Consider the following 72,089-nt stretch of genomic DNA (forward strand, 5'->3'; position numbering starts at 1 on the left):
TACATCTTTGGAGCATTCACCCGCTATAAGGCGGGCACCCTTCAGGACGCCCTTATAATACATCTCGAGCGTGCGATACTCCTTGCCCGGTGGTGGCGCGTCCGTCAATAGCTTCTCAGCGTCCAGCTTGCCCCAGTGCACTTTAGCACGGGCGAGGGCCCAACGGGCACCTTCAATACAGACGGAGCGCTTGATGACTTCAATCCATGGACAAGCGTCCACCAGCCGCCGCACCAGACCAAAGTAACTCCCAGGCATGGCTTCTCTAGGCCACAGCCGAACTATGAGGCCCTTCATGGCCTGTTCGGCCACCTTGTGGAGTTTGACCAGCTGCTTCAGCTGGTCGATCAGGGGCACCGGATGTCCAGCCTCAGCATATTGAGACCAGAACACCTTTTCCATCGAGCTCCCCTCCTCGGCTCGGAAGAATGTGGCAGCATCAGACACACTACAGGGCAGATTGGCAAACGCTCCTGGAGAGCTCCGGATTCGGGTAAGTAACAGATAATTCACTTTTATATGCTTACTTTGCATAAAGAATGCCTTACCCGCCGCTATTTTCTTTATCGCCTCGATCTCCTGGAGGGCCTTCTGGGCTTTGGCCTTAGCGGTTTTGGCACTCTCAAGAGCCAAGGCGAGCTCGGACTCTCGAGTCTTTGAGTCATGCTCCAAACTCTCATGTTTTTCCACGAGAGCCTGGAGCTCTTGCCGCACCTCCGCCACCCGCGCCTCCTGCTTCTCTCGCTCGGTGCACTCCAAGGCCGCACTGTTTTCGGCCTTGGACACCGCTTCCTTCAGGGTCGCCACCTCGGTCGTGGCCCCTGCAACATTCACGTTGGTCCTGTCATTATTTGCAACCAGGTATTTCTATATACATTTACATACGGTATTACATACCCTCCTTGTCCTCGAGCTGCTTCTTGGCACGGCCGAGCTCGTTCTCGGACTGCTCGAGGCTCTCTTTCAATGCATTGACCTCCGCAGTCAGTGCGCCAGAGGTCAGCAGCGCAGCCTGCATTCCCATATTGACATATTTATGTTAGACTCCTGCGTATATCTTTTTAGATCCTCAGCTCGGCTTTTCTTTCCGAACACCAAACTGAGCATCAGGGGTTACTGTCTATGCAGTAACATTTTTATATGTTTTGAATACATATCTCAAAGCATGTTAACAGACTTGTACAGGCTTCTGTCAGCCCGCTCTTGGCGGACTGAACCTTCTGAATCACCGCGCTCATAATAGTGCGGTGTTCTTCGTCGATGGAGGCGCTGTTAAGCACCTCCAGCAGATTGTCTGGCGCCTCCGGGTGGACGGAGATCGCCGGCATCGTAGGCTTGCCCTTCTTACGAAGGCGCCGCCTGTCGGACTCTGGAACCGTTGATGGTTCCGGAGCAGTGTCTGGCCCAGGGCCAGACTTAGATCCCTCTGGGGCTTTACCCCCTTTGGGCCTGGAGTCTAGGAGGTCGCCTTGCGGCGCCTCCAGGACCACCTCCTCCTGGTTCGGTCCCTTTTGGGACTCCACCTCGGCGTCGTCCGTAGGGAGAGGTGAGGAGGCCGTCAGAAGTGAAGTGCTATTCACATCCGACGAATTCAGGGAGCCGCTCGACGAATCGCCGAGCTGAGCCTTGGGCGGACTGCATAATTGAATTCGGCGTCAGAAAATACCGAATAATAAAGGAGCGCCATAAGTTATTCGGGTATCCGGATGCTTATGATTTTCCCAGGGGCTTGACCCTGGGTGGCCATTCCTCCCCGTCGTCTTCAGCATCGGAGGCGTAGTCCGGCAGAAGGGTCCTCCCCTTCTTGGACCCTCCGGCCTCCCCAGTTGGGGTGGCCTTCCTTTTCTTTCCTCCCCCCATCGGAGGGGGAGAGGCTTCGTCTTCTTCCTCCTCCTCGTCTTCAGAGACGGAGGGTGCTTCGGGGTTGTCAGGCGATGAATCCGACACCACCAGGCGCCGGGAACTCTTTCGAGTCCCCATGGCCTTCTTCTTGGCCTTCTTCTCCGGCACCACGTGAGGTGCCGGAACCAGCAGCTTGGTCAGACGAGCATCCGCTGGGTCTTCGGGCAAAGGAGCCGGACAGTTGATCAGCCCTGCCTTCTTCTGCCAGTCCTGTTGAAAGGGATGGGAGTTTAGATCCTGCATAGAGTCAAACTATGTAAAACAAGTACCCCGTAATGGGAAAATTAAGCTCGCCGCGCTGGCTTGGCGCTTGGCGCAGAATCCGTGATCCTCGGTGATGGGAGGGGAGACCTCGGAGCTCTTGAATAGCACCTTCCAGGCATCCTCGTGCTTTGTGTCGAAGAGCCGGACAGAGTCTAGTGCTGGGCCGGGTCGAACTCCCACAAGTTGAAAGCCCGTCGTTGACACGGGAAAATCCGGCGGAAGAGCATGACCTGGACTACGGTGACAAGTTTAACCTTCCTACCGATCAGGTCCTCGATGCAGGTTTGAAGTCCGGTCACTTCTGTCGAATTATCCCACAACAGGCCCGTCTCTTTACAAGATGTGAGGCGTGTGGGGATGCAGATCGGAATTCGGGGGCCGCTGCCCATTCAGGGTCACGCGGCTCGGTGATATAAAACCACCCCGATTCCCACCCTTTGATGGTCTCTACGAAGGCGCCCTCGAGTCATGTAACGTTGGCTATCTTGCCCACCATGGCACCTCCGCACTCCGCTTGGCGGCCGTCCACGACCTTCGGCTTGACGCTGAAGATCTTCAGCCATAGGCCAAAGTGGGGCTGGATGCGGAGGAAGGCCTCGCACACGATGATAAACGCCGAGATGTTGAGGATGAAGTTCGGGGCCAGATCGTGGAAGTCCAGGCCAAAGTAGAACATGAGCCCCCGGATGAACGGGTGAAGAGGAAAGTCCAGTCTGCGGAGGAAATGGGGGAGAAATACAACCCTCTCATGGGGCCTAGGGGTGGGGATGAGTTGCCCCTCATCTGGAAGCCGGTGCGCGATGTCGTCAGACAAGTATCCGGCCTTCCTCAACTTTTTGATTTGCCCCTCCGTGACGGAGGAGGCTATCCATCTACCTCCCGCTCCGGACATGATTGGAGAAGGTTGAGGTGGGAAGTGCGTACTTGGGCGTTGAAGCTCGAGTGCACAAGGATGGATAAGCAAAGGAGGAAGAAGGCGTAAATGGAAAGGGTAGATCCTTATCCCCTTATATGGGCAGCCGAAACTACAAGCCCCCACCAGCCTAATAAAACTCGCTTATCTCCCAAGCGCCGCGGTTAATGGCGCGGTTGGGTTACCCACACCCGTATTGATGAGAATCCTGGAATAAGGGGGCACGATCTCTGCTTTGACAAGACGTGCCAAGGAAACCGCCTCGCTAAACGCGCTGAGGTGGAACAGTAAAAGGATTCGAATAAAGGCTTGGCCATGGTGTGATGTCATGCTGCGGAATACGTCAACAAATTAGATTTGTGCAGATATTATTCTCTCTACGGTGGTATGTGGAACTTATTTTGCAGAGCCGGACACTATCCTTGTGTTCAACATCTTTTATGAAGTATTCGGAGGAGGAACCCACCTTGCAATGCCGAAGACAATTTGCACGCCGGACTCGTCGTCATTGAAGCCTGGTTCAGGGGCTACTTAGGGAGTCCTGGATTAGGGGGTGTCCCGATGGCCGAACTATGACCTTTGGCCGGACTCCCGGACTATGAAGATACAAGATTGAAGACTCCGTCCCGTGTCCGGATAGGACTTTCCTTGGCGTGGAAGGCAAGCTTGGCGATACGATATGAAGATCTCCTCCCATTGTAACCGACTCTGTGTCACCCTAGCCCTCTCCGGTGTCTATATAAACTGGAGAGTTTTAGTCCGTAGGACGAACAACAATCATACAATAGGCTAGCTTCTAGGGTTTAGCCTCTTTGATCTCGTGGTAGATCAACTCTTGTACTACCCATATCATCAATATTAATCAAGAAGGAGTAGGGTTTTACCTCCATCGAGAGGGCCCGAACCTGGGTAAAAACACCGTGTCCCTTGTCTCCTATTACCATCCGCCTAGACGCACAGTTCAGGACCCCCTACCCGAGATCCGCCGGTTTTGACACCGACACTATCCTTATCAAATATGACATCATTAACACCAAGGATATGATTCCCTTTAATAAGCTTGTCAAGATTTCGCATGCCAACGTGACCTAATCGTCTATGCCATAACCAACCTTTAGAGGATTTAGCAATGAAGCAAGTTCTAGGTTGAGCCTTTTTAGTGAAATCAACAATGTAAAGATCACCTCTACGTATACCGGTAAAGACCATTTTATGATTGTCTCTACGAAACACTTGGCAATCTACTTCAGTAAATAGGACATTGAAACCGAAATCAGCAGGACTAGATACTTAAAGTAAGTTGTAGCCAAGAGATTCAACGAGCATAACATTTTGAATGGAGCTATCATGTGAGATGGCTACCTTACCGAGGCCAACCACCTTACCCTTTGAGTTGTCACCGAAAGTGACATACTTTTGAGGACCATCATTTTCAGCAAGCTCACGAAACATGTCTTTATCTCCGGTCATGTGATCGGTACATCTACTGTCAAGAACCCATTCCTTTCCTCCTGCCATATATCCTCGAAGATTTGCCATGAGACCAAAGTGTATCATTGCATCATCAAGATCAAAGTCGTCATCATCATCCTCATCATACTATCCATGTTCATTCCTAGTGAGGGTGATTCATTAGTATGAGTTTGACAATGATCTCCTCTATGAAGTCTAGTGGCTTCCAAAATAATATCGCTAATAATTCCAACATTTCCTTTGGCACGCATAAGATTAGTAAGTTCAAATAGACAATTATCAAACGTAGGATCATTGGAATTCATCTTACTCAAGGCAATAGACTTATGAAGAATTTCATCCAGATTTTTCAAAGAATAATTAGGAAATCGTTCCTCAAGAAATTTCCATATAGTGTAGGCACACTCAAGAGTAGGCAGTTTTCCAATCAAGTTTCTAGGCAAGCCTCTAGTGATAAGATTAACAGTTCTAACATTCCTAAGCATGTCAATCGACTCATCAAGGGTAGGATGCATAGGATCAACATGAGGTGCACAAGGACTAGCAATGTACTTGTTCAAATGATATTGATTGAAAATTGCAAGCATCTCATTTTTCCACTCATGAAAATATTCTCCATCAAGTATAGGCACTCTATGTCTAAGACTCCCCAAAGTAGACTCATCCATCTTCCTCCAATGGTGATTAAACCAAAGCAATGGAGACCAAAGCTATGATACCACTTGTAGGATCTAGAAGTATGTCTAGAGGGGGGGTGATTAGACTACTTGACCAAATAAAAGCTATGCCTTTTCCCAATTTTAGTCTTTGGCAGATTTTAGCAAACTTAGCACAAGTCAAGCAATCTTAACACAATTCAAGCAAGCATGCAAAGAGTATATGAGCAGTGGAAAATAAAGCATGCAACTTGCAAGAATGCAAAGGGAAGGGTTTGGAGATTTCAAACGCAATTTGGAGACACGGTGATTTTTGAGCCGTGGTTCCGATAGGTGGTGCTATCGTACATACACGTTGATGGAGACTTCAACCCATGAAGGGTAACGGCTGCGCGAGTCCACGGAGGGCTCCACCCAAGAAGGGTCCACGAAGAAGCAACCTTGTCTATCCCACCATGGCCGTCGCCCACGAAGGACTTGCCTCACTAGCGGTAGATCTTCACGAAGTAGGCGATCTCCTTACCCTTACAAACTCCTTGGTTCAACTCCATAATCTTGTCAGAGGCTCCCAAGTGACACCTAGCCAATCTAGGAGACACCACTCTCCAAGAAGTAACAAATGGTGTGTTGATGATGAACTCCTTGCTCTTGTTCTTCAAATGATAGTCTCCCCAACACTCAACTCTCTCTCACAGGATTTGGATTTGGTGGAAAGAAGATTTGAGTGGAAAGCAACTTGGGGAAGGCTAGAGATCAAGATTCATATGGTAGGAATGGAATATCTTGGTCTCAACACATGAGTAGGTGGTTCTCTCTCAGAAATGGTAAGTTGGAAGTGTAGGTTTGTTCTGATGGCTCTCTCCACGAATGAAGAGGAGGTGGAGGGGTATATATAGCCTCCACACAAAATCTAACCATTACACACAATTTACCAATCTCGGTAGGACCGAATCAACAAACTCGGTCAGACCGATTTAGTAAACAATGTGACCGTTAGGGTTTTCGGTGGGACCGATATGCAACTCGGTAGGACCGATATGGTTAGGGTTAGGGCATAACTAATCTCGGTGAGACCGATTACACAAACTCGGTGAGACCGATTTTGGTAATAAGCTAACCAGAGAGTTGGTCAGGTGAACTCGGTGTGACTGATTTGTTCATCTTGGTGGGACCGAAATGTCACAAAAAGGAAACAAAGAGTTTGCATTGTAATCTCGGTAGGACTGATTACTCAAACTCGGTGAGACCGATTTTGATAATGGACATACACAGAGAGATTACAATCCCATCTCGGTGAGACCGAGATCCCTATCGGTGAGACCGATTTGCCTAGGGTTTGTGGCAGTGGCTATGACATCTGAACTCGGTGGCGCCGGATAGAAAGAATCGGTGGGGCCGAGTTGGACTTTAGGCTTAGGTCATATGTGGATGTGGGAAAGTAGTTGAGGGTTTTGGAGCATATCACTAAGCACTATGAAGCAAGAAACTCATTAAGCAACACCTCATCCCTCCTTGATAGTATTGGCTTTTCCTATAGACTCAATGTGATCTTGGGTCACTAAAATATAAAATGTAGAGTCTTGAGCTGTGAGCTTGAGCCAATCCTTTGTCCTTAGCATCTTGAAAGGGTTCCACATCCTTTAGTTCATACCACTCCATTGTTGAACTTATCTGAAAATATACTAGGTAAAAGTGTTAGTCCAACAAGAGATATGTTGACATTAATTACCAAAATCACCTAGGGAGAACTTGTGCTTTCACCTTCCTTAATGGAAATTAGAATATAATGTTTCCTTCTTTCATATCAATAATTGCACCAGTCGTTCTAAGGAAAGGTCTACCAAGAATAATAGGACATGTAGGATTGCAATCTATATCAAGAACAATGAAATCTACGGGCACATAATTCCTATTTGCAACAATAAGAACATCATTAATTCTTCCCATAGGTTTCTTAATGGTGGAGTCCGCAAGATGCAAATTTAAAGAACAATCATTAAATTCATGGAAACCTAGCACATCACACAAAGTTTTTGGAATCATGGAAACACTAGCACCCAAATCACACAAAGCATAGCATTCATAATCTCTAATATTAATCTTAATAGTAGGTTCCCACTCATTATAAAGTTTTCTACGGATTGAGACTTCTAGTTCAAGCTTTTCTTCAAAAGATTGCATCATAGCATTGACGATATGTTTAGTAAAAGCTTTGTTTTGATTATAAGCATGAGGAGAATTTAACACGGATTGCAACAAGGAAATAAAATCTATTAAAGAACAATTATCATAATTAAATTCCTTGAAATCCAAAATAGTGGGTTCATTGCTACTTAAAGTTTTGACCTCTTCAATCCCACTTTAATCATTTTTTGCATCTAGATCTAAAAACTCCAAATCATTGGGACACCTTTTAACTAAAGTTGACTCATCTCCAGTCCCATATTTATCAAGATTCATATTGGAAAACAAAGATTTAATAGGAGTCACATTAATCGCTTTTAGATCTTCATCATTATTATCATGAAAAATAGAAGAACACGTTTTTACAAACCAATCCTTTTTAGCACGCATCTTAGCGGTTCTTTCTTTGCACCCATCAATGGAAATTATCATGGCCTTGAGAGGCTCATTGATATCATGCTTAGGTGTAATAGATCTAAGTTTCAAAGAATCAACATCAAGAGAAATTCTATCCGCGTTCCTAGCCAACTCATCAATCTTAGGCAATTTTTCTTCAATCAAAGCATTGAAATTCTTTTGCGAGCTCATAAATTATTTAACACTATTCTCAAAAATAGATGACATATTATTAAAATTTCCATAAGAATTGTTGTAGGAATTACCATAATTAGTAGAGGAATTACTAGGAAACGGGCTAGGACTAAAATTTTCTCTATACGCGTTGTTACCAAAATTGTTCCTAGCAACAAAATTCACATCCATAAATTCATTATTATTCTCAATAAAAGTGGAAAAGGCATATCATGACGATCAGAAGAAACACTCTTATTAGCAAATAATTTTTGGGGAACGCGGTAATCTCATAGTTTGAGGAACTTGTATAAGTCATGAAGAAAGCAATAGCAATGAAACTAACACGGTCATAATGCTAAGCTAACGGATGGGTCATGTCCATCACATCATTCTCCTAATGATGTGATCTCGTTCATCAAATTACAACACATATCTATGGTTAGGAAACATACCCATCTTTGATTAACAAGCTAGTCAAGTAGAGGCATACTAGGGACTATATGTTTTGTCTATGTATTCACACATATACTAAGTTTCCGGTTAATACAATTCTAGCATGAATAATAAACATTTATCATCAATAAGGAAATAAATTATAACTTTATTATTGCCTCTAGGGCATATTTCCTTCAGTCTCCCACTTCCACTAGAGTCAATAATCTAGATTACATAGTTATGATTCTAACACCCATGGAGCTTTGGTGATGATTATGTTTTGCTCATGGAAGAAGCTTAGTCAACGGGTCAGCAACATTCAGATTCGTGTTTATCTTGCAAATCTCTATGTCCTCCTCCGACACTTGATGACGGAATTGAAGCGTCTCTTGATGTGCTTGGTTCTCTTGTGAAATCTGGATTCCTTTGCCAAGGCAATTGCACCAGTATTGTCACAAAATATTTTCATTGGACCCGATGCACTAGGTATGACACCTAGGTCAGATATGAACTCCTTTATTCGCTACTTCCGAAGCAGCAATGTACTTCGCTTCACATGTAGATCCTGCCATGACGCTTTGCTTGGAACTGCACCAACTGACAGCTCCTCCATTCAATAAAAATATGTATCTGGTTTGCGACTTATAGTCAACCGGATCAGTGTAAAAGCTTGCATCGATGTAACCGTTTACGACGAGCTCTTTTTCACCTCCATCAATGAGAAACATATCCTAAGTCCTTTTCAGGTATTTCAGGATGTTCTTGACCGATGTCTAGTGCTCCACTCTGGGATTACTTTGGTACCTCCCTGCTATGCTTAGAGCAAGACATACATCAGGTCTCGTACACAGCATTGCATACATGACAGAACCTATGGTTGAAGCATAGGGATTGACTTTCATTTTCTCTCTATCTTCTGCACTGGTCGGGCATTGAGTCTGACTCAACTTCACACCTTGTAACACAGGAAAGAACCCTTTCTTTGACTGATCCATTTTGAACTTCTTCAAAACTTTATCAAGGTATGTGCTTTGTGAAAGTCCAATTAAGCGTATTGATCTATCTCTATAGATCTTGATGCCCAATATGTAAGCAGCTTCACCAAGGTCTTTCATGGAAAAACTCTTATTTAGGTATCCCTTTATGCTATCCAGAAATTCTATATCATTTCCAGTCAACAATATGTCATCCACATATAATATAAGAAATGCTACAGAGCTCCCACTCACTTTCTTGTAAATACAGGCTTCTCCGAAAGTCTGTATAAAACCATATGCTTTCATCACACTATCAAAGTGTTTATTCCAACTCTGAGAGGCTTGCACCAGCCCATAAATGGATCGCTGGAGCTTGCACACTTTGTTAGCACCCTTTGGATCGACAAAACCTTTTGGTTGCATCATATACAACTCTTCTTCCAGAAATCCATTCAGGAATGCAGTTTTGACATCCATTTGCCAAATTTCATAATCATAAAATGCAGCAATTGCTAACATGATTCGGACAGACTTAAGCATCGCTACGAGTGAGAAAGTCTCATCGTAGTCAACTCCTTGAACTTGTCGAAAACCTTTCACAACAAGTCAAGCTTTGTAAACAGTAACATCACCATCTGCGTTGGTCTTCTTCTTAAAGATCCATTTATTTTCTATGGCTTACTGATCATCGGGCAAGTCCACCAAAGTCCACACTTTGTTCTCATACATGGAGACCATCTCAGATTTCATGGCTTCAAGCCATTTCGCAGAATCTGGGCTCGTCATCGCTTCCTCATAGTTCGTAGGTTCATCATGGTCTAGTAATAAGACTTCCAGAACAGGATTACCGTACCACTCTAGTGTGGATCTTACTTAGGAAGACTTACGAAGTTCAGCAGTAACTTGATTTGGAGTTTCATGATCATCATCATTAACTTCCTCACTAATTGGTGTAGGAATCACTAGAACTAATTTCTGTGATGAACTACTTTCCAATAAGGGAGAAGGTACAACTACCTCATCAAGTTCTACTTTCCTCCCACTCACTTGTTTCGAGAGAAACTCCTTCTCTAGAAAGGATACATTCTTAGCAACAAAGATTTTGCCTTCGGATCTGTGTTAGAAGGTGTACCCAACAATTTCCTTTGGGTATCCTATGAAGACACATTTCTCCGATTTGGGTTCGAGCTTATCAGGTTGAAGCTTTTTCACATAAGCATCACAGCCCCAAACTTTAAGAAATGACAACTTTGGTTTCTTGCCAAACCACAGTTCATAAGGCGTTGTCTCAACGGATTTTGATGGTGCCCTATTTAAAGTGAATGCAGCCGTATCTAAAGCATAACACCAAAACAATAGCGGTAAATTGGTAAGAGACATCATAGATCGCACCATATCCAATAAAGTATAGTTATGACGTTCGGACACATCATTTCGCCGTGGTGTTCCTGATGGCGTTAGTTGTGAAACTATCCCATGTTGTTTCAAATGAAGACCAAACTCGTAACTCAAATATTCTCCTCCATGATCAGATCGTAGAAACTTTATTTTCTTGTTACGATGATTTTCCACTTCACTCTGAAATTCTTTGAACTTTTCAAATGTTTCAGACTTATGCTTCATTAAGTAGATATAACCATATCTGCTCAATCATCTGTGAAGATAAGAAAATAACGATACCCACCACGAGCCTAAATACTCATAGGACCGCATACATCAGTATGTATTATTTCCAACAAGTCAGTAGCTAGTTCCATTGTTCCGGAGAACGGAGTTTTAGTCATGTTGCCCATAAGGCACGGTTCATAAGCACCAAGTGATTCATAATCAAGTGATTGCAAAATTCCATCAGCATGGAGTTTCTTCATGCGCTTTACACCGATATGACCCAAACGGCAGTGCCACAAATAAGTTGCACTATCATTAGTAAACTTATATCTTTTGGCTTCAATACTATGAATATGTGTATCACTACTATCGAGATTCAATAAAAATAGACCACTCATCAAGGGTGCATGACCATAAAAGATATTACTCATGTAAATAGAACAACCATTATTCTCTGGTTTAAATGAATAATCATCTAGCATCAAACAAGATCCAGATATAATGTTCATGCTCAACGCTGGCACCAAATAACAATTATTCAGTTCTAAAACTAATCCCGAAGGTAGATGTAGAGGTAGCATGCCGGCCGCGATCACATCGACTTTGGAACCATTTCCCACGTGCATCATCACCTTGTCCTTAGCCAATCTTCGCTTAATCTGTAGCCCCTTTTTTGAGTTGCAAATATGAGCAACAGAACCAATATCAAATACCCAGGCGCTACTGCGAGCATTAGTTAAGTACACATCAATAACATGTATATCAAATATACCTTTCACTTTGCCATCTTGTTTATCTCCCAAATACTTGGGGTAGTTCCGCTTCCAGTGGCCATTCCCTTTGCAGTAGAAGCACTCAGTTGCATAATCTCATAGTGTGAGGAACTTGTATAAGTCATGAAGAAAGCAGTAGCAATGAAACTAACACGATCATAATGCTAAGCTAACGGATGGGTCATGTCCATCACATCATTCTCCTAATGATGTGATCCTGTTCAGCAAATGACAACACATGTCTATGGTTAGGAAACATAACCATCTTTGATTAACGAGCTAGTCAAGTAGAGGCATATTAGGGACTATATATTTTGTCTATGCATTCACACATGTACTATGTTTCCGGTTAATACAATTCTAGCATGAATAATAAACATTTATCATGAATTAAGGAAATAAATAATAACTTTATTATTACCTCTAGGGCATACTTCCTTCAATAATTTCATAAGTTCATCCATCTTTCCACTTAAAACATTAATCTCTTCAATCGCATGGACTTTTTTACTAGTGGATCTTTTGGTGTGCCATTGAGAATAATTAACCATAATATTATCTAGGAGTTTAGTAGCTTCTCCTAAAGTGATTTCCATAAAAGTGCCTCCCGCGGCCGAATCTAAAAGATTTATAGAAGCAAAATTCAATCTGGCATAAATTTTTTGTATAATCATCCACAAATTAAAACCATGTGTAGGGCAATTATGTATCATTAATTTAATCCTATCCCAAGCTTGTGCAACATGCTCATGATCAAGTTGCTCAAAATTCATAATATTGTTCCTAAGGGAGATGATCTTAGCGGGAGGAAAATACTTAGAGATAAAAGCATCTTTGCACTTATTCCATGAATCAATACTATTTTTAGGCAAAGATGAGAACCAAGTTTTAGCACGATCTCTAAGCGAAAACGGAAATAGCTTCAATTTAACAATATCATTATCCACATCTTTATCCTTTTGCATATCACACAAATAAACGAAGTTGTTTAGATGGGATGTGACATCTTCACTAGGAAGGACAGAAAATTGATCTTTCATAACAAGATTCAACAAAGCGGCAGTAATTTCACAAGATTCAGCATTGGTAGTAGGAGAAATCGGAGTGCTAATAAAATCATTGTTGTTGGTATTGAAAAAGTCACATAATTTAGTATTATCTTGAGCCATCATGATAAGCAATCAATCCAACACACAAGTACACAAGAAGCAAGCGGAAAGAGACGAATGGAAGAGGGGCGAAGAAAAGGCAAAGGTTTTCAAAAATCGTTTTAGAAGTGGGTGAGAGGAAAACTAGAGGTGAATGGCGAATGATGTAATGCAAGGGAGAAGAGTTTATGATGGTTACTTGGTATGGCTTGACTTGGCGTAGATCTCCCCGGCAACGGCACCAGAAATCCTTCTGGCTACCTCTTGAGCTTGCGTTGGTTTTCCCTTGAAGAGGAAAGGGTGGTGCAGCAAAGTAGCGTAAGTATTTCCCTCAGTTTTGAGAACCAAGGTATCAATCCAATAGGAGACGACACACAAGTCACCAAATACCTGCACAAACAATCAAGAACTTGCAGCCAACGCGATAAAGGGGTTGTCAATCCCTTCACGGTCACTTGCAAAAGTGAGATCTGATAGAGATAGATAAACGGTAAAGTAAATATTTTTGGTATTTTTTATGTATAGATTGGAAAGTAAAGATTGCGAAATAGTAGATCAGAAACTAGCAACATGTAAACGAGATTCAATATAATGGAAAAGAGACCCGAGGGCCATAGGTTTCACTAGTGGCTTCTCTTGAGATAGCATATATTACGACGGGTGAACAAATTATTGTCGAGCAATTGATAGAAAAGCGCATAATTATGATGACATCTAAGGCAATGATCATGAACATCGGCATCACGTCCGTGTCAAGTAGACCGACTCCTGCCTACATCTAATACTATTACTCCACACATCGACCGCTATCCAGCATGCATCTAGAGTATTAAGTTCATAAAGAACGGAGTAACGCATTAAGCAAGATGGCATGATGTAGAGGAATTAACTCAAGCAATATGATGAAAACCCCATCTTTTTATCCTCGATGGCAACAATACAATACGTGCCTTGTTGCCCTTACTGTCACTGGGAAAGGACACCGCAAGATTGAACCCAAAGCTAAGCACTTCTCCTATTGCAACAAAGATCAATCTAGTAGGCCAAACTAAACCGATAATTCAAAGAGACTTGCAAAGATATAAAATCATGCATATAAGAATTCAGAGAAGAACCAAATAATATTCATAGATAATCTTGTCCATAAATCCACAATTCATCGGATCTCGGCAAACACACCGCAAAAGAATATTACATCGAATAGATCTCCAAGAACATCAAGGAGAACTTGCTATTGAGAATCAAAGAGAGAGAAGAAGCCATCTAGCTAATAACTATGGACCCGAAGGTCTGTGGTAAACTACTCACGCTTCATCGGAGAGATAATGGTGTTGATGTAGAAGCCCTCCGTGATCGAATGCCCCTCCGGCAGATCGCCGAAAAAGGCCCCAAGATGGGATCTCACGAGTACAGAAGGTTGCGGTGGTGTAAAAGTTGTTTCGTGGCTCTCCCTGATGTTTTTAGGGTATAAGTGTATATATTGGCGAAGGAACTAGGTCAAGGGAGCTACGAGGGGCCCACGAGGGTGGGGGCGCTCCTACCCCCCTGGGCGCGCCCTCCTGCCTCATGGCTGCCACGTTGCCCCTCTGACTTCATCTCCAAGTCTTCTGGTTTGCTTTCGGTCCAAGAAAGATCATCGCGAAGGTTTCATTCCATTTGGACTCCTTTTGGTATTCCTTTTCTGCAAAACTCTAAAATAGGCAAAAATAACAGAAACTGGCACTGGGCCCTCGGTTAATAGGTTAGTCCCAAAAATAATATAAAAGAGCATATTAAAGCCCATTAAACATCCAAAATAGATAATATAATAGCATGGAACAATCAAAAATTACAGATACATTGGAGACGTATCAGGCTTCTATATCCCCTCAAGCATATTTGGTCTTCTAATTCTTCCCGGTGATTCATTATCTTTTCTTCATTCTTTTTCAAATTCTTATGGTGGTTCATTCAAGATTCCTTTTCCTTGTTATCATATCAATTCATTCGTTCTTTCCAACCGGTGGTTCAGGAAGACCTTTCCAAGTTTTGCGCTATATCTCCCCTTAATCTTTTCCAATGCAAATAAGTAGTACGCCAAACCCGTTTGTCGTCAATTAAATTTTATGAGGATAAGCAAAACGTAATTCTTATTCTTATTTCATCGTGGTCAAGTAATCCCTTCCTTCGGAGTTTGTTCATGATGAATAAATTCTAGTCCCAAGTGTTTTCATCTTTTCTTTTTCGGAGTTCAAGTTTCCTTGGCCATCTTGTTGGAACCCAAGTCTAAATCATCGCAAGGCTTTAATCTTATTCTTTTGATCCTGCATTTCTACCTCATCATACTTTCGTCACTGGAGTTCTTCATGGTGGTTCATCATGATTTAATTCATTCTTCAAGTGTTCATCAAGATTCTTGTTGGAGGAGTTCAACTATCTCTTCTTCTTGTGTCTCGAAGTGCAATTAGTTCTCCATATTCTTTTGAAGTGGAGTTATGCATTTCTTCGTTCTTCTCAGCTATTCAGGCATTTGGTTGTGGCATAATTTCACCTCAAGTGTTGAGATGTCTTTCCATAAATCCACAACAAGCTTATTATTTTGTTGTTGATCTTTCCAGCAACTCCATTCAATCCTTCTTTGCAAGAATGCTTCTCAATTCTATTATGGTGGAAGTTGTCTTTCATTCCTCCTTTTCTTTTCATTTCAATGATTTAGCTTCTATTCTTTTGTTCTGGAGGCATGGTGATGTTGCTCTTTTCACCCATTATCTCGCTTCACCAAGACCTTATTCTTTCCTTGCTAATTTGGTAGATTTATATAAAAGCCCCCCCAAACATCAAATCCTTCAAACTTTTTACCTGTAAGACCAATTGGAGCAAAAAAAATGTTGAATGATTCTTACGATAGTCCCTCCCAACCAGAAGAACATGAATTCATTTTTGAGTAATTTAAATTTGAATTCACAACATAACTAAATACAAACCTGTATAGGGTCTAATATGTAAATTACCAAGGCAGTATGAGTGGTTCTTTTCCATGTTGATCCTGATGTCATAAACTTTGAAATAAGTTCACTGAATTAAAATTTCAAAAAACTAAATTCAAAGGACTTTCTAATAGAAGCTGAAAAGTGTTGCCATGGCAACCATTTTTGTTGCCATGGCCAATTTTACAGAAATGCTACCATGTTAGAGGTTTTAGAGTCCAATTTAAATTGATTATAACTTTTGATCTAGGATTCGAAACTCATTAAATCTTTTTGCTTTGTGTTCATAGTACATGTCTACTACCTTCACAGAATTCTTGTCTAGTACCTCCGAGTTGTGACATAGGCCTTTTATGCATAATTCTAAGTTGAGAGTTGCATGTCTACCACATTACTTCTTTGCAATTGGTTTTACTGTTGGGGAACGTTGCAGAAAATAAAAAAAATTCTACGCTTCACCAAGATCAATCTATGGAGTCATCTAGCAACGAGAGAGAGGAGTGCATCTACATACCCTTGTAGATCACGAGTGGAAGCGTTCAAGAGAACGGGGTTGAGGGAGTCGTACCCGTCGTGATCCGAATCACCGAAGATCCTAGTGTCGAACAGACGGCACCTCCATGTTCAACACACGTACGGTTGGGAAGACGTCTCCTCCTTCTTGATCCAGCAAGGGGAAGGAGAGGTTGATGGAGATCCAGCAGCACAACGGCGTGGTGGTGGAAGTAGCGGTGATCTCGGCAGGGCTTCGCCAAGCTCAGCGAGAGGGAGAGGTGGTACGGGGGGAGAGGGAGGCGCCAGGGACTAGGGTGCGGCTTCCCTCCCTCCCCCCTTTATATAGGGGCCCTAGGGGGTGCGCCGGCCCCCTAGAGATCCCATCTGAAGGGGGGCGGCGGCCAAGGGGGGAACTTGCCCCCCAAGCCAAGTGGGGCGCTCCCACCCCTAGGGTTTCCAACCCTAGGCGCAGGGGGGGCCAATGGGGGCGCACCAGCCCTCCAGGGGCTGGTTCCCTTCCCTCTTCAGCCCACGGGACCCTCCGGGATAGGTGGCCCCACCCGGTGGACCCCCGGGACCCTTCTGGTGATCCCGGTACAATACCGATGACCACCGAAACTTTCCCGGTGGCCGAAATTGGACTTCCTATATACAAATCTTCACCTCCGGACCATTCCAGAACTCCTCGTGACGTCCGGGATCTCATCTGGGACTCCTAAAAACTTTTGGGTTACCGCATACTAATATCTCTACAACCCTAGCGTCACCGAACCTTAAGTGTGTACACCCTACGGGTTCGGGAATCACGTAGACATGACCGAGATAGCTCTCCGGCCAATAACCAACAGTGGGATCTGGATACCCATGTTGGCTCCCACATGTTCTACGATGATCTCATCGAATGAACCATGATGTCGAGGATTCAAGTAATCCCGTATACAATTCCCTTTGTCAATCGGTACGTTACTTGCCCGAGATTCGATCGTCGGTATCCCAATACCTCATTCAATCTCGTTACCAGCAAGTCACTTTACTCGTACCGTAATGCATGATCCCATGACCAACCACTTGGTCACATTGAGCTCATTATGATGATGCATTACCGAGTGGGCCCAGAGATACCTCTCCGTCATACGGAGTGACAAATCCCAGTCCCAATCCGTGTCAACCCAACAGATACTTTCGGGGATACCTATAGTATACCATTATAGTCACCCAGTTACTTGTGACGTTTGGTACACCCAAAGCACTCCTACGGCATCCGGGAGTTACACAATCTCATGGTCCAAGGAAATGATACTTGACATTGGAAAAGCTCTAGCAAACGAACTACACGATCTTGTGCTATGCTTAGGATTGGGTCTTGTCCATCACATCATTCTCCTAATGATGTGATCCCGTTATCAATGACATACGATGTCCATAGTCAGGAAACCATGACTTTCTGTTGATCAACGAGCTAGTCAACTAGAGGCTCACTAGGGACATGTTGTGGTCTATGTATTCACACATGTATTACGATTTCCAAATAACACAATTATAGCATGAACAATAGACAATTATCATGAACAAGGAAATATAATAATAATCATTTTATTATTGCCTCTAGGGCATATTTCCAACAGTCTCCCACTTGCACTAGAGTCAATAATCTAGTTACATTGTGATGAATCGAACACCCATAGAGTTCTGGTGTTGATCATGTTTTGCTCGTGGAAGAGGTTTAGTCAACGGATCTGCGACATTCAGATCCGTATGCACTTTGCAAATATCTATGTCTCCATCTTGAACATTTTCACGAATGGAGTTGAAGCGACGCTTGATGTGCCTGGTCTTCTTGTGAAACCTGGGCTCCTTGGCAAGGGCAATAGCTCCAGTGTTGTCACAGAAGAGAGTGATCGGCCCCGACGCATTGGGTATGACTCCTAGGTCGGTGATGAACTCCTTCATCCATGATTGCTTCATGCGCTGCCTCCGAGGCTGCCATGTACTCCGCTTCACATGTAGATCCCGCCACGACGCTTTGCTTGCAACTGCACCAGCTTACTGCCCCTCCATTCAAAATATACACGTATCCGGTTTGTGACTTAGAGTCATCCAGATCTGTGTCGAAGCTAGCGTCGACGTAACCCTTTACGACGAGCTCTTCGTCACCTCCATAAACGAGAAACATATCCTTAGTCCTTTTCAGGTACTTCAGGATATTCTTGACCGTTGTCCAGTGTTCCATGCCGGGATTACTTTGGTACCTTCCTACCAAACTTACGGCAAGGTTTACATCAGGTCTGGTACACAGCATGGCATACATAATAGACCCTATAGCCGAGGCATAGGGGATGACACTCATCTTTTCTCTATCTTCTGCCGTGGTCGGGCATTGAGCCGAGCTCAATTTCACACCTTGCAACACAGGCAAGAACCCCTTCTTGGACTGATCCATATTGAACTTCTTCAATATCTTATCAAGGTATGTGCTTTGTGAAAGACCTATGAGGCGTCTCGATCTATCCCTATAGATCTTGATGCCTAATATGTAAGCAGCTTCTCCAAGGTCCTTCATTGAAAAACACTTATTCAAGTAGGCCTTAATGTGTCCAAAAGTTCTATATCATTTCCCATCAAAAGTATGTCATCTACATATAATATGAGAAATGCTACAGAGCTCCCACTCACTTTCTTGTAAACGCAGGCTTCTCCATAAGTCTGCATAAACCCAAACGCTTTGATCATCTCATCAAAGCGAATGTTCCAACTCCGAGATGCTTGCACCAGCCCATAAATGGATCGCTGGAGCTTGCATACCTTGTTAGCATTCTTAGGATCGACAAAACCTTCCGGCTGCATCATATACAGTTCTTCCTTAAGATAGCCGTTAAGGAATGCCGTTTTGACGTCCATTTGCCATATCTCATAATCATAGTATGCGGCAATTGCTAACATGATTCGGACGGACTTCAGCTTTGCTACAGGAGAGAAAGTCTCATCGTAGTCAACCCCTTGAACTTGTCGATAACCCTTAGCGACAAGTCGAGCTTTATAGATGGTAACATTACCATCCGCGTCCGTCTTCTTCTTAAAGATCCATTTGTTTTCTATCGCTCGCCGATCATCGGGCAAGTCTGTCAAAGTCCACACTTTGTTTTCATACATGGATCCTATCTCGGATTGCATGGCTTCAAGCCATTTGTTGGAATCTGGGCCCGCCATTGCTTCTTCATAGTTCGAAGGTTCACCGTTGTCTAACAACATGATTTCTAGGACAGGGTTGCCATACCATTCTGGTGTGGAACGTGTCCTTGTGGACCTACGAAGTTCAGTAGCAACTTGATCCGAAGTACCTTGATCATCATCATTAACTTCCTCTCCAGTCGGTGCAGGCACCACAGGAACATCTTCCTGAGCTGCGCTACTTTCCAGTTCAAGAGGCAGTACTTCATCGAGTTCTACTTTCCTCCCACTTATTTCTTTCGAGAGAAACTCTTTCTCCAGAAAGGACCCGTTCTTGGCAACAAAGATCTTACCTTCGGATCTAAGGTAGAAGGTATACCCAATGGTTTCCTTAGGGTATCCTATGAAGACGCATTTTTCCGACTTGGGTTCGAGCTTTTCAGGTTGAAGTTTCTTGACATAAGCATCGCATCCCCAAACTTTTAGAAACGACAGCTTAGGTTTCTTCCCAAACCATAATTCATACGGTGTCGTCTCAACGGATTTAGACGGTGCCCTATTTAAAGTGAATGTAGCTGTCTCTAGAGCGTATCCCCAAAATGATAGCGGTAAATCGGTGAGTGACATCATAGATCGCACCATATCCAATAGAGTGCGATTACGACGTTCGGACACACCGTTACGCTGAGGTGTTCCAGGCGGCGTGAGTTGTGAAACGATTCCACATTTCCTTAAGTGCGTACCAAATTCGTGACTTAAATATTCTCCTCCACGATCTGATCGTAAGAACTTTATTTTTCGGTCACGTTGATTCTCTACCTCATTCTGAAATTCCTTGAACTTTTCAAAGGTCTCAGACTTGTGTTTCATCAAGTAGACATACCCATATCTACTTAAGTCATCAGTGAGAGTGAGAACATAACGATAGCCACCGCGAGCCTCAACGCTCATTGGACCGCACACATCAGTATGTATAATTTCCAATAAGTTGGTTGCTCGCTCCATTGTTCCGGAGAACGGAGTCTTGGTCATTTTACCCATGAGGCATGGTTCGCACGTGTCAAATGATTCGAAATCAAGAGACTCCAAAAGTCCATCTGTATGGAGCTTCTTCATGCGTTTGACACCAATGTGACCAAGGCGGCAGTGCCACAGATATGTGGGACTATCATTATCAATCTTACATCTTTTGGTATTCACACTATGAATATGTGTAACATCACGTTCGAGATTCATTAAGAATAAACCATTGACCAGCGGGGCATGACCATAAAACATATCTCTCATATAAATAGAACAACCATTATTCTCGGATTTAAATGAGTAGCCATCTCGTATTAAACGAGATCCAGATACAATGTTCATGCTCAAAGCTGGCACTAAATAACAATTATTGAGGTTTAAAACTAATCCCGTAGGTAAATGTAGAGGTAGCGTGCCGACGGCGATCACATCGACCTTGGAACCATTCCCGACGCGCATCGTCACCTCGTCCTTCGCCAGTCTCCGCTTATTCCGCAGCTCCTGTTTTGAGTTACAAATATGAGCAACCGCACCGGTATCAAATACCCAGGAGCTACTACGAGTACTGGTAAGGTACACATCAATTACATGTATATCACATATACCTTTAGTGTTGCCGGCCTTCTTGTCCGCTAAGTATTTGGGGCAGTTCCGCTTCCAGTGTCCGCTTCCCTTGCAATAAAAGCACTCAGTCTCAGGTTTGGGTCCATTCTTTGGCTTCTTCCCGGCAACTGGCTTACCGGGCGCGGCAACTCCCTTGCCGTCCTTCTTGAAGTTCTTCTTACCCTTGCCTTTCTTGAAACTAGTGGTTTTATTGACCATCAACACTTGATGTTCCTTTTTGATTTCCACCTCCGCTGATTTCAGCATTGAAAATACTTCAGGAATAGTTTTCACCATCCCCTGCATATTGTAGTTCATCACAAAGCTCTTGTAGCTAGGTGGGAGCGACTGAAGGATTCTGTCAATGACCGCCTCGTCCGGGAGGTTAATGTCCAGCTGGGACAAGCGGTTGTGCAACCCAGACATTTTGAGTATGTGCTCACTGACAGAACTATTTTCCTCCATCTTACAACTGTAGAACTTGTCGGAGACTTCATATCTCTCGACCCGGGCATGAGCTTGGAAAACCATTTTCAGCTCTTCGAACATCTCATATGCTCCGTGTTGCTCAAAACGCTTTTGGAGCCCCGGTTCTAAGCTGTAAAGCATGCCGCACTGAACGAGGGAGTAATCATCAGCACGCGACTGCCAAGCGTTCATAACGTCTTGGTTCTCTGGGATGGGTGCTTCACCTAGCGGTGCTTCTAGGACATATGCTTTCTTGGCAGCTATGAGGATGATCCTCAGGTTCCGGACCCAGTCCGTATAGTTGCTGCCATCATCTTTCAGCTTAGTCTTCTCTAGGAACGCGTTGAAGTTGAGGTTGACATGAGCATGGGCCATTTGATCTACAAGACATTTTGCAAAGGTTTTTAGACTAAGTTCATGATAATTAAGTTCATCTAATCAAATTATTTAATGAACTCCCACTCAGATTAGACATCCCTCTAGTCATCTAAGTGATACATGATCCGACTCAACTAGACCGTGTCCGATCATCACGTGAGACGGACTAGTCATCATCGATGAACATCTCCATGTTGATCGTATCTTCCATACGACTCATGTTCGACCTTTTGATCTCTTGTGATCCGAGGCCATGTTTGTACATGCTAGGCTCGTCAAGTCAACCTAAGTGTTTTGCATGTGTAAATCTGGCTTACACTCGTTGTATGTGAATGTTAGGATCTATCACACCCGATCATCACGTGGTGCTTCAAAACAACGAACTTTCGCAACGGCGCACAGTTAGGGGGAACACTTTCTTGAAATTATTATGAGGGATCATCTTATTTACTACCATCGTTCTAAGCAAATAAGATGCAAAAACATGATAAACATCACATGCAATCAAATAGTGACATGATATGGCCAATATCATATTGCTCCTTTGATCTCCATCTTCGGGGCGCCATGATCATCTTCGTCACCGGCATGACACCATGATCTCCATCATCATGATCTCCATCATCGTGTCTCCATGAAGTTGTTCGCCAACTATTACTTCTACTACTATGGCTAACGGTTTAGCAATAAAGTAAAGTAATTACATGGCGTTTATTCAATGACACGCAGGTCATACAATAATTAAGACAACTCCTATGGCTCCTGCCGGTTGTCATACTCATCGACATGCAAGTCATGATTCCTATTACAAGAACATGATCAATCTCATACATCACATATATATCATTCATCACAACCTTTTGGCCATATCACATCACAAGGCATATGCTGCAAAAACAAGTTAGACGTCCTCTAATTGTTGTTGCATGTTTTTACGTGCCTGCAATAGGGTTCTAGCAAGAACGTTTCTTACCTACGTAAAACCACAAAGTGATATGCCAATTTCTATTTACCCTTCATAAGGACCCTTTTCATCGAATCCGATCCAACTAAAGTGGGAGAGACAGACACCCGCTAGCCACCTTATGCAACTAGTGCATGTCAGTCGGTGGAACCTGTCTCACGTAAGCGTACGTGTAAGGTCGGTCCGGGCCGCTTCATCCCACGATGCCGCCGAAACAAGATAAGACTAGTAGTGGCAAGAAAATTGACAACATCTACGCCCACAACAAGATTGTGTTCTACTCGTGCATAGAAACTACGCATAGACCTAGCTCATGATGCCATTGTTGGGGAACGTTTCATAAAATAAAAAATTTCTATGCTTCACCAAGATCAATCTATGGAGTCATCTAGCAACGAGAGAGAGGAGTGCATCTACATACCCTTGTAGATCACGAGCGGAAGCGTTCAAGAGAACGGGGTTGAGGGAGTCGTACTCGTCGTGATCCGAATCACTGAAGATCCTAGTGCCGAACGGACGGCACCTCTGCGTTTAACACACGTACGGTTGGGAAGACGTCTCCTCCTTCTTGATCCAGCAAGGGGAAGGAAAGGTTGATGGAGATCCAGCAGCACAACGGCGTGGTGGTGGAAGTAGCGGCGATCTCGGCAGGGATTCGCCAAGCTCAGCGAGAGGGAGAGGTGGTACGGGGGGAGAGGGAGGCGCCAGGGACTAGGGTGCATCTGCCCTCCATCCCCCCCTCTTTATATAGGGGCCCTAGGGGGTGCGTCGGCCCCCTAGAGATCCCATCTCAAGGGGGGCCGGCGGCCAAGGGGGGAACTTGCCCCCCCAAGCCAAGTGGGGCGCCCCCCACCCCTAGGGTTTCCAACCCTAGGCGCAGGGGGAGGCCCAAGGGGGGAGCACCAGCCCACCAGGGGCTGGTTCCCTTCCCTCTTTAGCCCACGGGGCCCTCCAGGATTGGTGGCCCCACCCGGTGGACCCCCGGGACCCTTCTGGTGGTCCCGGTACAATACCGGTGACCCTCGAAACTTTCTCGGTGCACGAAACTGGACTACCTATATACAAATCTTCACCTCCGGACCATTACGGAACTCCTCGTGACGTCCGGGACCTCATCCGGGACTCCGAACAACTTTCGGGTTACCGCATACTAATATCTCTACAACCCTAGCGTCACTGAACCTTAAGTGTGTAGACCCTACGGGTTCGGGAATCACGTAGACATGACCGAGACAGCTCTTCGACCAATAACCAACAGCGGGATCTGGATACCCATGTTGGCTCCCACATGTTCCACGATGATCTCATCGAATGAACCACGATGTAGAGGATTCAAGTAAACCCGTATACAATTCCCTTTGTCAACCGGTACGTTACTTGCCTGAGATTCGATCGTCGGTATCCCAATACCTCGTTCAATCTCATTACCGGCAAGTAACTTTACTCGTACCGTAATGCATGATCCCATGACCAACCACTTGGTCACATTGAGCTCATTATGATGATGCATTACCGAGTGGGCCCAGAGATACCTCTCCGTCATATAGAGTGACAAATCCCAGTCTCGATCTATGTCAACCCAACAGATACTTTCGGGGATACCTGTAGTATACCTTTATAGTCACCCAGTTACGTTGTGACGTTTGGTACACCCAAAATACTCCTACGGCATCCGGGAGTTACACGATCTCATGGTCCAAGGAAATGATACTTGACATTGGAAAAGCTCTAGCAAACGAACTACACGATCTTGTGCTATGCTTAGGATTGGGTCTTGTCCATCACATCATTCTCCTAATGATGTGATCTCGTTATCAATGACATCCAATGTCCATAGTCAGGAAACCATGACTATCTGTTGATCAACGAGCTAGTCAACTAGAGGCTCACTAGGGACATGTTGTGGTCTATGTATTCACACATGTATTACGATTTCCAGATAACACAATTATAGCATGAACAATAGACAATTATAATGAACAAGGAAATATAATAAAAACCATTTTATTATTTCCTCTAGGGCATATTTCCAACATTTACCCTGTACTTCGGAGCCATTTCAATACTCGTAGAAAGGATCAACATTTATTGTTTGGAACCACCTCTCTATTTTCTTCTGGTGCTTCCAAGTACTAAGTTTTTGTTTGGTTCCTAAACATGCACTGGTTGTTCAAATATTTGAATGTGTTTGGAAGCTCTGCAAGATTTTATTTTGGTTTTTGCGAGCTAGTTATGTTTTCAACATAACAGTCGGATTTTGGACTCTCTCTATATATAGCCCCCACATACTTCTTCGTGCCTAAGAAGTTACTTGTCAGCTTGAACTTCCACTCATAACCAACAACCACACAAGTTGAGAGAGAGAGAGATAGAGAGAGAGATCTAATAGGTGATTCCAAGAACACCTCTTTAAATATGTGGAGGCCAAGAACTACTCCTTCCTTTTCTTGAACCCTGACACGTCAAGTTTAGCTGTTTCATCACAATCATATCCTTTGTGGGAGAGATATCCTATGGGTTCATGAAAGGGGTTTGATTAAATATATTTTGAGGAGTTTCTACCATGTGATTTTTTTCTTGTTATGCTTGGTGGGTGTATGCCTCCACTGTTAGGAGTCACTTGAGCACCTTTGTTGACGACATTGTGAAGGACTCGGGAGTTCACCGACTTTATGAAGATATACTCATTAGTGAGGCTTAACATCGAATGTCAATAAATTCATGGTGCAGTATGTTGATTTCCCTCGGTGAGCCTCTTGGTGGATGACATAATTGAGATACTAGTGATCATAGAAACATCTGGTTCAAAGTTGTGAGACGGTCGTGGACATGGTCTATAAAAGGGTGGATAGACATATAAAAAAGTATATTCATTTTAAAGTTTGACAGTTTAAGAACAAGGAACTAGTTAGCCTTTAGTACAATAAAAGCAAGTTAAAAAAGCAGAGCAGAAGATATATGATAACTTCCATGAAATTGAAGGAGTTGATTTTAGAATAAAAACATAGATGGTTGCGTTTGATGTTTCCCTCATGGTTTCAATAGGGAAAACATGTGTAAAAACTGCAAAACATTGACCTTCATCTTTGAGCTCATTGAGGGGGTCCTGGATTAAGGGGTCCTCGGACAGCCGGACTATATACATTGGCCGGATTGTTGGGCTATGAAGATACAAGATAGAAGACTTCGTCCTGTGTCCGTATGGGACTCTCCTTTGCATGGAAGGCAAGCTTGGCAATTCAGATATGAAGATTCATTTCTCTGTAACCGACTCTGTGTAACCCTAGCCCCCTCTGGTGTCTATATAAACCGAAGGGTTTAGTCCGTAGGACGAGAACAATCAGAATCATAGGCTAGCTTCTAGGGTTTAGCCTCTACGATCTCGTGGTAGATCAACTCTTGTAATACTCATATCATCAAGATCAATCAAGCAGTAAGTAGGGTATTACCTCCATCGAGAGGGCCCGAACCTGGGTAAACATTGTGTCCCCCGCCTCCTGTTACCATTAGCTTTAGACGCACAGTTCGGGACCCTCTACCCGAGATCCGCCGGTTTTGACACCGACACCCATGCCTCGCCGGATCGATATCGCTGGAACTATATTGGCGACGGATCCAACGAGCACACGCACATTCCCCTAGGATCCTCATGGCCCTCCCAAAAATCACAAGCTCAACGGTGCGAAGGGCTCGAAATTAAGCTCTTCTCATGCACGCATCCATGAGAGATCCATCTTAGAGTAGTGGAGGGAGAATCTATAACATAGCAACTGATCAGTGGAGAGTGTCGGCGGTGTTGGAGCCAGCAAGAGCTCGAAGGTAGGGAGTGGAGCACTGGCATGCAATAACAACACAACTAGTGGAAGCTACCGTGCATAGAGCACGAGAGGCTCTGGGCGAAGGCGCGAATTATTTTTTTTCGAGGGAGCACCCTGACTAAATTCTCAATGGAATCAGTTAGTCGCTGCGAAATATTTTCATTGTAATTATACAATAAATTATAAAGCTAATTTCATTTGAGATGGAGGATCTTTAGATTAAGATAGATCTAGCTCTAAATGAGGTCGTTAAGTTTTGCGGGATTCCATAATGCTCGACACGATCGCATGGATGTGCATGGATGTGAGTGTATTTGCTACTTCATATTTCTTGAAAAAAGGTTTATTTCTAGCCACTTAAACTATTGTGCAAGTTTATTTTGGTTCCAAAACTCTAAAACACCCTAAGCTTGTTTCCCGTTTGCACGGACCAACAAAGAAAACTTGGCACACATCTATAAGTTACCAACCGTCTTAATTGTTGACGAGACGACTTAAAAACTAGATAGATTTGGGCTCATAAGCCACCAAAACATGTTTGACCGATGACATGAAGGTGACTTCTCACGTATCAATCTAGTCAACACGATATAAATAAAACAGTAAGAAACATTATTTAAATATTGTGAATAATTGTGAGATAATTAATAACTACACAAAAAAATAGTTTTCTTAACCATTCAAAAGTTAAAATTTGGAAGTCAAGAATCATCAAAATAAAGGAACAATGAGATAAAATCTAGATAAGTTATCAAACAAACATGGGAATCTTAGAACTAGGATTCATGAAAAAATAATTTGAAAAGTTCTAGAAAAACTGGAGAATTAGAAAAAACTCACAAAAAAGTTATGAACATCCATTGAAAATCATCACATTTAAATATTTTTATGAATACCTTTTTTTCAAGTTTCGTCTTAGTAATATTAGGAATTTTCAATGATTGGCCTGGAAATCTCAAATTTCCAAATATTAATTCTTTTCTCACTTTCCCTATTTTAAAAAATCATTTATGTGATATTATTACTTTTGATTTGGTTGCAAGTGCGAGTAATCACTACAAAATCATCAATACTATAAAGCAATGTGCATAATTTCCAGGCACTATCTATAGAATATTTTTTCACAGTCTGGTCCGTTCAATTGTGACTGATATAGAACTTTGTGTCCATAGGTTTTCAGCCACAATAAGTAAATAGGGTCACAATTCTACCGGATGCATGAGAAGAAGACTTCAACACCCATAAGAATTTGGATGTAAATGTAAGGATTTGTGATACTTAATAAGTTAATATATAAACAGGCACTTCTATGTCACCACTATTGATAGCCCTGATGACAAAAAAATGTTTCATTTAGTTGGTTCTACCAAATTTGCTCACCAAAAGTGAGCAATTAAATTTCACGGCTACAAGCTCAAACCCCAGTTTGGAGACCTGGTTGAAAGAGTTTTGTTCATGTTGGGCGCACCTATGTCCCGCCTCTTGCGAGACAATAGCTGGCCTTGCTACAGGGAACCGGTACCGGCCCGGCCCTATAATCATGTGTTTTTTGTTTCACATTATTTATATTTTTCAAATAGAAAATTTTATAGAAAATGTTTCTGATATAAGACTCATAACATTTAAAGCATATCACACATTTGGGAAAAATAAACGCAGGTGCCATATAGAAAAATGTTTATAAATCAAAAAATATCATGTAATTAAAGTTTCATACATTTAAAAAGCTTCACAAGTTTAAAAAGTGTGTGACAACAAATGTTTAAACAAAAGTAAAAAAATGGTTCAGAAAAAATGTTTCTTATCATTCAAAAAATATTTCAAGGTGTATTTGAAAAATGTTTAACATATTTAAAAAAAGTATCCAACATTTAAGAAAATGTGAAATCGTGTATTTAAATATGTTAAATGTATATAAATATGTAAGCATGAACACAAATATTTTGCAAAAATGTAACTCCTTCAATATTTGGGAAATGTCCTACCGATGTTATAGACAGCATAATTTGGCCTTCCTGGTAGGGACCCATATATAAAATAACACTGACCAATAGCGTTAAAAAAAAGTGATTAACACAATGATGAAGAAGCATGTAACGACCTTGTCAACCCTCTTGTGGAAAAAGAGACAAAACACCATAATTATTGATTCAATTATTGTATTCAGAAATTAAATTTGCAGAAGCTAAAATAGATAAATTTGCAGAACCATTAACAGAATACCATCCCTGCAGCGCAACTGCGCAAAGCCACAGCAAAATTTTGGTTACAAACTCGGCCTAAATCTATAATAATAGTTTTATTCGACTCACATAATAGTACTAGGGTAGCTTCAAGATCTGAGCATGATTTGGGTTTTGGAGACTGTTGTTGATCGTGACTAGCATACGCCGTTGGTCTTCTTGGCGAGCACAAACTTCTTCCACGCCTCCGTGACCGACTTCTGCGTCTCGAGCTCCGTCTTCTTGACGTGGCCGTTGGCGACGACGACGGTCTTGGGCAGCGTGGCCGGCAGAAGGGCGGGGGGCGTGAGTTTGGAGGGGAGCGCGTCGAGCTGGGCCATGACGGTGTCGATGTCGAGGACGAGGCGCTCGGCGAGGGTGCGGCTGAACTCCTCCCGGATGACGACGCGGAGCACGGTGACGTGCTGCGCGTCGGCGGGCATGGTGTAGGCCGGCACGATCCAGCCGAAGCGGCGCAGCATGTCGGAGATCTCGAACTCGTCGTGGCGGCTGTGGTCCTTGAGCGAGAAGGCCACCAGCGGCACGCCCTCGTCCTTGGACACGATGTTGAAGCGCCCCGTCTTCTCCAGGCCCTCCTTGACCACCATGGCGTTCTCCTGGCAGTTCTCCATGATGTTCGTGTACCCCTGCGTTATCGCCATTCCATCATGTGAGCTCACTCACCGAAGGAATTCGATGTTTGAACGGATGAAGATCACCAAAGAGGTTACCTCGATGCCGTGGCGGATGAGCTGGTAGTACTGCCCGATGACCTGGCTGGAGCCCTTGGAGAAGTTGAGGGTGAAGGTGGGCTGGTCGGAGCCGAGGTAGTTGATGTGGAAGATGAGCTCGTCGGGCAGGTCCTCCTTGGTGCGCCAGACGCACCAGCCGATGCCGGGGTAGACGAGGCCGTACTTGTGGCCGCTCACGTTGATGCTCTTCACCCACGGCAGCCGGAAGTCCCACTCCAGCTCCGGGTACAGGAACGGCGCGATGAAGCCGCCGCTCGCCGCGTCCACGTGGATCGGCGTCTCCCACCTGCAAAAACTACATTCAGCACACCACGAGCGACGACTCTGTTTCTTGTTTCAGCGGCTGCTCTGCCCTTGTACGTATTGCTTACCCTGTCTGCTTGTTCTTCTCCTCCAGCAGGTCGTTGATGCGCTTGACGTCCTCGAACTCGCCGTTGAGCGTGGAGCCGAGGATGGCGGCGACGCAGATGGTGTTCTCGTCCACCATCTCCACCGCCTGCTCCGGGTCCATGACGTAGTACCCCTCCCGCAGCTTCACCTCCTTGAGCTCCACCTCAAAGTACCGAGCGAACTTCTCCCAGCACACCTAAACAAAAAGGATCTCAAATTAGTAATTCAATTCAAATGTTTGGTTGGGTAATTCCATGGATCGCGAGGCAGAGGGTTGTTTTGCTGTATAAGTGACCTACATCAGTTTAAATGTTTGGTTGGGTTTGTGAATTCTTGGCTCTCAATTCCATGGATCGCGAGGCAGAGGGTTGTTTTGCTCTATGAGTAATAACCTGGACGTTGGCGCCGGTGATGATGTTGGGCTTGTCGAAGGGCTTGCCCTCGGCCTTGCGCTTGTTCTGCCACCTCCGCTTGAAGGCCAGCCCGGCCAGCATGATGGCCTCCGACGACCCCACCGTGCCCACGCCCACGGCCGTCTCCGACTCGCCCAGCGGCGCGTGGAAGAGATGCGCGATCATGTTCACGCACCGGTTCTGCAATGCAATGCCGAAACAACGTCAGTAAATAAATATAAGAAGAGAAACAACGGCCCGGCTCGAAGCAGAGAGACTAACGTACCTGCAAGTCGGTGGTGACCGGGTACTCGTCCATGTCGACGTAGTTCTTGTTGATGGAGGCCATGATGAGCTTGTCGCACTCGGGCTCCATCCACGTGGTGACGAACGACGCCAGGTTCAGCCGCGGGTTGCCGTCCAGCATCAGCTCGTCGTTGATGATCTGGTACGCCGCCTCCTTGGGGATCGAGTTCTCCGGCATGCGGTACCTGCACGCGCCAATCAACAGACCCACCAGCCGGTCAATCACTCCTCGAAGAACATGGAAGCCATTAGACGACGACGAACAAGAAGAACAACAGGCACACATGCGCATATATACCTCGGGAGAGACGACCGGACATAGCGGGAGGCGAAGGTGGAGTGCACCGACACATCGGTGTCGGAGGAGGCCCTGGAGAGCACCATGGCTGCTGCAACTCGCTCTTGGCTCTAGCTAAGCTGTTGATTATCAGGCGCAATACGATGCGATGACTCTGTTGTTGTGTGCTATGGCGGAGGCGGCACCCCGGGTATATATACGGGGCCGGGGGGCGCAAACATGGAAGTTCTTGGGCAGGGGGGCAAGACGAAGGCCGTGCGGTGGTGCGTTTGCCATTGCCGCGCGTTCCCAAAAGGAAAGGTCAAAGGAGGAAGGAGAGGGTCAGCCTTGGGCCTGGTCCATGTGCGCTGCTGCTATTCGTCTTGCGCCGCGAAATAGGCAAGAGCAGCACCAGCAGAACGTCACCTGCCTTAACTTTGTGGTTAGACCCGACCAAGGCTGCAAACTCGTGTCAGACAACAGATCTTTTTGGCCGAAAATTGTCAAACAATACTTCAATTCCCAGCTTATACGTATCTGAGGAATATGCTTGTACTGTCCGTACACCAAGCGCGGACAGAGTCGGCCTTCCACTCAACGAAAACCATGGGCAAAGCAAGGTGCACGTCGATCATGTCCAAAACATAACCTACGCGACTCTTTCTCGTGCATTTGGGCCATTTCCACACTTGTTTCTTTTTGATTGACGCGCATTAGTGCCCAACCGAGGATGCTAGCATTCGACACAATGGGTTAGGGGATCTCGCAACCAAAAAAAAAGGCATGGTTAAAGCCGACAATGTCATGTTTAAAACACCAATTAACAACTGAGGATGCTACTCGATATTACATTTATTAAACCAAATTAACCATGCATTCACTGGGCTGCACTGTCCAACCCAGAATGCATGCGACCATAACACAAGGGGGTGTGGGATGCCCCCCTCTCCAAGATTGGATAGTACACTTGTTGAATCAATTATTCAGAATGGAATGGTATATTATGATCGGACTTTTGTTCCAAGGAAATGGTTCTACTGGCACTGAGGACTACGCACAATTGCGATGACATTGTGTCTTTTTCTTTTTTCTTGAGTACTCGTGCAGGCTCACGTTGTAAGTAGATCATTGAACTGAATTTCTACTAACATGCTGCTTCAATTTAAATTATAGTCGATTGATTTTGTTAAGCACTCGGGGTACCTACGAACTCTAGCTCTGCTCGATTTGATCAATTCGATGGAAGCGTAGTTCTGGCAAGTGTTTGAGATAATACAGGGGATGCAAGAGGAATGGCGAACGGAAAAATATGATGTGGGAAATAGACCCAACCACCAGTGATCCGAGATGCCTGACCTCACCTGCTTCTCATCTACTTGTCGCCCCTACATGGGCTCTTGCAGAAATTTGGTGATATGTAGGTAAGGAGTTAAGCTGATTACTTCCTGGATTGACAACCAGCCACAATGGCATAGATCGCCCGTCTCGAGAAGCAAGCAGCTTTGCCTTGGTCCGGGGCTGGGACCTTGGAGTGAGCTGGAGCCATCGGTGGAGCGATGCTTAGCAAGTGCTTAGGAAAGGGTTTCGCAGCGGATTGCTGGTAACATATGTGCTCTTCACTTTGCCCATTCTTGGCCAGCAACTCTTGCGCGCGCAATCGAATGTTGTTTTGCGCACAAAAGTTGTTCCAAGAAAAATGATTCTACTAGCACTAAGAACTGGACATAGTTACGATCATGTGGTGTCTTTTCTTCGTCTTGCACCCGCATGTGAAAATGCGGTTGAAATAGACCGTATGTCTGATTTTTGAGGAATATGTTGCTTCAATTTGAATTACTATCGATCTTTCTTTGTGATTGTAGGATCTGGTTTGATATGGCACATGCCCTAGCCGACACCCTAGTTCGCACGAGCTGCAGGTTAGGTGCAACTTCTAACTCAATATTGAAGTCTAGCCTAGACTTCTTCATCCTGACTGTGGATGAAGAACTCGTCGAGCATCTACTTGCTAATAAAACTCTCAATGCGCGATTATTGTCGATTGAGCTCCATGAATCACTGGGGCGGGACTCTTTGGTAATAAGCGATTTGGTCAATCCATGATGCCATTAAGGCTATGGCATGTAGAGAAGCACTAGCTTTGGTAAGTGATCTTTATGAACGGAATCTGCAAGTAGTGACCAATTGTGCAGCATCGATCAAGCATGTGAGAGAACAATTTAAAGGTGCAAGCAGTATGATTATTGGGGATATAGAATCAATTCTGAAAGTTTTTGATGAAGTGTAGTTTGCTCATGCAAGGCGAGAAACTAAAGTCGGTGCTCATAACTTGCCGAGGTGTGCTACCACGATATTGGGTGTCATGAATAGCTTCTAGCCACGCCAACTATTTGCATGAATTCATGGCACTGGCTTGGCTGGAATTTTGTTCGATCGTGGTTGAACACTAACTAGTACCCATCTAGTTTCTTGGATATTTTTGACTGCATTAAGTACTATTTAGGCCAGTTTGTTCATGTTTTCTGGACCACTTTTGCTGCTTTCGCACTTCTGGACTACTAGGAATGAGTTTACTACTGAAGATATATTTCCTAACCGCCCGGCTGATTGTTTTATTAAAATGGATGCCCTTTTATAGCAATGGAAAGCACTATCTAGGGCGATTGATGACGATGTGGTCGCCTCGCTCATTGCCAAGATCTACGCGTATGCCATATCCCTATGCCCTCCCCCACCCCCTCCGATGGTACCTCCTCGAGCGTAGTTCTTCGTTTATTTTGGATTCCTGCTGGCTTGTGTGCCATGTTGCCCTTTGGTTTCGTTGGTCTTCTCTCTAAAAAATGTAGTAAAGTTTTTTACACCCTCAAAGAATTAAGACAAAAGATATTGTATTTATCAAACCAATTAACAAGGAATGTTATATTGCACAGGTACTTTCGTATTACCAAACATGTACTAGTACTACAATAATCTAACATGGAGCGGTAAATTTACTACATTTAGAACTAAGATAAGAATAAATATGACTCTCTCCATTTCACAATGTAGCGCACACATATTATTATTTTCAAAAGTCAAGCTTAGATAACTTTGACCAAATTTAGAGACAAAATTATCTATATGTAAAATAAATACCAAACATATACGGTACAAAAATGTCTCTCACGTTGTACGTAATGATATTTATTTGGCATTTCTAAATGCAGATGCTTTTCTCTATATAGATATGTTCAAACTTTACAAAGTTTGGCTTTTAAAAAGAAATATATATGCACTGCATATGGAACAACTATCGCCTCAAGCTAAGGCCATGTTTGTTTGGGCTTTTACTTATGCTTTTGCAGCTTCTTCACTTTGGCCAAAAAGCCATAAACACTCCTAAATACTCCATCCGTTTCTAAATATAAGGTGTATTAGTTTTTCAAAAAGTCAACTGTTGTCTATGTTTGACCAACTTTACAGCAAAATATATAAAGATTTATAATAGAAAATATATAAAATGTAAAACTATAGTTCATGATGAATCTAGTGATAATGATTTGGTATTCTAGATATTGATATTTTTGTCTATAAACTTGGTCAAACTTAGAGAAGTTTGACTTTTTAAAAAAATAATACACCTTATATTGAGGAACGGAGGGAGTAGGTGTTTTTGGAGTTTTTATGGCTTTTAGAGCCAAATATTGTTATATTGACTCACCAAAAGCCATAAAAACTCCAAATCCACCTATTTAGGAGTTTTTATGGTTTTTTGTTCAAAATAAAAAAAGTGCAAAAACATAAGCAAAAATCCAAACAAACATGGCGTAACAAACGTGCGCGGCTTTTGGGGATCGTACTGACGGGACGGGATGCCTAAAACCGAGCAGCAATTACCATGGAACGCCTGCGGACCGGACCGAAACCACCACCAGCTCGCCGTGCCGCTGGGGTCGTGGCGTCCGAGTCACGTCGCACGCGCGCGCGCGCGCGCGCGGCGTGGGTGCAGTGACCGCGTCCAGCACCGACCGACGTCCCCCTTCCTGCCGCGGGTTTTCCTTTTCCCGGACCGGACCAGGCGAAACCGCCGTCACCAGTCGCGCCTCCCCGCGGGCGGACGCGGCGGCGGCGGCATCCCCGCGCGCCGCGTCTTGCCGTCCAAGAGAAGGCAAGGGTACAGGTGGATTCCCTTTCACGTCCCGCGTGCCCACCGACTCGCGCCCTTCCTTCCTAGCTCTAGAGCCTGCGCGTATGTACGCAAGTTTTGGAAGGATTCGACGCACGGAATACATACATGCTGTATGAATGACCTCCATACATTACGGAGCAAAGGCGTTAGAAAATTTCTTGCCCTTCCAATTGCGTGCTTAACTGATGCCGCTAGGCACTAGCACTCTAGCAGGTAGCACGGCGTACGTTCGTACGTGCTCTGCTCAAATCAAAATCAAGAATTCCCTGCGGCACAACCAAAACCAGCGACATCTCGCCCGTGGGAAACTTCGGTGGCTCCGTGTGAAGCCACCGAAAGGGGCATCGAATCATGCAGCTCCCGATATTGTCGCTGGAGTCATCAGAGGTAGAAAGAAGGGAAGCGGCTGCTGGTAGACGGCAGCCGAATAAAATCATCCCGGGGAGGTGCCACCGGTTTTCCGGCTCGGTTACAAGTGGAAGAGAAATATTCCACACGTGGACGGCGCGGCGCGTCTGCATGCCTGCCTTCCCCGGTTGCGACTTGCGCTCACGCTCAATTGCTGGCGTGCATCGTCGTTTGCTTCTTGCCAACAAGCGAGGAATACGATGACTTCTTTACGCACCGTCGTTTAGCTTGGACCGACCATGTCGCTTCAACCTTTCTAGACTAGCATCTCATGGTCGCGCCCTTTTTGGATTGTTTGAAAGTAATCTTTGTTTATGGAGATGCTACAATCCTGCAGGTCATTTCTTTTTAAGCCCCAAAAAATTAGCCCAATTACCATTTTGGTGGCATAGTTGTCTTTCAGAGATATTTCTCAAAAAAAAAAGTTGTCTTTAAGATATTTGAGTTCTGCGAAACCTGCGATCCATGGTGCTATTTCTGAAATCTGTGATCCCTGATTTAAGAGTTAATTATAATTTTAGTACACAAACTTGCAGCGCGTGTACAATTTCACACAGGAACTTGCAAAACGACTCAAATTAGCCCCTAAACTTGCTCCGCGAGAACAAATCGATACAATTTAGTCCGAAACCTGCCACGTAGGATAGGAGGGATGCGCTGGTCAGTCAGATATTACGCAGAAACGCCCCCAAGTATAGCAATTAGCGAACCCGCGGCCTTCAGAGAGAGCTGGTATAGTAGAAAACTTAAAAACGACAACTGAGGTTATGCAAAAATTACATTTGCACTGCAAACCCAGCACAAACCCCTTCGTGTGTTCGTGTTCACCTGCATGTTCGTTTCTCACTGGCCGCTTCGACTGCTCGTTTCTTGTCTGCAAGAGAACTTAAGAATACAACAAGAGAGTACAAGCACATCCAGTCTTCGTTGCAGCCGCCGCATCGGCCGTCACCGCGAGCGCCACACTGACACCATGCGAGTGCCACCTCGTCATTGTAGTCGCTCACCCCGGCCAACAACCACGAGCGCCACCACTGACGTCCCCACAATGGCCGCCACCGCGAGCGCCTGCTCTTAGTTGCAGCCGCTGCCTCAGCTGCCGCTGCGACCGCCACCATCAATGCCACCGCGAGGGCTACCACCAACGCCGAAACAAAGGAGAGGTCTCTAGGGATTTTGTGGAACGAACAAATAAGGAAAAGGAGCTATGTGATTTGGCTGGGCTAGCGATCTATTTTCAGCATACCAGTGGGGGTTCCTACAAATTATCTTAGACCATGGACCAAGTGCAGGGGACTATGTGGCGTCCGACGTGGCTAATACAGGCGCTAATTGTGCATCAGTGAACCCGAAAAGTAAGTTTAGGGGCTAGGTTGCGCTCATTTTGCAAGTTTTTGTATCAAATTGTACCCAAGTTGCAAGTTTATGTACTAATAGTGTAATTAACTCCTGACTTAAGTTGGCTCTTTTCTTTTGGTCAGCACACTGTCACTGCACAGCCACGGCCTCCCATACCGGGGGCTGCTCAGCTGATCTCTTGTCGGTCATCGCACCGCGCGCAGACGAGGATCGAAAGCACAACGTGAGACCCGTTCGAAAGCATAGGCACAAAACCAAAGCACGCCCATGGTAGCGACGCCACAGTTCGTCATGGGCCCGTACTCCTACCTACTAGAGGCAGGGAGGCTCGTTGCAGGTGGGCGCTGGTGCAACAGACACGCCGATGCGAGAGCGCGTGTCGGCATTCTGCGAAGGCCGGTGGCCAGTTTTTCGTTAAGAGCATCTACATCCGGACATCTCAAACCCATCTCATACGTCGGACGGGCCGTCCGGTCACTGCCAGCCATGATTTTTTGATCCAGATGAGTCATTCAAACGGTCCTCAAATGTCTGGATTGACTGGCATCCTTAATATCCAGCCCAAATATGAGGCGAATATGATGGCGACCGGACACGCCAGCTAAGTGGTACCCGACAGTCCGACCCCATCCCAAATTGCATCAAATCCACCGAAGACCAGCCGGATCCATTTGCTATCTCCTCTCTTCTTCCTCCTTCGCGCTGTCCGTCTCACGCTCCACCACCGCGCCCGCTCCGCAGCCGTTTTCTAGGCCTCCGCCGCCAGCTCGTTGGGGAATTGGCTAGGAAGGACGTGAAGATGGCATTTGGTTTGCTTCAAGCTCATTGGGAATTGTGCGAAGCGCTGTAATGATGTGGGAATTCAAACTTTGTGGCAGCTGATGACATGCTGTGTTATTCTGCACAATATGATTGTCGAGGATGTGAGTGATGGTGTAACCCAAACCCATGATTTTGAAGCACCTGGAGAACAAGTTGAAATCCCGGAAAATCAAGATGCGGCTCGGGTGATGAACTTTTTATAGATGCATCAGAATTTTCGAGATCAGTAGGTGCACAAACAACCACTCAATGATCTTGTGGAACACATATGGACTCACAATGACAACCAAGAAGACAGTACTTGAGTTTCGCACTTAAAATAGATTTTATGTCAACCCTATCTATGCTCGGTACCAATAATTGCTATTTACATGTGACATTGTGTCGGATCGACCTGCATGTATTTGTATGGATTTGAGAGTCCGGATTTGAGATATGTGAATGTCCGGAAGGAAATATGAGGACCCGTCCGGATGCACCCGCAGACGTACCTCGTCGTGTCCGCGGGTGTTTGAGAGGCTGGATTTGCCAAGTCTGGTGGTAGAAGCTCTAACCGCCACCAGCAATATGCGCGAGACGTAACTCTGGTCAGCGCACTGGATTGTACTACCCTCATACTGTAGGAATTGGCTATATATTATATTATATCTGCAAGGGGTTATGGCCTTTTGGTGAAGTTCTTTCAGACCTTCTGGGAGGTCATTAAGCCAGAAGTTAAACCTAGTGAGGTCAAGGAGTTCTATGTAGGATCCATCCACCTCACTAGGTTTAACTTTGGGATAATCACCCTCATCCCTAAAGTACCTGGCGCCTCGGAGATCCACCAATTCCGCCCAATCACGGTGATCAATGTCATCTTCCGCATCCTTGCGAAGGGGTTGCCAAAAGGTGGCCCCAATTGCTGACCAGATCAAGCACCCTGATCAGTCGGCATTTATTCAGGGATGCTATATCCTTGACAGAGTTCTAGTGTTTCACGAAGCCCTCCCCGAGGTTCATGCCAAACACCTCAAGGCAGTCTTCCTGAAACTTGACTTCCACAAGGCATATGACATGGTTAGCTGGGTCTTCTTGAAGGAAATATGCCCTAGAGGCAATAATAAAGTTATTATTTATTTCCTTAATTCATGATAAATGTTTATTATTCATGCTAGAATTGTATTAACCAGAAACTTAGTACATGTGTGAATACATAGACAAAACATATAGTCCCTAGTATGCCTCTACTTGACTAGCTCGTTAATCAAAGATGGTTAAGTTTCCTAACCATAGACATGTGTTGTCATTTGATGAACGTGATCACATCATTAGGACAATGATGTGATGGACATGACCCATTCGTTAGCTTAGCATTATGATCATGTTAGTTTCATTGCTACTGCTTTCTTTATGACTTATACAAGTTCCTCAGACTATGAGATTATGGAACTCCCGAATGTCACAACGTAAAAGGGTGATTATAAAGGTGCTCTATAGGTGTCTCCGAAGGTGTTTGTTGGGTTGACATAGATCGAGATTAGGATTTGTCACTCCATGTTTCGGAGAGGTATCTCTGGGCCCACTCGGTAATACTCATCACTATAAGCCTTACAAGCATTGTGACTAATGAGTTGGTTACGGGATGAAGTATTACGGAACGAGTAAAGAGACTTGCCGGTAACGAGATTGAACTAGGTATGATGATACCGACGATCGAATCTCGGGCAAGTAACATACCGATGACAAAGGGAACAACGTATGTTGTTATGCGGTTCGACCGATAAAGATCTTCGTAGAATATGTAGGAGCCAATATGGGCATCTAGGTTCCGCTATTGGTTATTGAACAGAGAGGTGTCTCGGTCATGTCTACATAGTTCTCGAACCCATAGGGCCCGCATGCTTAACGTTCATTAACGATATAGTATTATATGAGTTATGTATGTTGGTGACCGAATGTTGTTCGGAGTCCCGGATATGATCAGGGACATGACGAGGAACTCCGGAATGGTCCGGAGGTAAAGATTGATATATGGGATAATAGTGTTTGGTCTTCGGAAGGGTTTCGGAATTCACCGGAAGGGGTTCCGGATGTTTCCCGAAATGTTTGGGTACGAGAACACTTTATTTGGGCCAAAGGGGAAAGCCCACAATGTTTTTGAAAAGTGCAAAAGGAAGCTTTGCAGAGTCCAGGGGCCAGACGCCAGGGTCCCTAGCGTCTGGGTCCAGACACCGGGAACCCTGCGTCTGGCCCTAGAGTCCGAGAAGGACTCTTGCCTTTCGGGTGAAACCGACTTTGTGGAGGCTTTTACTCCAAGTTTTGACCCCAAGGCTCAACATATAAATAGAGGGGCAGGGCTAGCACCAAAGACACATCAAGAAACACCAAGCCGTGTGTCGACAACCCCGTCCCCTCTAGTTTATCCTCCATCATAGTTTTCGTAGTGCTTAGGCGAAGCCCTGCGGAGATTGTTCTTCACCAACACCATCACCACACCGTCGTGCTGCTAGAACTGATCTACTACTTCGCCTGTCTTGCTGGATCAAGAAGGCGAGGACGTCATCAAGCTGAACGTGTGCTGAATGCGGAGGTGTCGTACGTTCGATACTTGATCGGGGCGGATCGTGAAGGTGTACGACTACATCAACCGCGTTGATAAACGCTTCCGCTTAGCGATCTTCAAGGGTATGAAGATACACTCCCCATCTCATTGCTATGCATCACATAGATAGATCTTGCATGATCGTGGGAATTTTTTTGAAATTACTGCATTCCCTAACAGTGGCATCCGAGCCAGGTCTATGCGTAGACGTTATATGCACGAGTAGAACACAAAGATTTGTGGGCGATAATAGTCATACCGCTTACCAGCATGTCATACTTTGATTCGGCGGTATTGTTGGATGAAGCGGCTCAGACCGACATTACGTGTAGTTGAATCGAGTGTGGCTACGCCCGGTCCTTGTTGAAGGTTAAAACATCACACTTGACGAAAAATCATTGTGGTTTTGATGCGTAGGTAAGAACGGTTCTTGCTAGAAGCCCGTAGCAGCCACGTAAAACTTGCAAAAAAAAGTAGAGGACGTCTAACTTGTTTTTGCAGGGCTTGCTGTGATGTGATATGGTCAAGCATGATGTGATATAAATTGTTGTATGAGATGATCAAGTTTTGTAACAAAGTTATCGGCAACTAGCAGGAGCCATATGGTTGTCGCTTTATTGTATGCAATGCAATCGCCATGTAATTGTTTTACTTTATCACTAAGTGATAGAGGTAGTCGTAGTAACAATAATTGGCGAGACGACAACGATGCTACGATGGAGATCAAGGTGCCGCGCCGATGACGTTGGAGATCATAACGATGCTTCGGTGATGGAGATCATGAGCACGAGATGATGATGGCCATAACATGTCACATATTTTGATTGCATGTGATGTTTATCCTTTATGCATCTTATTTTGCTTAGTATGATGGTAGCATTATAAGATGACCCCTTACTAAATTTCAAGGTATAAGTGTTCTCCTTGAGTATGCACCGTTGCGACAGTTCTTCGTGCTGAGACACCACATGATGATCGGGTGTGATAGGCTCTACGTTCACATACAATGGGTGCAAGCCAGTTTTGCACACGCAGAATACTCGGGTTAAACTTGACGAGCCTAGCATATGTAGATATGGCCTTGGAACACTGGAGACCGAAAGGTCGAGCGTGAATCATATAGTAGATATGATCAATATAGTGATGTTCACCATTGAAAAGTACTCCATCTCACGTGATGATCGGACATGGTTTAGTTGATTTGGATCACGTGATCACTTAGATGATTAGAGGGATGTCTATCTAAGTGGGAGTTATTAAGTAATATGATTAATTGAACTTTAATTTATCATGAACTTAGTCCTGATAGTATTTTGCAAATAATGTTGTATACCAATAGCTCGCGTTGTTGCTTCCCTATGTTTTTATATGTGTTCCTAGAGAAAACTAAGTTGAAAGATAATAGTATCAATGATGCGGACTAGGTCCGTGATCTAAGGTTTATCCTCATTGCTGCACAGTAGAATTATGTCCTTGATGCACCGCTCGGTGATAGACCTATTGTAGGAGCATATGCAGATGTTATGAATGTTTGGCTAGCTCAATATGATGACTACTTGATAGTTTAGTGCACCACGCTTAACGGCTTAGAATCGGGACTTCAAAGACGTTTTGAACATCATGGACCATATGAGATGTTCCAGGAATTGAAGTTAATATTTCAAGCAAATACCCGAGTTGAGAGATATGAAGTCTCCAACAAGTTCTATAGCTAAAAGATGGAGGAGAATAGCTCAAGCAGTGAGCATGTGCTCAGATTTTCTGGGTACTACAATCGCTTGAATCAAGTGGGAGTTAATCTTCCAGATAAGATAGTAATTGACAGAGTTGTCTAGTCACCATCACCAAGTTACTGGAACTTCATGATGAACTATAGTATTCAAGGAATGACGAAAACAAATCCCGAGCTCTTCGTGATGCTGAAATCGATGAAGGTAGAAATCAAGAAAGAGCATCAAAGTGTTGATGATTGACAAGACCACTAGTTTCAAGAAAAGGGCAAAGGGAAAGAAAGGGAACTTCAAGTAGAATGGCAAGCAAGTTGTCACTCCCGTGATGAAGCCCAAAGCTGGACCAAAGCCTGAAACTGAGTGATTCTACTGCAAAGGAAATGGTCACTGGAAGCGGAAATGCCCTGAATATTTGGTGGATAAGAAGGATGGCAAAGTGCACAAGGGTATATTTGATATACAGGTTATTGATGTGTACCTTACTAGTGTTTATAGTAGCCCCTATGTATTTGATACTTGTTCGGTTACTAAGATTAGTAATTTGAAACAGGAGTTACAAAATAAATAGAGACTAGTTGAGGGTGAAGTGACGATGTGTGTTGGAAATGGTTCCAAGATTGATATGATCATCATCGCACACTCCCTATACTTTCGAGATTAGTGTTGAACCTAAATAAATGTTGTTTGGTGTTTACATTGAGCATAAATATGATTAAATCATGGTTATTGTGATATGATTATTCATTTTAGTCAAAGAATAATTGTTGTTCTATTTACATGAATAAAACCTTCTATGGTCATACACTCAATATAAATGGTTTATTGAATCTCGATCATAGTGATACACATATTCATAATATTGAAGCCAAAAGATGCAAAGTTAATAATGATAGTGCAACTTATTTGTGGCACTGCCGTTTAGGTCATATTGGTGTAAAGCGCATGAAGAAACTCCATGCTGATGGTCTTTTGGAATCACTTGATGCTTGCAAACCATGCCTCATGGGCAAGATGACTAAGACTCCGTTCTCCGGAACAATGGAGCGAGCAACTGACTTATTGGAAGTAATACATACTAATGTATGCGGTTCGATGAGTGTTGAGGCTCGTGGCGGGTATCGTTATTTTCTGACCTTCACAGATGATTTGAGCAGATGTTGGTATATCTACTTAATGAAACATAAGTCTGAAACATTTGAAAAGTTCAAAGAATTTTAGAGTGAAGTGGAAAATCATCGTAACAAGAAAATTAAGTTTCTACATCTGATCGTGGAGGATAATATTTGATTTACGAGTTTGGTCTTCATTTGAAACAACATGGGATAGTTTCACAATTAACGCCACCTGGAACGACAAAGCGTTATGGTGTGTACGAACATCGTAACCACACTTTATTAGATATGGTGCGATCTATGATGTCTCTTACCGATTTACCAGTATCATTTTGAGGTTATGCATTAGAGACAGTTGCATTCACTTTAAATAGGCCATCAAAATCCGTTGAGACGACGCCTTATGAACTTTGGTTTGGCAAGAAACCAAAGTTGTCGTTTCTTAAAGTTTGGGGCTGCGATGCTTATGTGAAAAAGCTTCAACCTGATAAGCTCGAACCCAATCGGAGAAGTTCGTCTTCATAGGATACCCAAAGGAAACTATTGGGTACACCTTCTATCACAGATCCGAAGGCAAAATCTTTGTTGCTAAAAATGGATCCTTTCTAGAGAAGGAGTTTCTCTCGAAAGAAGTGAGTGGGAGGAAAGTAGAACTTGATGAGGTAACTGTACCTTCTCCCTTATTGGAAAGTAGTTCATTACAAAATCAGTTCTCGTGATTCCTACACCAATTAGTGAGGAAGCTAATGATCATGATCATGAAACTTCAGATCAAGTTACTACAGAACCTCGCAGGTCTTCCAGAGTACGGTCCGCACTAGAGTGGTATGGTAATACTATTTTGGAAGTCATGTTACTAGACCATGATGAACTTACAAACTATGAGGAAGCGATGATGAGCCCAGATTATGAGAAATGGCTTGAGGCCATGAAATCTTAGATGGGGTCCATGTATGAGAACAAAGTGTGGACTTTGGTGGACTTGCCCGATGATCGGCAAGCCATAGAAAATAAATGGATCTTTAAGAAGAAGACCGACGCAGACGGTAATGTTACTGTTTACAAAACTCAAGTTGTTGCGAAAGGTTTTCGACAAGTTCAAGGAGTTGACTACGATGAAACTTTCTCACCCGAAGCGATGCTTAAGTTTTTCTGAATCATGTTAGCAATTGTTGCATTTTATGATTATGAAATTTGGCAAATGGATGTCAAAACTGCATTCCTGAATGGATTTCTGGAAGAAGAGTTGTATATGATGCAACCAGAAGGTTTTGTCAATCCAAAGGGTGCTAACAAAGTGTGGAAGCTCCAGCGATCCATTTATGGACTCGTGCAAGCCTCTCAGAGTTGGAATAAACGTTTTGATAGTGTGATCAAAGCATATGGTTTTATACAGACTTTTGGAGAAGCCTGTATTTACAAGAAAGCGAGTGGGAGCTCTGTAGCATTTCTGATCTTATATGTAGATGACATATTGTTGATTGGAAATGATATAGAATTTCTGGATAGCATAAAGGGATACCTAAATAAGAGTTTTTCTATGAAAGATCTCGGAGAAGCTTCTTACATATTGGGCATCAAGATCTATAGAGATAGATCAAGAGGCTTAATTGGACTTTCACAAAGCACATACCTTGGTAAAGTTTTGAAGAACTTCAAAATGGATCAGTCAAAGAAAGGGTTCTTGCCTGTATTACAAGGTGTAAAGTTGAGTAAGACTCAAAGCCTGACCGCGACAGAAAATAGAAAGAGAATGAAAGTCATTCCCTATGCCACAGTCATAGGTTCTATAAAGTATGTTGTGTTGTGTACCAGATCTATTGTGTACCCTTCCCTGAGTTTGGCAAAGGAAGTACAATTTTGATCTAGGAGTAGATCACTGGACATCGGTCAAAATTATCCTTAGTGAGGACTAAGGAAATTTTTATCGATTATGGAGGTGATAAAAGAGCTCATCATAAATAGTTACATCGATACAAGCATTTACACTGATCCAGATGACTCTAAGTCTCAATCTGGATACATATTGAAAGTGGGAGCAATTAGCTAGAGTAGCTCCGTGCAGAGTATTGTAGACATAGAATATTTGCAAAATACATACGACTCTGAATGTGATAGACCCGTTGACTAAACTTATCTCACGAGCAAAACATGATCACACCTTAGTACTCTTTGGGTGGTAATCACATAAACGATGTGAACTAGATTATTGACTCTAGTAGACCCTTTGGGTGTTGGTCACATGACAATGTGAACTATGGGTGTTAGTCACATACAGATGTGAATATTTGTGTTAAATCACATGGCGATGTGATTATTGACTCTAGTGCAAGTGGGAGACTCAAGAAAATATGCCCTAGAGGCAATAATAAAGTTATTATTTATTTCCTTAATTCATTATAAATGTTTATTATTCATGCTAGCATTGTATTAACCGGAAACTTAGTACATGTGTGAATACATAGACAAAACATATAGTCCCTAGTATGCCTCTACTTGACTAGCTCGTTAATCAAAGATGGTTAAGTTTCCTAACCATAGACATGTGTTGTCATTTGATGAATGGGATCACATCATTAGGAGAATGATGTGATGGACATGACCCATCTGTTAGCTTATCATTATGATCGTGTTAGTTTCATAGCTTTTGCTTTCTTCATGACTTATACAAGTTCCTCAGACGATGAGATTATGCAACTCCCAAATACTGGAGTAACACTTTGTGTGCTACCAAACGTCACAACATAAAAGGGTGATTATAAAGGTGTTGTACAGGTGTCTCTGAAGGTGTTTGTTGGGTTGGCATAGATCGAGATTAGGATTTCTCACTCCGTGTTTCGGAGAGGTATCTCTGGGCCCTCTCGGTAATACTCATCACTATACGCCTTGCAAGCATTGTGACTAATGAGTTGGTTACGGGATGAAGTATTACGGAACGAGTAAAGAGACTTGCCGATAAAGAGATTGAACTAGGTATGATTGGGGCGGGCTGCCGGAACTCATCTAATACTTCGCCCGTCTTGCTGGATCAAGAAGGCGAGGACGTCATCGAGCTGAACGTGTGCTGAACACGGAGGTGTCGTACGCTCAGTACTTGATCGGGGCAGATCGTGAAGGTGTACGACTACATCAACCGCGTTGATAAATGCTTCCGCTTAGCGATCTTCAAGGGTATGAAGATACACTCCCCCTCTCATTGCTATGCATCACATATAAGATCTTTCGTGATCGTAGGAATTTTTTTGAAATTACTGCATTCCCCCAACACTTCCTTTGGGAATGCTTGCGTTGGAAGGGCTTCGATGCCCGATGGGTGACCCGCGTGATGCAAATAGTCTCCTCGGGCAGGACCGTGGTTAACATCAACAGTGAGATTGGCCCATACTTCCCCACCTTCTGTGGGGTGCGGTAGGGCGATCCCTTCTCCCCGTTCCTCTTAAACATGATTGGTGACACCCTGGAAGCCATCTTAGATAAAGCCAAGGCGGCGGGGCATATCAAGGGCATAGTCCTGCATCTGGTAGGAGGGAATGGGATCTCCCTCCTCCAGTATGCGGATGACACCATTATCATGGTGGAAGACTAATACGTCTTCAATGTATCTATAATTTTTGATTGTTCCATGCTATTATATTATCTATTTTGGATTTTTTATATGCATTTATATGCTATTTTATATTATTTTTGGGACTAACCTATTAATCTAGAGCCCATTGTCAGTTTCTGTTTTTGCCTGTTTTAGAGTTTCACAACAAAGGAATACCAAACGGAGTCCAAACAGAATGAAACTTTCGCGATGATCTTTCTTGGACCAGAAGCAAACCAGGAGACTTGGAGATGAAGTCAGAGACACAACGAGGCGACCACGAGGGTGGAGGGCGCACCCAGGAGGGTAGGGCGCGCCCCTACCTCGTGGCCCCCTCGGAGCTCTCCTGACCTAATTCTTTCGTCCATATATACTCTTATACCCCCAAAACATCAGGGGGAGCCACGAAAACACTTTTCCATCACCGCAACCTTCTGTACCCATGAGATACCATCTCAGGGCCTATTCCGGCGTCCTGCCAGAGGGGGATTCGATCACGGAGGGCTTCTACATCAACACCATTACCCTTCCGATGAAGCGTGAGTAGTTTACCACAGACCTACGGGTCCATAGCTAGTAGCTAGATGGCTTCTTCTCTCTCTTTGATTCTCAATACCATGTTCTCCTTGATGTTCTTGGAGATTTATTCGATGTAATATTCTTTTGTGGTGTGTTTGCCGAGATTTGATGAATTGTGGATTTATGATCAGATTATCTATGAATATTATTTGAATATTCTCTGAATTCTTATATGCATGATTTGATATATTTGCAAGTCTCTTCGAATTATCGGTTTAGTTTGGCCTACTAGATTGGTTTTTCTTGCAATGGGAGAAGTGCTTAGCTTTGGGTTCAATCTTGCGATGCCTTTTCCCAGTGACAGTAGGGGCAGCAAGGCATGTATTGTATTGTTGCCATCGAGGATAAAAAGATGGAGTTTTCGTCATATTGCTTAAGTTAATTCCTCTACATCATGTCATCTTACTTAATGCGTTACTCCGTTCTTTATGAACTTAATACTCTAGATGCATGCTAGATAGCGGTCGATGTGTTGAGTTATAGTAGTAGATGCAGAATCGTTTCGGTCTACTTGATACAGACGTGATGCCTATGTTCATGATCATTGCCTTAGATATCGTCATAATTATGCGCTCTTCTATCAATTGCTCGACAGTAATTTGTTCACCCACCATATTATTTGCTATCTTGAGAGAAGCCACTAGTGAAACCTATGGCCCCCGAGTCTCTTTTCCATCATATAAGTGTTGGGGAACGCCGTAATTTCAAAAAAATTCCTACGATCACGCAAGATCTATCTATGTGATGCATAGCAACAAGAGGGGAGAGTGTGTCCACGTACAGACCGAAAGTGGAAGCGTTATGACAACGCGGTTGATGTAGTCGTACGTCTTCACGATCCGACCGATCTTAGCACCGAACGTACAACACCTCCGCGATCAGCACATGTTCATCTCGGGGAAGTCCCTCATACTCTTGATCCAGTTGAGGCTGAGGGAGAGTTTAGTCAGCACAACGGCGTGGTGATGGTGATGGTGAAGTTACCAGCACAGGGCTTCGCCTAAGCACTACGACGATATGACCGAGGTGTGTAACTGATGTCTACTATGAAACCTTCTCCTTGTAGACGTTGTTGGGCCTCCAAGTGCAGAGGTTTGTAGGACAGTAGAAAATTTCCCTCAAGTGGATGACCTAAGGTTTATCAATTCGTGGGAGACGTAGGATGAAGATGGTCTCTCTCAAGCAACCCTGCAACCAAATAACAAAGAGTCTCTTGTGTCCCCAACACACCCAATACAATGGTAAATTGTATAGGTCCACTAGTTCGGCGAAGAGATGGTGATACAAGTGCAATATGGATGGTAGATATAGGTTTTTGTAATCTGAAATTATAAGAACAGCAAGGTAACTAATGATAAAAGTGAGCACAAACGGTATTGCAATGCTAGGAAACAAGGCCTAAGGTTTATACTTTCCCTAGTGCAAGTTCTCTCAACAATAATAACATAATTGGATCATATAACTATCCCTCAACATGCAACAAAGAGTCACTCCAAAGCCACTAATAGCGGAGAACAAATGAAGAGATTATGGTAGGGTACGAAACCACCTCAAAGTTATGCTTTCTGCTCTATCTACTCAAGAGTCCGTAGTAAAATAACATGAAGCTATTCTTTCCATTCAATCTATCATAGAGCTCATACTAGAATAACACCTTAAGACACAAATCAACCAAAACCCTAATGTCACCTAGATACTCCAATGTCACCTCAAGTATCCGTGGGCATGATTATACGATATGCATCACACAATCTGAGATTCATCTATTCAACCAACACAAAAGTACTTCAAAGAGTGCCCCAAAGTTTCTACCGGGGAGTCAAGACGAAAACATGTGCCAACCCCTATGCATAGGTTCATGGGCGGAACCCGCAAGTTGATCACCAAAACATACATCAAGTGGATCACGTGATATCCCATTGTCACCACAGATAAGCACGGCAAGACATACATCAAGTGTTCTCAAATCCTTAAAGACTCAATCTGATAAGATAACTTCAAAGGGAAAACTCAATCCATTACAAGAGAGTAGAGGGGGAGAAACATCATAAGATCTAAATATAATAGCAAAGCTCGCGATACATCAAGATCGTGCCATAGAGAGAACACGAGAGAGAGAGAGAGAGAGAGAGAGAGAGAGAGAGAGAGAGAGAGAGAGAGAGAGAGAGAGATCAAACACATAGCTACTGGTACATACCCTCAGCCCCGAGGGTGAACTACTCCCTCCTTGTCATGGAGAGCGCCGGGATGATGAAGGTGGCCACCGGTGATGGATTCCCCCTTCGGCAGGGTGCCAGAACGGGCTCCCGTGAGGTTTTTGGTGGCTACAGAGGCTTGCGGCGGCGGAACTCCTAATCTATCTTGTTCCTCGATGGTTTTAGGGTATATGGGAATATATTGGCGAAAGAAGTCGGTCGAGGGAGCCACGAGGGGCCCACAGACAGGGGGCGCACCTAGTAGGGGGGCGCTCCCCCCACCCTCGTGGCCACCTCAAAGCTTCCTTGACTTCAACTCCAATTCCCCTGGATCGCTTCCTTTCCAAAAATAACGCTCCCGAAAGGTTTCATTCCGTTTGGACTCGATTTGATATTCCTTTTCTTGGAAACACTGAAATAGGCAAGAAAACAACAATATGGGCTGGGCCTCCAGTTAATAGGTTAGTCCCAAAAATAATATAAAAGTGCTTAGTAAAGCCCATAAACATCCAAAATAGATAAGATAATAGCATGAATGCTTCATAAATTATAGATACGTTGGAGACCTATCAGCATCCCCAAGCTTAATTCCTGCTCGTCCTCGAGTGGGTAAATGATAAAAGAAAGAATTTATGAAGTGTGAATGCTAGCAGGTGCACAAGTTTGGTCAATGATAATTTCAAACATCTTTTCTAGCATGATTATATGTCATAACAGTAGTTCATCTCATCAAAACTTCTCAAGATCAAGTAACAAGCTATTCACATGTTAAAGCATAGATCATAAACTTTCTTGAAAACTACAAAACTTCATTCTCAGTCATCAAACAATTGCAATTCATCTTATTTCCAGGAAGGGTCTATGTCAGAGCTTTGACTTAGCAAAGTCCACATACTCAACTATCATATATTCTTCTACAATTGATAACACTCGCGGAATATTTATGGTTATGGAGTTTTAATCGGACACTGAGAAAGATAGGGGCTTATAGTGTTGCCTCCCAACGTATTCACCTTTGGGTGATGTCAACAATAATAGTTCATGTGAACTTACATCCAATTATATATATATATATATATATATATATATATATATATATATATATATATATATATATATATCAGGATCTTTCCAACACGAGGTGCTTGCCAAAGGATAAAATGAAAAAAAGGAAAGGTGAAGATCACCTTGACTCTTGCATAAAAGTAAAAGATAGGCCCTTCACAGAGGGAAGCAGAGGTTTTCATGCGCTTTTATGGTTGGATGCACAAAATCTTAATGGAAAAGAACGTCACTTTATATTTCCACTTGTGATATGAACCTTTATTATGCAGTTCGTCGCTTTTATTACTTCCATATCACACGATCGTATAAAGCTTATTTTCTCCGCACTAATAAGTCATACATATTTAGAGAGCAATTTTTATTGCATGCACCGATGACAACTTACTTGAAGGATCTTACTAAATCCATAGGTAGGTATGGTGGAGTCTCATGGCAAAACTGGGTTTAAGGATATTTGGAAACACAAGTAGTATCTCTACTTGGTGCAGGGAATTTTGGCTAGCATGGGGGGGAAAGGCAAGCTCAACATGTTTGAATTATCCATCACAATATACTTTAACTGAGATGTGAGAAAACATAACCCACTACGTTGTCTTCCTTGTCCAACATCAACCCTTTAGCATGTCATACTTAATGAGTGCCCACAGTTACAAAAGATGTCCAAGATAGTATATTTATATGTGAAATCTCTCTTCCTTCAATATTCTTTCATGAATTGTTCAAGTGACTAATACAATGCTTGCTAACCTTCAATAAATTTACAACCTCTACTTCTTAGATGTGAAGTCATTACTCCCCATGGGATAAGCAAATGAAACGTATATAATTTAAGATTTATGACATTCAACTCATTCAACCATTTACTCATAGGATATAAGTGAAGCACACGAGTAAATGACAAACTACTCCAAAAAGATATAAGTGAAGATCAATGAGTGGCTAAATAATTATGTGACTATGTGAAGACTCTCTCTCATTTAAGAATTCCAGATCTTGGTATTTTATTCAAACAGCAAGCAAAACAAAATAAAATGACATTGCAAGGATAGCACAACTCATGTGAAGAAGCAAAAACTTAGGTTCAACCGATACTAACCGATAGGTGTTGAAGAAGAAAGGTGGGATGCCTAATGGGGCATCCCCAAGCTTAGATGCTTGAGACTTCTTGAAATATTATCTTGGGGTGCATTAGGCATCCCCAAGCTTGAACTTTTTTGTCCCCTTAATTCCTCTCATATCATGGTTTCTCTTTTTATGAAAAGCTTCATCCACACCAAACTCAACAAGAACTCGTGCGATAGGTTAGTATAAACCAATGCAAAACCTTATCATTTTCTACTGTAACAAATAACTAAAATTATTATTGAACATTGCATACTAAATGCCTCTGCATATTTAATACTTCTATCCTCAAATAGAATCATTAAACAAGCAAACATATGCAAACAATGCAAAATAATAGCAATCTGCCAAAACAGTATAGTCTGTAAAGAATCAAGATTCATCATACTTCCCTAACTCCAAAAATAATGAGAAAAATATTAAGATGTATAAGATTTATCAGAGCTCATTATGAAAAAAGTTCCAACATTATATCATTCTCTGACTTTTCTAGGGAATTTTTGCAACAGCGGTGAACTTTCTGTTTTCAAACAGCAACATGTATACTAGCAAAATAAGCATGGTAAAGGCTATCCTTGACATTTTTATTGAAAATATAGATGCAAAAAATTATTATAAATAACAGAAATCAAATACTAACAAAATAAAATGACGCTCCAAGCAAAACACATATCATGTGGTGAATAAAAATATAGCTCCAAGTAAAGTTACCGATAGATGAAGACGAAAGAGGGGATGCCATCCGGGGCATCCCCAAGCTTAGGCTCTTGGTTGTCCTTGAATATTACCTTGGGGTGCCTTGGGCATCCCCAAGCTTAGGATCTTGCCACTCCTTATTCCATAGTCCATCGAATCTTTACCCCAAAACTTGAAAACTTCACAACACAAAACTCAACAGAAAACTCGTAAGCTCCGTTAGTATAAGAAAATAAAACCACCACTTAGGTACTGTAATGAACTCATTCTAAATTCATATTGGTGTAATGTCTACTGTATTCCAACTTCTCTATGGTTCATACCCTCCAATACTACTCATAGATTCATCAAAATAAGCAAACAACACATAGAAAACAGAATCTGTCAAAAACAGAACAGTCTGTAGTAATCTGTGTCAAACATATACTTCAAGAACTCCAAAAATCCTACCAAATTAGGAAGTCCTAATAAATTTGTGTACCAATCCATAACAAAACGAATCAGATCAGAAGCACGTTTCTCTGAATTATCAAAACTAATTTACTGGGTGCAAAAGTTTCTGATTTTCAGCAGGATCAACACAACTATCACCGTAAGCTATCCTAAAGGTCTTACTTGGCACTTTATTGAAACAAAAGCTATAAAACATGATTACTACAGTAGCATAATCATGTGAACACACAGCAACAGTAAGGATAAATATTGGGTTGTCTGCCAACAAGCTTTTCTTTAATGCCTTTCTAGCTAGGCATGATGATGACAATGATGCTCACACAAAAGATAAGAATTGAAACATAACAGGAGCATCATGAAGCATATGACTAGCACATTTAAGCCTAACCCACTTCCTATGCATAGGGATTTTGTGAGCAAACAACTTATGGGAACAATAATCAACTAGCATAGGAAGGCAAAACAAGCATACTTTCAAGATTTTCAACACATAGAGAGGAAACTTGATATTATTGCAATTCCTACAAGCATATGTTCCTCCCTCATAATAATTTTCAGTAGCATCATGAATGAATTCAATAATATAACCAGCACCTAAAATATTCTTTTCATGATCTACTTGCATAGAAATTTTACTACTCTCCACATAAGCAAAATTCTTCTTATTCGGAATAGTGGGAGTAAACTCAACAAAATAATTATCATGTGAGGCATAATCCAATTGAAAACTAAAATCATGATGACAAGTTTCATGGTTATCATTATTCCTAATAGCATACAAGTCATCACAATAATCATCATAGATAGCAACTTTGTTCTCATAATCAATTGGAACCTCTTCTGAAATAGTGGATTCATCACTAAATAAAGTCATGACCTCTCCAAATCCACTTTCATAATTATCACAATAATATTAAACATCCTCCAAAATAGTGGGATCATTACTTCCTAAAGTTGACACTCTTCCAAAATCACTTTCATCAATATAATCATCATAAATAGGAGGCATGCTTTCATCATAATAAATATTCTCATCAAAACTTGGGGAACTAAACATATCATCTTCATCAAACATAGCATCCCCAAGCTTGTGGCTTTGCATATCATTAGCATCATGGATATTCAAGGAATTCATACTAACAACATTGCAATCATGATCATCATACAAAGATCTAGTACCAAACATTCTAATGCATTCTTCTTCTAGCACTTGAGCACAATTTTCCTTACCATCATTCTCACAAAAGATATTAAAAAGATGAAGCGTATGAGACAAACTCAATTCCATTTTTTTGTAGTTTTCTTTTATAAACTAAACTAGTGATAAAACAAGAAGCAAAAATATTTGATTGCAAGATCTAAAGATATACCTTCAAGCACTAACCTCCCTGGCAACGGCGCCAGAAAAGAGCTTGATGTCTACTACGCAACCTTATCCTTGTAGACGTTGTTGGGCCTCCAAGTGCAGAGGTTTGTAGGATAGTAGCAAATTTCCCTCAAGTGGATGACCTAAGGTTTATCAATCCGTGGGAGGCATAGGATGAATATGGTCTCTCTCAAGCAACCCTGCAACCAAATAACAAAGAGTCTCTTGTGTCCCCAACACACCCAATACAATGGTAAATTGTATAGGTGCACTAGTTCGGCGAAGAAATGGTGATACGAGTGCAATATGGATGGTAGATATAGGTTTTTCTAATCTGAAATTATAAGAACAACAAGGTAACTAATGATAAAAGTGAGCACAAACGGTATTGCAATGCTAGGAAACAAGGCCTAAGGTTCATACTTTCACTAGTGCAAGTTCTCTCAACAATAATAACATAATTGGATCATATAACTATCCCTCAACATGCAACAAAGAGTCACTCCAAAGCCACTAATAGCGGAGAACAAACGAAGAGATTATGGTAGGGTACGAAACCACCTCAAAGTTATCCTTTCTATTCTATCTACTCAAGAGTCCGTAGTAAAATAACATGAAGCTATTCTTTCCGTTCAATCTATCATAGAGTTCATACTAGAATAACACCTTAAGACACAAATCAACCAAAACCCTAATGTCACCTAGATACTCCAATGTCACCTCAAGTATCCGTGGGCATGATTATACGATATGCATCACACAATCTGAGATTCATCTATTCAACCAACACAAAAGTACTTCAAAGAGTGCCCCAAAGTTTCTACCGTAGAGTCAAGACGAAAACGTGTGCCAACCCCTATGCATAGGTTCATGGGCGGAACCCGCAAGTTGATCACCAAAACATACATCAAGTGGATCACGTGATATCCCATTGTCACCATAGATAAGCACGGCAAGACATACATCAAGCGTTCTCAAATACTTAAAGACTCAATCCGATAAGATAACTTCAAAGGGAAAACTCAATCCATTACATGAGAGTAGAGGGGGAGAAACATCATAAGATCCAACTATAATAGCAAAGCTCGCGATACATCAGGATCGTGCCATAGAGAGAACACGAGAGAGAGAGAACAAACACATAGCTACTGGTACATACCCTGAGCCCCGAGGGTGAACTACTCCCTCCTCGTCATGGGGAGTGCCGGGATGATGAAGATGGCCACCGGTGATGGATTCCCCCTCCGGCAGGGTGCCGGAACAGGCTCCCGAGAGGTTTTTGGTGCTACAGAGGCATGCGGCGGCCGAACTCCCGATCTATCTTGTTCCTCGATGGTTTTAGGGTATATGGGAATATATAGGCGAAAGAAGTCGGTTGGGGGAGCCACGAGGGGCCCACGAGACAAGGGGCGTGCCCAATAGGTGGGGGGGGGGGCGCCCCCCACTCTCATGGCCACCTTGAAGCTTCCTTGACTTCAACTCCAAGTCTCCTGGATCGCTTCCGTTCCAAAAATAACGCTCCCGAAGGTTTCATTCCATTTGGACTCCGTTTGATATTCCTTTTCTTCGAAACACTAAAATAGACAAGAAAACAACAATATGGGTTGGGTCTCCGGTTAATAGGTTAGTCCCAAAAATAATATAAAAGTGCTTAGTAAATCCCATAAACATCCAAAATAGATAAGGTAATAGCACGAATGCTTCATAAATTATAGATATGTTGGAGACGTATCAGTAACTATGGAGGGGGGCACCGCACATGGCTAAACAATGTCAACTCGTGTGTCTAAGGGGTGCCCCCTTCCCCCGTATATAAAGGAGTGGGGGAGGGGGGAGGGCCGGCCCTCTATGGCGCGCCCTGGAGGAGTCCTACTCCCGCCGGGAGTAGGATTCTCCCCTTCCCTAGTTGGACTAGGAGAGAAGGAAGGGGGAGAGAGGGAGGAAGGAAAAGGGGGGGCACCCAATTCCGATTGGGATTGGGAGAGGGGCGCCCTCCACCTGGGCGCCTCCTCCTCTCTCCCACTATGGCCCAATATGGCCCATATACTTCCCAGGGGGTTCCGGTAACCTCCTCGTATTCCGGTATATGCCCGAACTCACCCAGAACCATTCCGATGTCCAAACATAGGCTTCCAATATATCAATCTTCATGTCTAGACCATTTCAAGACTCCTCGTCATGTCTGTGATCATATTCGGGACTCCAAACTACCTTCGGTACATCAAAACACATAAACTCATAATAACAATCGTCATCGAACGTTAAGCGTGCGGACCCTACGGGTTCGAGAACTATTTAGACATGAACGAGACATGTCTCCGGTCAATAACCAATAGCGGAACCTGGATGCTCATATTGGTTCCTACATATTCTACGAAGATCTTTATCGGTCAAACCGCATAACAACATACGTTGTTCCCTTTGTCATCGGTATGTAAATTGCCTGAGATTCGATCACCGGTATCTCAATACCTAGTTCAACACTACAAAACAATACATTTCCGCGATGATACGTGTTTGTCACAGTAGGTCGCGTTTTTTGTCATGCATGTACATCCATGACGATTTTATGAGAGAATCAAGATAGTCATACCCGTGCTATCGTAGAAGTGTTCCATGACATTAGCAAAATTATCATCACGGAAGTGTCCACTTCCATGACAATAAATCGCGCATCACAGAAGTGCTTTCGTCAAGGGTGACCGACACGTGGCATCCACAGTAACGGAACACCGTTAAGATATCTGGTCCGGTTTTCGATCCGATAACCCGTTAACAGCCCGTACCAATGGGGATTTTCCACGTGTAAAATCATCATTGGCCGAAGGAAACATGTGTTGCCTCGCTGTTGGGACAGATGTCATCCACTCATTGGACGAGAGGCGCCTATGATAGGTCGACACATGGCATGACCCAACGGTGGCCCATTCCGGTGAAAAAGGTTGGGCCAGTAAAAATTAGCAGGCCGGCCCATATAAGGCCTACTTGTGTCAGGTCCATTTAAGACCACGGCCCATACGGCATGTGCCAATTCGGCCCATCAACGGGCCGTTAAAGTTTTGATACCATTGCAGCCCATCGTCAGTTCGAGCCCGTTAATAGCCCGCTACATATTTGGGCTCAATATCGGCCCGATGAGATTTCGGCATGTTAACGACCCATTCAATGGATGGGCCAATTTTCAGGATGTACAACTTTCGACGTTTTAGCGACCCATTTAAATGTTGGGCTAATTTCCGGCCCGGTGTGTCTTTCAGCCTGTTGACGGCCCATAAATCTGATGGGCCATTTGTAGTCGGACCTGAGTTTCGGCCTTTTAGCGGCCCATTTAAGTGTTGGGCCAATTTTCGGCCCAGTGTCACTTTCAGCCTGTTGACAGCCCATAAATCAGTTGGGCCATTTGTAGTCGGACCTGAGTTTTGGCCTTTTAGCGACCCATTTAAGTGTTGGGCCAATTCCCGGCCCTGTGTGCCTTTCGGCCTGTTAACGGACCATAAATGAGTTGGGCCATTTGTAGTCGGACCTTAGTTTTGGCCTTTTAACGGCCCATGCCCTTCATGGTCCAATACCAGCCCGGTTTCTCTTTCGGCCTGCTAAAGGCCCACAACACAGTTGGGCCATTTACAATACAACCTGACTTTCGGCCTCTTTGCGGCCCATGCTCTTCATGGTCCAGTAGAAGCCCGCTGTCTCTTTCGGCCTGCTAAAGGCCTACAGTATAGTTGGGCCATATGTAGCCCAAACTTAGTAACGGCCTCTTAACGGCCCGTGAAATAAATTGGGCCCACCTGTTGCCCGCTTCGATGTCGGCCTGTTAACGACCCGGGAGGTAAGAGGGTCGACCATTAACTTCCGGCCTAGTAACGGCCCATTAACTTAATAGGCCCACTAAAGTTTGTACATGTCTTTAGGCCAAATTAGATAATTTGAGCCCATTACAACAAGCAATTATGCACAGGACCAAAACAGATCAAGCAAAGGTACGGCATACAGGGAATAACGTTGCACATCTAGCATATATTACAGGAAATTACATCCACTGCGCAATCAAAGATTGATGCCAGTGCAAATAAATGAGCAGAACCTAACTATCTACAACGTCACAATCTGCAACCTTAGCACAGATGACGCCCATAAGCATGTGGGCAAGTTCTTGCTGCTTTGCTACACTGTCTCTGAAAACATTGTTCAATTGTTGTGTCGCACGACTCTGCACCTCTGATTCATCCACCATTTCCATCATTGCTTCAGCCATTAATTGGTTCACAAACATACATTTATTCCGTTGCATTTGAGATAGAGGCCACTGAACAGATTCAGATGGCGATTTTGGCAGGCTTGTATTATTGATAGTGGAGAGTGTCTCGACCACTGCATCATAACAGAAATTAGGACGGGAACCAAACAGATTAATCATGAGTTATTGCCATACTACCTGGCCTAGATTTACTGGAAAGGAACAATGGGGTTGCCTTGCTGTTTTCAGAGTTTGTCTTCTTATCTTCAGCAGCCTGCACAAAATTAACACACTAGCATTGCTATCATTGGCCAAGTCAGATAATAGGAAAGCAACATTGACACAACGAACATTTGGGCAACTAGCCTACACCAAATTAACACAATATGGCACAGCTATCATCAGCCAGGTAAGGTAATACGAAAGCAACATTGACACAATGAATGAATGGGCAACCAGAGAAGCACTACAATCCAGTAATGTGCGTGATATGAGATAGTACATTCATGCAACTCAGTATGCAAAACTACCAGGTAGTTTTCCTTACAAAAATCAATATTGGCGCCTTTAACATTTTGCTACAACTAATTTTAGATCAGATAGAAGTTAGATTCAGGCCGATTAACAAAATACATGCTGATGTAAAAATATAGTGATATACAACAGGTACTTACATCAGCATTGGAGCACAGAGAATTCCCGCAAGATATTTTCCTCGAATACGATCCCAATGGAGGAAGTCTTCTATCGTTTAACCTTATTTTCTAAAAGAGAGATGGGTAAGAAACATGTAGAAAATATGATCAGAATGCTATACAATTTCATGATACGAGGATACACACACGCTTCTTAGAATAGAGTTGACATTCTTTTGCTGGACTAGAGAGAACTAGTTCTTTGGCCACTGGAATCTGCTTATTATCAGCGGGAGTTGGGTTTGTCTGTGCTGGAGCAGTATCTATGAAAAATGGAGTTGGTTTATTATCTCCTGGCATTTGGATCTTTTGCAAAGACCTGGTTTGTAACCCTTCAAATTCTAACATAGCCGTCTTCCCCTTGCATGCCTTATATAGAAGAATGGTGATTCAGTTATAAAACATGCTATAGGAGAGATGGAATAGGTACTAAGGAATAGAAAGGCATGACATATTGACATGTATTCCCTCCATCCGGAAATAAATGGATGGGTCTAGGCGTATTTCAGTTCTACACTACTAGGGAAAAGCCTATACACAGAATCTTAGCAGCAGCGCGGCTCAAAAAGGAGCGCTGCTGCTAGTTAGTAGTAGCGCGTGTGCGCGAAACTCGCTGCTGATAAGTTTTTAGCAGTAGCGTTCTCTGTGTAAACCGCGCTGCTACAAATATCGACCGGCGGTGTTCACCTAACTCCATTTAGCAGTAGCGCCATGGCCCGAACCACGCTACTGCTACGGATGTAGGAGTAGCGCGCTTTTACAGAGATCGCTGCTGCTAAATTTCAAACTGAGACACTTTTTGTCACTGTTAGCAGTAGCGTCATGGCCCAAAGCGCGCTGCTGCTAATTCCTTATCAGTAGCGTGTTTCTGCTCCCGCGCTACTGCTAACCCGCACCAACCCACCACCTTTTCCCCACCCGTGCCTTCCCTCCCCCTCCTCTCTTCCCTTCCCCCTACCTCCCCCACACGCTCCCACTCTCACTCTTCTTCTTCCTCAATACTTCTCCCCCATTACTCTTTCTCTTCTATCCACCTTTCTCTCTCTTCATTACTCCTACCTAACTACACCACCTCCATTAATGCTTCTCCTTTCTCTTTTTCCTTTCCCCTCCACTAGTTGAAGTTGTCTCCTCCCAAATTAGGTAGCTAGGTAGATGTAGGATTTAGTTAAGTGACCTATTTGCCCCCTAACTAGATCTATCTTTGTCAAGAAGAGCTTTGTGCACTTTTGATCTCCCTACAACATCATCTCCACCGTGTGCTCGATCTCGATCGAGATAGAGGTGATGAAAATTTCATGCTTTTGCAAAATGGAAATATGTTTATGTGTGTGTGATATGTTTGTGGAAATTGTGTGTGTGGCACGCCAAATTGTGCTTTTGAGTTGCCTATGTTTTGCCGAAATGACGATTTATTTCTGTTTCGGCGAATTCCGAGCAAACTCTAGATCCATATATGTCCTATTTTTAGGGAAGGTCATGCCAAATTTTTGTATGACTTTGATGCATGCATGCATTTTTATAATCAATTTGTTTATTATTACCGTGCAGAGTTGACGATGGTCAGTTGAATGATGGTGGATAGGTGGTTGCGGTCGGCGGTGCAGGGCATGAAAGAAAATAACCGGATAGAGGTTTTATGTTCGTGTCGAAAATGCGAAGGAATAGTTTGGCTCGACCCCCATGACGATGGTCGTGTCGAAGCGCACCTGCTCATGACTGGTTTCATGGATGGCTATACTCGGTGGATAATTGAAGATGAGGATGACGATGTTGAGGATGCCGATGGGGCAGGCAATGATGACACGGGGCAAGATGAAGAGATGATCGATAATGGCGGCGGGGAAGAGGCCGGACATGGCGGCGGAGAAGGGGCCGGACATGGCGGAGGAGAAGGGGCCGGACATGGCGGCGGAGAGAACGACATGGAATCCACACAACAGAGTTCATCGATACTAAGTTCAATCGTGCGGGACCCTCATGTTCAAGCATTGGTTCGCAAGGAGACAAGTACTGAGAGAGCTGCTTCTAGAGAGGAGGCTAAGCTGGAGCAACTGGTGGTAGACTCGAATACTTCATTGTATGATGGTTGCAATCCTGAGGTGACCCGCTTGAGTTTCACGCTCCAACTCCTGAAGACGAAGGCTAAAAACAAAGGGCCATTTGCATTTCTGCCCCTAACTTGAACCACCTACTGAGATTTTCCCCTAATCTCAAAGCATGCTCAAATTTGCCCCTATGCCATTAAGTCACTACTCAGAAATGCCCTTCCGTCCAGTCAAAGGCCTTTGACCGTCAGAGGCCCATGTGTACTGTAGCAGATGGAAAGTGCTACAATATTGGATGGAAAGTGCTACAGTACTGTACGGAAGGGCATTTCTGAGTAGTGACTTAACGACGGAGTGGCAAATTTGAGCATGCTTCAAAATTAGGGGCAAATCTGAGTGGTGGGTTCAAGTTAGGGGCACAAATGGAAATGTCCCAAAAACAAATGGACCGACACTAGCCTCGATGAGCATCTCAAGTACCTAAAGGATGTTCTTCCCGCGGGTAATCTATGTCCTACTAGTGTTGATGAGGCCAAGAAGATCGTGTGCCCTCTTGATCTGCCACATGTTAGATACCATGCATGCATCAACGATTGCATAATTTATCGGAAGGAGCACGCGGAAAAAACAAGCTGTCCGGTGTGCAATGCTTCTCGATACAAGAAGGCCAGGAAGAAATGTCCCCAGAAAGTTGTATGGTACTTACCGATCACTCCCCGTCTCCAGAGGTATTTTGTAGATCCCAAGGAAGCAAAGCTAATGCGCTAGCACGCGGAGAGGAAGAAGCCCGACGATGGAGATGATCCGAAGCTGAGACACGTGAAGGATGGAAGCCAGTGGAGAGCGTTGAACAACTTCTATCGGTATTTTGAATGTGATGCAAGGAACATCATGCTCGGTGCGTGTACCGATGGCATGAATCCGTTTGGCAACCAGAACACCAACCATAGCACATGGCCCGTGTTTGTATGGATGTACAACCTCCCCCCTGGTTGTGCATGAAATCGAAGTACATTCACATGAGCATGCTTATTCAAGGGCTGAAATAACCAGGAAATAATATTAATTTGTATCTGGGGCTACTTCAAGAGGAGTTAGACACGTTATGGAAAACACCGGCCAAGACATGGGACGCCAGCAAAGGTGAGTATTTCAACATGAGAGCTGCGCTGATCACGAGAGTGCAGGACTATCTCGGTTACGGATATGTGGCAGGCCAGGTGTGCCATGGATATTGCGGATGCACACGATGCATGGATGATACGACGTCTCAGCAGCTAACATCAAGGAAAGATGGTGGGTCTGGGAAAATCGTGTACATGGGGCATCGAAGATGGCTTGAACGGGATGACCCGTGGAGAAACCATGGAGATCTATTCAATGGTCACGCTGAGCATCGAGGACCTCCACGTAAGCGGAGCGGTGCCGAAATCGATGAGCTGTTGAAAAACTGGAAGGAGTGCCCCACGCCGGGAAAGACGATGAGAAAGGCGCCAGAGCCGCTGCTGAAGGTATGGAAGACGAGGTCTGTGTTCTGGGACTTGGAGTACTGGCACAAACTCGATACACCTCATTGCCTTGATCAAATGCATATCTGTAAGAATGTCCTTGAGAGCTTGCTCGCAACACTGATGAACATGCCGGATAAGACCAAGGATGGGCCGAAGGCAAGAAAAGACTTGCAAGATTTGAAAATCAGGGAAGATCTGCACATGCCGCCCCGTAAAATGTCAGACGAGACAGAGACGGAGACAGAGGCACGGGAGAAGAAGGGCAAGAAAATAAAGAAAGAGGATTATTGCCCCCCTTCTTGCTTCACCTTAAGTCAGGCTGAGATCAATGCCTTCTTTAAGTGCCTTACCGGAGTCAAATTTAGTTCCGGTTACTATGGCAAGATAAGAAGATATCTAGACACGGACAAGAAAAGGTTCAGCGGGATGAAGTCTCATGACTGTCATGTGATGATGACGCAAATACTACCTGTTGCCCTTATAGAGATAATGGAAAAGCACGTCCGTGACACGCCTATTGGTCTCTGCAACTTTTTTGACGTCATCTCTCGAAAGTCGATCAGTGTGAAGCAGCTCCAAAGGCTACAGGAAGAGATTGTTGTGATACTGAATGAGCTTGAGATGTACTTCCCGCCTGCGTTCTTTGGCGTGATGGTGCATCTGTGTGTCCATATTGTGGATGACATAATAGTCCTGGGGCCGTCATTCCTGCACAACATGATGCCGTTTGAGAGGATGGAAGGGATCATCAAAGGATTCGTTCGTAACATGTCCTGTCCGGATGGAAGCATCGTCCAGGGCTATTTGGCACAAGAGTGCATCTCTTTCTGTGAGAATTTTCTATATGGTGCAGACCAGCCGCCTGGTGTTAGTGTTGGTTTGCCCGTTAACAAGCACGATGGGAGGCTCGAAGGAGATGGTCACTGCGACGGTCGCAAGGAACTGCACGTGGCATACTCAGATCGACGCAGCGACTTTGACAGAGCAAACTTGGTAGTGCTACAATACCTAGACGAGGTAGATCCTTTCGTGGCACTGCACAAAGAAATTATCGCAAAGAAGTATCGTGACTGGGGGGTATGCAGGACGGACGCCGAAGTTACTAGAGAGCACAACTCCACTTTCCTGCATTGGTTCAAAGAGCATATTATTGCTAATCCCCCGGAGGAGGGCTCTAAGGACGGATTGCTCATATACGCCTGAGCACATGGCCCCTTGCCCAACCTCGTAACCTATCAGGCATATGATATCAACGGATACACGTTCTACACGGAGGCCAAAGATATGGACAGTGATGATCAGAACTCAGGGGTGACGATGGAATGCATGACCGGCAGCGACAATGGCACAACTGAACGATTTTATGGAAGGGTTGAGGAGATCTGGGAGCTTGACTACTCTGGACTGCACAACACGACGATGTTCCGTGTCAGATGGGCTAAGAATGTTGAAAGAGAAAGCCGAATTTTCACTACCATGACTATACCCGACGCCAAGAGCGCTATCGTGAACGCTATCGCAAAAAACAAGCCATGGGTACACGCTAAGCACGTGACACAATGCTTCTTCATAACTGACCCGCGCAATCCCAGCCGTGTTGTCTTTAGGAGAGGCAAAAGGAACATCATTGGAATGGATGGAGTCGCCAACGAGGAAGACTATGATCAGTACGGCAACCCAATGAGGGAAGATGATGATGATGATGAAGTATACTGTCGGAGTAATGGGCCACGGGTAGGCTAACCTGAGCCCCAGAACCTTTCAAGACATTGGGATAAGTAGCGCCGCTTATGCCGAGTCCCAGACGACGACTCCAAGATATGCCGAGTCCCAGGGACGACTCCAAGATATGCCGAGTCCCAGACGGCGACTCCAAGATAAGCCGAGTCCCAGACGGCGACTCCAAGATAAGCCGAGTCCCAGACGGCGACTCCAAGATAAGCCGACTCATGGCCGGCGACTTCCAGAGAGGCCGGCTATAGAGAGTCGGCCCGTGACTCCACCCTCGTCTCAAAAGGCGAGGCGGGGTACGGCCACGTCATGACCGTCCCCCCTGCTTACAAGGGGCTGGCATGGCTACAGTAAGCCGTATCGCTGAAGATCTCCGGCGTGGCGCGACACTGTTGCCATGCCTGCCCTGACCTCAGCCACAGTGGGCGGCGCACTGTGCCCACGACGCCTGCCTGTATGACCCAAGGACGGCAGGGCCGCCTGTCAATGGGTAGACAGAAGACGGCACGAGCGCCCTGGAGATGGACCCGTGGGAGTCGGGCCCCTGGAGTCGGCCGACCCCTCCCACGGGCCCCGCGCGCCATTAACCAGACAAGATGGGGAATGGCGACAGTGAACGCACGCCAGACAGCGGCGCTGTTGCCATGACCACATGACCAAGCCAGCGTCATCAGGAGTACCGCTACAGTATCAGGCCTGTCCGTGGGGCCCGCCAGCCGGCGGGCCCCAGTAGTCTGCAGAGGGGACGACGGCCTGAGAGACAGACGGCTAGGACCCGCACCCAGCCAGATTACCATTGTACCCCTGGGGGGTAGGCCTATATAAATCCCCCGGGAAGCCCATGCAAAGAGTTCGGACCCAGATAGAGATAGACCTTAGAGCATAGGAAGGAGAGAGCTAGCCTTGCCGTCTCCTACCTCCAGAAACAACTCCAGGAGCACCATTGTAACCATGCCATAGTGACCATGCGGAGACCCCGCAGAGCAGCAGTAGGGGTGTTATCTCCTCGGAGAGCCCTGAAGCTGGGTAAGTTCCGCCGGCGTGCATGTCTTCACCTCATCCCGCTTCCGGGCACCGGCGACGTTCTACTCGCTCCCACCATGATAAGCCATCCTTTGGCATATGTCGTACCCAATCCCCGACATTTGGCGCCCACCGTGGGGCGAGGTGCACCGTCGCCCGGAGACCTGCTCTGGACGGGAACCCTTTTCCTCCCTGGCGAGTGCAGCCAGCCCGGCACGCCAGATGGAGCCTGCGCTAATGCACTGCACGGCGCTGAGATTGCCTGCGCGACCAGCTGCCTCGCCGAGCTTATCGGTGAGGTTCGCCTCTCCGACGAGCCTGCGTCCGACGCAGGCACAAACGGCCCCGAGAGCCTCCTCGCGGGTCTCCTTGACCAACTCCACGTGGCCGGCGAGCCTGCCGTAGACCTGGAGTTCATAGGATCCACCGACCCGATGCTGGTCGACTCCGACACCGCGTCGCTCGATGCGTTTCCCACCAGCGTGGTGGTCTACGACGAGCCGCTCCCTTGCGCGGGAGGCGGCGGAAGCACCATCACGGAAGTTCTCATCCTCGATCACAGCGAGCGTTCCGGTGAGGGAGCTCATGACCCACTCGACGCGGCCCTACGAGACCTAACCGCGCTGATCCCGGGAGACACTGACGCCGAGACGCTGGAGGCACGCCGCCTTCAGCTTATCGAGGGCGCGAAGAAGCTGGCAAGCATGAGGCGCTTGTCAGAAGCCTACCAGCGCGAGATGGATCGCGCCGTGGGCGGCTCGCCGGCTCTGACTAGGTCTAGCCGCCTAGGCGCGGTCCGGCAACGCGGCGCGGCAATCGCCAACTTGTTTGGGGCCGATCGCCCTATGTATGACACGCCCGCGGAGAACATCCGCGCCGCCCAGGCGGCGGCAGACGAGCTCGACAACTTCGAGGGCGAAGAGCACCGCATGATGACGGAGCGAGTTCAGCAGCTCCTCCATGCGGCTGCCACGCAGAATGAAGCCGGCTGCCGCATGGAGGCGCCGCGACGACAAAACGACGACCCGCCACCCCGCCGAGACCAAGGCGCAACGTCTCGGACGCCGACTGGCGGGGCCCGCGGAAAGAAGGACAAGGAGCCGGCTGTCAGCCACAGTCGGACTCGCATCACCATCGAGCGCGACCAAGACGGCCGCCCCAAAGCGGTGGAACGGCGGGACGACTATCTGCCTCCCCCTCCTCGCAGAGAAAGGCGAGTCTCCCCGCCGCCCGTGGAGCATCCGACTCTCGGCGACCGCCTCGGCCGCCGAGAGGGAGTCGAAGAGAACGATGCCCGCCACCGGATCGACCGACTCCACTGATACTTGACGCTGGAAGAAGAAGACGAGCTGGGCCCCCCCTGTTTCGGACCCCACATCCGAGGTGAGCCCTTCCCCAAAGGGTTCACGCTCCCCTGAGACACGCCCAAATACACCGGCACCGTGAAGCCGGAGGACTGGCTGATTGACTACTCCACAGCCGTCAATATAGCAAACGGCAACAAGCGTGTTGCCGTAAGATATGTCCCGCTCATGCTCCAGGGCACGGCCCGGACATGGTTGAACAGTCTAAAGCCTCGCATCATCAACAGCTGGGTCGACTTCACCGAGGCCTTCGTCCGCAACTTCACGAGCACGTACAAGCGACCTCCCAAGCCTCGCCAACTCTCCTTGTGCGTGCAAGGCCCCGACGAGTCCACTCGCGACTACCTCACGCGCTGGGGGGAGCTCCGGAACTCCTGCGAGGGCGTGCACGAGGTGCAGGCTGTCGAGTACTTTACTTCCGGGTGCAGAGAAGGCACCCTCCTCAAGCACAAGCTTCTCTGCGACGAGCCGGAGACCCTCGATGAACTGTTGATCACAGCAGACAAGTATGCCACAGCCGACTCCTCCATGAAGGTGGAGATTCAAGTCAGCGCAACTGGCAAAGTCGCCCCTCAGGCTCCAAGAACTCCGGCTGGGGACACCAGCCGGCGGCAACAGCAGAACGACCACAAGCGCAAGGCCCCGCAGCCGGCTTCCAACAGCCGGCAAGTGGCGACAGTCGAAGACCAATAGGCGTGTCCAACTGGTTGCTGGCCTTCTCCTATGAGCAGACCCTGGATGGCCCCTGCAAGTTCCACAGCGGCGCGAAGCCGTCAAACCACACCACCCGGAAATGCCACTGGCTGACCAGAATCGCCAAGGTAGATGGCCTACTCCCTCCCCCGCCTACTGGGCCGCCTCCACCACAGCCGCCCCAGCAGCCGGTTGTCAGGCCAGTCGGCACAGTACAAGACGAGTTCCCAGATGAGCACAGAGCCTATGTGGTGTTCACCAGTGTGGCAGACGATCGACGCAGCAGGCGCCAACAGCAGCAAGAAGTGAATGAAGTCGCGTCAAGCACTCCAGAATTCATGCACTAGTCCGAAAGGCCCATCAGTTGGAGCAGAGCCGATCACCCAGAGGTGATGCCGAATCCAGGCTCCTACGCCTTGGTCTTAGGTGCCACACTCGCCATAGACAGGCGGGCCGCTCGCTTCTCACGAGTGGTGATAGACAGAGGCAGCAATATCAACATCCTGTACAAGGATACAATGGAGAAATTAGGAATGAAGCGAAGGCAGCTTCAGAGCAGCTGGACTGTGTTTCATGGCATTGTTCCTGGCCTTTCCTGCTCACCAATCGGCAAGATTCTGATAGACATCCTCTTTGGGGACAAAGATCATTTCCGTCGAGAGCCAATTTGGTTTGTAGTGGTGGACCTTGAAAGCCCGTACCATGCGTTGCTTGGCCGACCTGCTTTGGCCAAGTTCATGGCAGTCCCCCACTACGCCTACCTCAAGATGAAGATGCCAAGTTCCAAGGGAATTCTGACCGTGGCCGGCGACTATAGAAAGTCGTCCGCTTGCGCGGCCGAAAGCAGTCGGTTGGCCGAGTCCTTGGTGATCGCGGCTGAGAAGCGGCTTCTCGATCGGGTTGTGGCGATGGCCGGCAAGCAGCCCGAGATGTCGCCCGACCCCAAGGAGTCGGAAGCAGAAGGATCATTCAAGCCGGCCAGAGAAACGAAGAAGATACCCTTGGACCTGGAGCACCCAGAGAGGTACGCTGTCATGGGCACAAACCTTGACAGCAAATAGGAAGGCGAGCTTGTCGATTTCCTCCGTGAGAATTGAGACATCTTCGCATGGTCCCATAAAGACATGCCTGGTGTACCGACAGAATTCGCCGAGCACAAGTTACATGTCCGGTCTGATGTGAAGCCCGTCAGGCAGCCCTTGCGCCGCCTGTCAGAAGAGAAGAGAAGAGTTGTTGGAGAAGAAATAGCCCGGCTCCTGGCAGCCAGCTTCATTATGGAAGTGTTTTTCCCAGAGTGGCTAGCAAACCCAGTACTAGTGCTGAAGAAGAACAAGCAGTGGTGGATGTGTATCGACTACACAAGCCTCAATAAAGCCTGTCCCAAGGACCCATTTGCTCTGCCAAGAATTGATCAGGCGATAGACTCCACAGCCGGATGCGAGCTGTTGAGTTTTTTGGATGCATATTCTGGATATCACCAGATCAAGCTGAACCCGGCTGACCGACTGAAGACTGCCTTCATCACGCCGTTTGGTGCCTTCTGCTACCTGACCATGACGTTCGGCCTGAGGAATGCCGGCGCCACCTTTCAGCATTGCATGCAGAAGTGCCTCCTCAAGCAACTCGTCAGAAATGCCCATGTCTACGTGGATGACGTGGTGGTGAAGACGGAAAAACGTGGAACTCTGTTGGAAGACCTCAAGGAAACCTTTGAGAACCTGCGCCGATTCCAGATCAAGCTTAACCCCGAGAAGTGCGTCTTCGGAGTACCAGCCGGCCAACTCCTTGGTTTCCTGGTCTCTGAACGCGGCATAGAGTGCAATCCTGTGAAGATCAAGGCCATTGAGAGGATGGAAGCACCCAGACAACTGTTAGATGTGCAGAAGTTCACCGGCTGTTTGGCGTCCATTAGCCGATTCATCAGTCGGCTGGGCAAGAAGGCTCTCCCCTTGTATCAGCTCATGAAGAAGACAACCTTTTTTGAATGGACTCCCAAGGAGGACGAGGACTTTCTCCAACTGAAGAAAATGTTGACTACTCCCCCTGTGCTGGCGGCTCCGACTCCCAAAGAGCCCATGCTCCTATACATTGCCGCCACCAGCCGGGTAGTCAGCACAGTCATTGTAGTCGAGCGCAAGGAGGAAGGCAAGGCGCTACCTGTCCAGAGACCGGTATATTACCTGAGCGAGGTACTGTCGGCCTCCAAGCAGAACTACCCCCACTACCAGAAGATGTGCTACGGCGTGCATTTTGCCGCCAAGAAATTGAAGCCTTACTTCCAGGAGCATCCAATCACTGTGGTCTGCACAGTCCCACTAGCCGAGATCATCGGAAGCCGAGATGCTTCTGGCCGAGTGGCCAAATGGGCCATCGACCTGGCTCCCTACACCATCTACTACGAGCCCCGCACCGCCATCAAGTCGCAAGCACTGGCCGACTGCCTCGTCGATTGGGCCGAGACCCAGTATCTGCCACCAGCGCCCGACTCCACCCATTGGCGGATGCATTTCGACGGCTCCAAGATGCGCACTGGCCTGGGAGCCGGCGTCGTCCTCACTTCCCCCAAAGGCGATAAGCTCAGATACGCGCTGCAGATCCATTTTGCTGCCTCGAACAACGTGGCCGAGTATGAGGCGCTCATTCACAGGCTCCGGCTTGCCAAAGAACTCGGCATCCGCCGGATCCTGTGTTATGGCGACTTTGACTTGGTGGTCCAGCAATCATCTGGCGATTGGGACGCCAAGGACGCAAACATCGCGAGTTACCACTTCCTGGTGCAGCAGCTCAGCAGATATTTCGAGGGGTTCAAGTTCCTCCACGTGCCAAGGAACAACGACGACCAAGCAGACGCCTTGGCACGAATCGGCTCCACCCGCCAAGCAATACCATCTGGTGTCGCCCTTCGGCGCCTCCTCAAGCCGTCCATCAAGCCTTCACCAGAGTCAGACTCAATCTTTGTGCCGGCTCCACCCGAAGAAGTCGGATCCGACTCAAAGAACGCTGCAGTCGAAGCTGGCCCGGGGACTTTAGAACCCGGCCCGGGGACTGCGGTGACCAGACCAAAGACTCCAGAACTCGTCCCGGGGACTGCTCCAGTCGGCCCGGGGACTTCGTCAAGTCAGCAAGCGGCTGCGGACTCCAACCCGCCGCCTCCCAGCCCAGCCGCCCTTGTCCAAGTCGCACTAGTGGCAGTTGAAGAAATAGCAGCACCCTCATGGGCCCAGCCAATCCTCAAGTTCCTAGTAAACAGAGAGCTGCCAACTGATGAAATCTTGGCTCGGCAAGTGCAACACCGAGTAGCAGCTTATACCATAGTCAACAGAGAGCTGGTCAGGCGCAGCGTCACTGGCGTCTACCAACGCTGCATCGAGGCAGAACAAGGCCAAGCAATTCTCAGAGACGTCCATGAAGGCGAGTGCGGTCACCATGCGGCCTCAAGAGCACTCGTCGCCAAAGCCTTCCGGCATGGTTTCTTCTGGCCGACTGCCCTAGAAGAGGCCAAGGAATTAGTCCAAAAATGCAAGGGGTGCCAGATGTTCCGTTCCAAGCCACTTCAGCCAGCTTCCGCACTCAAGACTATCCCCATCGCCTGGCCCTTTGCAGTCTGGGGCCTGGACATGGTGGGACCATTCAAGACGGCACGAGGTGGCTTGACTCATCTACTTGTCGCAGTGGACAAGTTCACCAAGTGGATATAAGTGAAACCCATCAAGAAGTTGAATGGTCCGACTGCAGTGACTTTCATCGCCGACATCACGACTCGGTACGGCATCCCGCATAACATCATCACCGACAATGGCACAAATTTTGCCAAAGGCGCCTTGGCCCATTTCTGCGGGACGCAGGGCATCCGACTGGATTTAGCGTCCGTTGCCCATCCGCAGTCAAACGCCCAGGTGGAGCGAGCAAACGGCCTCATCTTATCTGGCATCAAGCCTCGACTGGTCGTGCCGCTGGAGCGGTCGGTCGGCTGCTGGCTTGAGGAGCTGCCGGCCGTCCTCTGGAGTCTGCGCACGACTCCAAACAAGTCAACCGGCTTCACACCTTTCTTCCTCGTCTACGGCGCCGAGGCCGTCATCCCGACGGATATAGAGCTCGACTCCCCGCGAGTCACTATGTACACCGAGGAAGAAGCAGAAGAAGCACGTCAAGACGGCATCGATCTGCTAGAAGAGGGCCGGTTGTTGGCACTCAGCCGGTCCAGCATCTACCAGCAGAGTCTGCGCCGATACTACAACAGGAAGGTCAGGCCAAGATCTTTCCAAGAGGGCGACCTTGTGCTTCGACTGATCCAGCGAACAGCCGGCCAGCACAAGCTGTCGGCACCTTGGGAGGGCCCCTTCATTGTCAGCAAGGTGCTAGGAAACGACTCCTACTACCTGATCGATGCTCAGAAGCCCCGAGCGCACAAAAGGGA

General features: G+C 45.4%; 1 protein-coding gene across 1 annotated transcript; it reads right to left on the reverse strand.

Annotated features, from left to right (window-relative positions):
- Window positions 1-28,931: 28,931 nt before the first annotated feature.
- LOC123092844 (glutamate decarboxylase 1) lies at window positions 28,932-31,403 on the reverse strand. Its single transcript, XM_044514693.1, has 6 exons — window positions 31,150-31,403; window positions 30,832-31,036; window positions 30,546-30,746; window positions 30,135-30,349; window positions 29,743-30,049; window positions 28,932-29,658 (listed from the first exon to the last, which is right to left on the reverse strand). The coding sequence occupies exons 1-6, from the start codon at window positions 31,233-31,235 to the stop codon at window positions 29,170-29,172; spliced, it is 1,503 nt and encodes a 500-aa protein (XP_044370628.1). The 5' UTR covers window positions 31,236-31,403; the 3' UTR covers window positions 28,932-29,169.
- Window positions 31,404-72,089: the final 40,686 nt, after the last annotated feature.

This window comes from Triticum aestivum, chromosome 4B (assembly GCF_018294505.1).
Source record: "Triticum aestivum cultivar Chinese Spring chromosome 4B, IWGSC CS RefSeq v2.1, whole genome shotgun sequence".
Taxonomy (NCBI): domain Eukaryota; kingdom Viridiplantae; phylum Streptophyta; class Magnoliopsida; order Poales; family Poaceae; genus Triticum; species Triticum aestivum.

Excerpts from the sequence above, each read along its gene's own strand:
- LOC123092844 (XM_044514693.1), bottom strand. The coding sequence starts at position 31,235 with ATGGTGCTCTCCAGGGCCTCCTCCGACACCGATGTGTCGGTGCACTCC. Across the intron at positions 31,037-31,149 it reads GTCCGGTCGTCTCTCCCGAG|GTACCGCATGCCGGAGAACT; the intron begins GTATATATGCGC and ends TGGCGCGTGCAG. Across the intron at positions 30,050-30,134 it reads GAGAAGAACAAGCAGACAGG|GTGGGAGACGCCGATCCACG; the intron begins GTAAGCAATACG and ends TAGTTTTTGCAG.